At 43.5% G+C, this 72089-nt stretch overlaps 1 protein-coding gene across 1 annotated transcript; it reads right to left on the reverse strand.

Annotated features, from left to right (window-relative positions):
• Window positions 1-1597: 1597 nt before the first annotated feature.
• Window positions 1598-53113, reverse strand: LOC145347165 (insulin-like growth factor-binding protein-like 1). Its single transcript, XM_080195027.1, has 5 exons — window positions 52629-53113; window positions 8329-8438; window positions 6130-6246; window positions 3383-3500; window positions 1598-2391 (listed from the first exon to the last, which is right to left on the reverse strand). The coding sequence occupies exons 1-5, from the start codon at window positions 53065-53067 to the stop codon at window positions 2354-2356; spliced, it is 822 nt and encodes a 273-aa protein (XP_080051153.1). The 5' UTR covers window positions 53068-53113; the 3' UTR covers window positions 1598-2353.
• Window positions 53114-72089: the final 18976 nt, after the last annotated feature.

The raw sequence follows: 72089 nt of genomic DNA on the forward strand, positions 1-72089 counted from the left end.
TTTCTAGGTGTTCAGATTACTAACAATCTGTTCTGTTCCATCTATGCCAATGCTATTTTTAAGAAAGCCCACTAATGCCTCTACTTTCTCAGGAAGCTAAGGGAATTTGGCATGGCTGCTACGACTCTCTCCATTTTTTACAAGTGCACTATAGAAAGTATTCTTTCTGGTTGCAGCGCAGCTTGATATTGCTCCTGCTCTGTCCAAGGCTGCAAGAAACTACAAAGGGTTGTAAACAAAACCCAGTCCATTTTGCAAACCAGCCTCCAATCTATTGACTCCACCTACGCTTGCCGCTGCCTCAGAGCAGCCAGCATGATCAAGGGCCTCACGCACCCTGAGCATTCTCTCTTCCATCTTCTTCCATCAGGAAAATGCTGCAGAAGCCTGAGAATACATACCAACTGACTCAAGAACAGCTCTTTTCTCTTTTGGTTACATATTAAACTGATTTTTCTTTTCACTCAACTGATAATTGTAATGCTACATTCTGAACCCAATGGACATTAGTGATCCCGATGGGTTTATCTAACAATCAATGATAGTTTCTTGTCACTATTGCTGAAACTAGTGACAAAAACCACTGACCTCATCCGTGGCTGGGATTTTCCAGTCCTGCTGCAGTGAATGGAACTTTGGCTGATTTGTGAAATTCTCTCCGGCAATGCTTTTAATTGTAGGTTTTATTTGGGAATATGAAAGAGAAGATATCGGGACATGGGAATGTAGAAGGACCACATAAGATAATTGTAGCCCATTTAGCTGAACCCAAGGTTTATAAAGCATGGTACACTGTTCTATCTTTTATGGTCAATGGATCATTTTCTCTGCCAACTCAAAAGAAATTGACTAGACGAAAGAGACCATTGTCGGGGCGGCATGGTGGCACAGTGGTCAGCACTGCTGCCTCATAGTGCCAGGGACCCAGGTTCAATTCCTGGCTTGGGTCACTGTCTGTGTGGAGTTTGTATGTTCTCTCCATGTCTGCGTGGGTTTCCTCTGGGTGCTCCAGTTTCCTCCCACAGTCCAAAAATGTGCTGGTTAGTGGATTGGCCATGCTAAATTGCCTCAGGGGGACTAGCTAGGGTAAATGCATGGGTAATGAGGATAGGGCCTGGATGGGATTGCAGTCGATGCAGATTCAATGGGCCGAATGGCCTCCTTCTGCACTGCAGGATTCTCTGATTCCATACTATGATTGTGGTCTATTTGGCTGGAAAATCAAGACTAATCAGGTGGTATCAGTGAGATGGTGACAATGTCACTAGACTGGTAATCCAGAGGCCCAGGCTAGGGATCCGAGTTCAAATCTCACCATGGCAGTTGGTGGAATGGGTGTTCAATGAACACTGGTAATGGACAGTTGTGATTTCCTGGGCACGTCCTGTCTTCTTTTCTCAAGGAAAGGCTGCCCTTTCTGGTGATGGAGCATAAGCTTAGGCTAAAGAGGTTAAAGTAGGATTAGCCAAATTAACAAAGAGCTCAGACATTCACTGTGTTACCATGTCCATCTGGGAGCATTAAGAGTCACCCCAAAGAGGGAAAAATGGAAAGTAAACAAGAACTCAAAGAAGAAGTTTAAAAAAAAGGCAAAAGCTTCTGAAGAGGAACGAAGATATTTATTAAAACATTTCATAAGAAATACAGAACAAAGATGGTTGAATAGGTATGCATATGGCACTTATAGTTTACATAGCTTCCGGAGCCCATGTTGAAAAGCTGGATTAGTTACAGAAGGGTAACAGGTCAATGTAGCACCCATTAATTCAGAAGGAGCAATAACCATTAAAATTATAGGTGGGAGTTCAGCAGTTGCAAAATTTCCACCACATTATTTCAGTCAAATAGAAAGTAAAATTCCTCAAAAATATAAAAGTACAGTTTTCAAAGAGATCTATATAAAGACTATCGGCAGCACTGAAGGTTATTTACGCCTATTGTGTAGTTTAAGAGCTAAATATGGTACCTGGGATGCTGAAAGATTAAAATTAGTTCAGGTAGCATGAAATAATTTACTACAGTTCATTATCCTTGCTATGGTGTTGCCATTTTATACCGTGAATCCATGTTTCTTGTAGCTACCATGAGATATAAATGCTCACAAACCTACCCTCTGCCCGCCACAAATCTAATACGTTTTGATTGTCAAACCCAGGAGATTCTGCACTTGACAATTTTATACCGCGGCTACCAATGTTACCTTAAAAAATTTACAAAATTCAAAGAAAATGGTACAAAATACGTCATCTGCGATTCAGTTGGAATTGTTGTACCTTTGCCTAACCCTAAAAATTCAGCACAAGGATTTATCGGTGTGGAGTTGATGGCGACATCGTTTGGAGTCAGTCAGGGCTTAGTTTTCTTCCTTTTGAAGAATATCTTTCTTCCTGCCTGAAAAAGAAATGACAGCCAACCAATTAACCAGCGAAGAAACAAGCAGCTGTCATGAGATTTCCAGACACTGTTAAACATATGACCTAGTGGTTAAATCCTGATGGATTATCTCTTGGGCGGCGTAGTGGCACAGTTAGCACTGCTGCCTAACAGCGCCAGGGACCCAGGTTCGATTCCCGGTTTGGGTCACTGTCTGTGTGGAGTTTGCACATTCGTCCTAGCTATGACTATAACATTACACTCTACACTCTCTCCTTTCCTTCTCTATGTACAGTATGCTTTGTCTGTATAGCGCACAGGAAAAAATACTTTATACTATACCGGCTGGTGTTGACGCGATGTGATTTCTGCCCAGTGCTCTGAATGTCAAATCAATTGTAAGTATTTAATTTATTCTGCTGGTTTGTATCAGTGCCGAAATGGAATGTATTTTACTGTCAGTAAGAGGGGCAGCGGGGTCACATGAGACCTCCATGGTCGTCCCTGTCCTTTGCGAGTTGTCCCAGGTCTGGGTAATGGTTTGAAATTCAGAGTCAGAGCCATGACCAATTGTGAAACCAGCGAATCTTTGGTGCTGATGGCAGAAATGCTCAAACCACAAGGGACAATGGCTGACAGTTATAGAGAGTCCCCTGGCGATAGAAGACTTGAAACCACCTTCTGTTCCCCTACTCGGAAACAAGTACAACTACAAATAAGACACATAGATGCGAGCCATGTGTGTGTCTCACAGATTCCTGGTAGAAGTGATTGGGGATTGAATGAAGACACTTAAGTATCAAATTCAACAATGCTTATTTGCTGGAAGTAACTCCTATCTCTAAAAGCCGATCTGGAATTTACTCCTCTGGGGGAATCCCAAAGGTAAACACAATGCCCCATTATTTCCCCACCAGATCCCAATAGATTTTCGATAGTCAAACAAGTGAAATGCTACATCCCAGGAGATTACTGCTCATTTATTCCCGTTTTCAGTTGTTAATCATACCTTTAGCTCTTGGGGCTTTCTCTGTGACCTTGATTGTACCTTCTGTCTGAACCTCTCCAAGGATATTGCTGGCATGACACTGATAGACACCTTCATCCTCCTTCGTCAGTGGATTAATCTGGAAGAAGTTTGAAGAAAAAGGTTTTGGAATATTTTCTCATGCAGAAACAAGAATGGAGTTAGTGTAAACATGCATGAATTTCATCAAGGAAAAAGTTCAACACAGGCAATCTAAAAACTATCATCTGGTATAAAACCAAGGTTCAACAGCCACAGTATTGACAATGGCCAGTGGGAACCTTGGATATTATTTTTCATCACACAATTATTACTGATAGGTAAAATACATCTAAATGCATCCTCATCCAACTTGAATTCCTCTCATTGTAGCAGTCCACAGTATCTGAAAAGGGAAACTGTTTCAGTGAGTGAAGTATCTGTGTTCTTTCCTGGTATAATGTTAAAAGGAATTGTGTAGAAGACCTTGGCCTTCTGTAAGACACAGTGGCACAATGGTTAGCATTGCTGCCTCACAGCGTCAGGGACCCGGGTTCAATTCCTGGATCTCTGTCTATGCAGAGTCTGCATGTTATCCCTGTGTCTGTTTGTGTTTCCTCTGGGTGCTCTGGTTTCCTCCAACAGTCTGAAAAACCTGCTGGTTAGGTGCATTGGTCATGCTAAATCGTCCCTCAGTGTACCCAAACAGGTGTCGGGGTGTGGTGACTAGGGAATTTTCACAGTAACTTAATTGCAGTATTAATGTAAGCCTACTGTGACATGAATAAAATGACAAAATAAAAGTAATCATAAATGGAGAACTTATCTAGAGAAAGCTGGTAAACAATATCATGAAGAGGTTACATGTTGGAGCAGTTATAACCAGATATCACCAGGGGGAGCAAAGGCAGGATTCAGAGAACCTTGAATTTGAGACACTAAGATAGTGTGCAAACATATATCATCTGTATAGGCCTGTAGGTTAACTTTCATGCCATGATCCTTTTAAACTGTGGGATCTTAATTGTTTAAAGTGATCATCCATGACTGTAGCTCTGTGCGTGCTTTTCTATCCAAATATTTTAAAAGGCAAAAACCTCCTGTTTCAGAGAAAGCAGCAAACTGATACCGCTGTAAATATCTGTGTAAGAACTGCAATGTGTGCATGTGAGCACACGCATGTGGTGAGTGGGCATTTTCCAGAAAGTTCCATGCTACTTGTCATTTCTTGCAACATCACTCCTGTGCAAAAATATTCGTTGTATGACATGGTAGACTAACTAACCGAGGGGGAGTTGGTGGGGAAGGAGAGACTTCAACAAATAAGTGGGATTTTATGTCCTCACTTATCCCAAAACCGTAACATCATGCCTGATGTTAATGGACCTTCGCGGTTTTCCCCCCAACCCCACCTGCTCCGATTCTCGTGGCGGTAAAATTCCAGCCCTTATCTCCAACCAGGCACGAAGACTGATGATTTCAAGAATAGCTCAAATTAATTTAACTTGTCTTTTTCCTTACACAAAAGATCAGATGTACTTATTAGAAAAGTATTTCTCCTATTTCTTTAATTGAGAATTCTAAATTCATTGCATCTTAGCATTATGTACAAAATATCTGGGGTGGATCTTTCGATGCCACATCTCCCATCTGCTAGACTTTCTGTCATAAATAAAGATTAATACAATGCTCCTGGACTATTAACAGAGAGGACTGATGTTGTGGGGGGTGATAGAGATCACAGAGGTTTGCAGCATGGAAACAGGCCCTTTAGCCCTATATGCCCATGCTGCCCTTTTTCTTCACCACTATGTTAGTCCCAGTTGCCCACGTTTAGCCCATATCCCTGAATACCCATCTTACCCATGTAACTGTCTAAATGCTTTTTAAAGGACGTTGGGAGCTCCGATCCATGCTCCTATTGACTCTGCCTTCCCACTGGGGACCGGGATTTGCTATAAAGCACTTGCCAGGATAGATGGAAGGACGTATCTCGCTGGGAATTCTGTTGCGCTTTGATAGTGTAGTATAACTTTGCCAGGTCCTACCAGGTCCAGTCTGATAGAGTCATTGAGGTATACAGGACAGAAAACAGGCCCTTCAGCCATTGTGTCTGCACCGGTCAAAGACAAACCACCTAACTATTTGAATCCCATTTTACAGCACTTGGCCTACGGCCTTGTGTACCTTGGCATCGCAAGTGCACATCTAAATGCTTCATAAATATAATGAGGGTCTCTGCCGCCATCACCTTTTCAGGCAGTGAGTTCCATTTCTCCCAGCACCCTTTGGGGTAGCATCTTTGGGGTGAAAAAGTTTTTCTCACATCCTCCCTAAACCACTTACCTTAAATCTTGTTTCAGTTCTTTCTGTCTCTTTCCAGTGCTATGTCACCTAATCTCACCTGATGTTGTTGATGATGTGGGGTAATCTAGAACAAGAGGTCACAGGTATAGGTTGAGAGGCGGTCGATTTAAAACCGAGATGAGGAGGAACTACTTCCCGCAGAGGGTGGTGAATTTGAATTTGTGGAACTCGTTGCCCCATAGCGCGATGGAGTCTAAATCATTAAGTGGTTTCAAGAAGAAGGTAGATATATTTCTGATAAAAACAGGTTAAAGGGATATGGGGAATAGGAGGATTTGAGACCCGGGAGAGATTAGTCATGATCTGATTGAATGGCTCAAAGGGCTGACTTGCCTACTTCTGCTCCTAATTCCGGTGTTCCTGATGCAAAACTCATTTCTTACCAAAACCCATCCTGTGCTTTCATGTTTGGATGGTCCACCCCGAACCTGAACTGCAACATTCACTCGGTCTCCAGGCAACTCCTCCAGGAGCTTTATTCCCTTGGGGGACTCAGTGACCTGCGCACAACAAGTAAATAAGGAATAATTGAAAATGATAAACAAGACCATGAACTCATGCAGCGCAGCACGACACAATGCAATCTACACCAATGCATTGACAAAAAGACATGTATGTTCCAAAATATAGGTCAATGTTTCACACCAGGCAACACTACTCAATATCCAGCCCAATTCTCCATCCCTGCTTACAATGGCGGTGGGGCATGAACTGCTAGAAAAGTCCAGCCCTTATAAGTTTACAATTTACTAAATATTAGGATTTATGACTAATAATACTTATTATGCTTTAGAATTCTCTAAGATACAATGGTGTTGGTCTCTTGTCAGCTGTTTGAATGTCTGAAAGTAGTAGAATCATTGCACACATTTCCACTCATATGTGGTGCCAACAGTGGCCTAGTTGGTAGAACTCTTGCCTCTGAATCAGAAGGTTGTAGGTTCATAGTCATAGACTCTAGGACCTCAGCTCCAAATTCCAGACTGGCATGCCTAAGCAGGAGTCAGCCAGGAATGCATAATAAGGCTCGACTGAGCCTCCATGGAGAACGGTTCCTGGCATTAGCTCTGGTTCTCTGATCTGTGCTGTCACCTTGTTTATTTACACAAGATAAAGAGATTTCAAGTGCTTATAGTTTCATCCATTGTTACTTTTAAAGCTCTGGATTATTGATATTTTATTGGGCTGTAATAAAAATGAGTTTTGTTTGAGGAAATGAAAAGTTGTCTTTAATTTGTGTTTTGCACATTGAGGTGCCAAGTATTAGTTTCATCGGTTCCACACAGTATTCAGTGGGTGTGTGGGCATGGAAATACCATAGCTTAGCATGGGTGTTGGAGATGGGGGGGGTGGGGAGGGGGATATGAGGAGCTATTAGGATTGAAACATAGAAAATAGAAGCAGAGGTAGGCCATTCGGCCCTTCGAGCCTGCTCCGCCATTCATTTTGATCATGGCTGATCATCAAATTCAATATCCTGATCCCACCTTGCCCCCATATCCTTTGATCCCGTAAGCCCCAAAAGCTGTTATAATTTATTCTTGAATCTAAATTCTTCTTGAAGTCACACAATATTTTGGCCTCAACTGCTTACTATGGTAGTGAATTCCACAGAATCATCACTCTCAGTCCTAAAAGACTTACCCATTATTCTCAAGTTATGACGCCTAGTTCTGGTTTCTCCACCATCGGGAACATTCTTTGTGAATCTGATTTTTGGGGGGAGACAAACCTTGTCATGGATGGTGTGAGAGGCATGATGTGGAGATGCCGGCGTTGGACTGGGGTCAACACAGTAAGAAATCTCATAACACCAGGTTAAAATCCAACAAGTTTATTTGGTAGTAAACGCCACTAGCTTTCAGGGCTTTGCCCCTTTGTCAGGTGAGCGGAGAGTCACCTGACGAAGGGGCAAAGCCCCGAAAGCTGGTGGTGTTTACTATCAAATAAGCCTGTTGGACTTTAACCTGGTGTTGTGAGACTTCTTAGCATGAGAGGCCACAGGGAGTGGCTGGGGGCCACACTTTGGCATGGAAGAGGGGGGCACGAGGAGGACCATTTGAAATTACCCTTTAAAAGTTCCCCTCATTCAAATTATGGTTTATGAGGTGCCAAGACCCACGGCTCTTTGAAGACCTCACATCAATTCATGAAATTGAAGAAGAGCAGAGCATGCCTGTCTCCCCAATGGATCTGGCCAGGTTGAGAGTGCAGGGTGTGGGTTCGTGTCTTGAACCAGCCTTAAAAGGCACTCTTGAAAATCAGAAATCCTGGGGATGGGGGTTGGGAATTCTGGAATCGGGACCCACCCTCCATTTTTATGTCACTCTAATTCGGTGGAAATCCAGCCCAATGGCTCAATTCTTAACAATGCTAATGGAGTACGTGGTGACAATTTCACAACTTCGGAGCCTTCTGTGCTAGAAAAAAAAACAAATGCATAAAAGTTTCGGCCCAAGGTTCACATTATGTGCAAATGAAAGTACCATTTTAACTTAAGACTATCTACCTCTTCCCTGTAAATGAAAGCACCTAAGAAACAGATGGACATTAGACAAATTATTAATTGAATCCAAGCCTACCTTCCTCCAGGTGACAATGGGAGTAGGAACAGCTTTCACCTCACAGGCCAGGTAGACTTGAGAACCAGTCACATTCAGGACTGACGTTGGTGGGAGAATGATTACCGGAGCTGTGAAAGAGCGAATTATTGAAATATTTACATTTCAGAAAAAGGAATTATTTTACACTGACTCGATCCATACATGTGCAGTTGCTTGGAATTCAAGGGGCACAATCTTGTCTGCCGTTCACACCATGCTCCTGCTGCAGCGATGTCAGAGAATTTGGCGGCCAGCCAGATCTCCGTTCATTGCGGCGGGATGGGAAAATCCTAGCGGTGTGAACGGTGGTAAGATTCTGGCCAAGATGTGTATTTCAGTATCTCGTCCTTACTTCCTTTCTGGGATGGGTTTTCTGAGTGTTGAACAACAATGGTTTACTCCCTCTGCTGGCTGGCTTACATTTTCTTTCGGAGTGAGATCAGGAAACACTTCTCCACCCAGAGGTGAAAGGGAAATGGGAAACTCGAATGATCCTTTCTAGACGACTGTGGCCGATTGGCATTTTCAAGGCTTGAGATTGATGGAGTTTTGTTAGGCGGGAGTGTGAAGGGACCTGGGTCAAAGATGTGAGAGTAGGGTTGAGATGTGTTGACCCACTGGTTGAATGGAGAATCAGACTGAATGGGAGCCGAATGGCTCCTGCTGTTCCTATGTTCCCTTCTGGTTTAGTTCCAATAGGCATAAAGTCCAGTCCCACCATGGTTGTTTATTTATTTCCATGATTATTTCCACATGCTAGAATTTAACACAATAAGAAACATGACTGCCCAACTTCTATTTTTGGTGAAATTTAAGACAAAATATTTCGAAAGATGTTGGTACAATTGGCTAGGCTAGCATTTATTACCCAGCTTTCATTTCCCTGAAGAAAATGGTGGAGACCTGCCGTCCTGAATCACTGCTGTCCATCTATGTGGTCTAGGTACAAGCACAGCGCAGTTAAGGAGGGAGTTCCAGGACTTTGATCCACCAACACTGAAGGAACGGCTGATATATTTCCAAGCCAGGACAGTGTGTGACTTGGAGGGCAACTTGTAGGCGGTGGTGTTCCCATCAAGCTGCTACCCTTGTCTTTCTAGGTGGTAACGGTTCTGAGCTTGGAAGTTGCTGTCGAAGGAACCTTGCTGAGTTCCTGCAGTGCATCCTGTAGATGGTACACACTGCTGCCACTGTGCGTTAGTGATGGAGGCAGTGAATATTTAAGATGGTGATTGAGGTGCCAGTCGGTCATACTGCTTTATCCTGGATGGTGTCAAGCTACTGAGTGTTACTGGAGCTGTGTTCATCTGGGTGGCATGTGGCACAGTGGTTAGTACTGCTGCCTCACAGCACCAGGAACACAGGTTCGATTCCCAGCTTGGGTCACTGTCTGTGTGGAGTCTGCACATTCTCCTTGTGTATGCGTGGGTTTCCTCCCACAGTCTGAAAGACGTGCTGGTTAGGATGTATTGACCCAAACAGGTGCTGGAGTGAGGTGACTAGGGAAATTTCACAGTAACTTCATTTCAGTGTAAGTATGACTAATAAATCTACTTTATTCATCCAGATTAATGCACAGGCTTTGGGGAGTCAGGAGGTGAGTTATTTGCCCAAGCATGTCCAGCCTCTGATCTGCTTTTGCAGATGAAGTATTTATATAGCGGGTGCAGCTCAGTTTCTGGTCAATGGTAAGCTTCAGGATGTTGATGGGATTGAACATGTCCAACTGGGCTGGGCGTATGACTAGTGTTGGAGCTATTGGAAGCCTCCATCAGTGTGTGTTATTGTAATATTTCCTTAGTTTATAACTGTGCAGTGTAATTGTTCAATAAGGTAGAATCATCCGGGAAATTTGTAAAGCAGAACCTACTAATTAACTACAAAGATGGACCCACGTACTCATTTTCTTATGTCCGATCTATGCCAATCAACTTCTGATTATGTTCAGAAATAGAAAGCATTTAACATTCATAAGAACATAAGAACATAAGAAATAGGAGCAGGAGTAGGCCATCTAGCCCTTCGAGCCTGCCCCGCCATTCAATAAGATCATGGCTGATCTGTCGCTGCTCAGTTCCACTTTCCCGCCCTCTCCCCATAACCCTTAATCCCCTCTCTTATCAAAAACCCAACAACCCGCGTCTTAAAAATATTTGGCGAGGCAGCCTCCACCACTTCAACGGGCAGAGAATTCCAGAGATTCACCACCCTTTGAGTGAAGAAGTTCCTCCTCAACTCCGTTCTAAACCGCCCCCCTTTTATCTTGAGGCTGTGCCCCCTAGTCCTACTGTCTTTTTTGAGCGGGAAGAGTCTCTCCACCTCTATCCTATCCATCCCATTCATCATCTTATACGTCTCAATGAGATCTCCCCTCATTCTTCTAAACTCTAACGAGTACAAGCCCAGTTTATTCAGCCTCTCCTCATAGCTCAACCCCCTCAACTCCGGTATCAGCCTAGTAAACCTCCTCTGCACTCCCTCCAAGGCCAAAATATCTTTGCGCAGATGCGGCGCCCAAAACTGCACACAGTACTCCAGCTGCGGCCTCACCAATGCCCTATACAGCTGCAGCAAGACCTCCCTACTTTTATATTCAATCCCCCTCGCTATGAAGGCCAGCATCCCATTCGCCTTCCTGACCACCTGCTGCACCTGCAAGCTGGGTTTTTGCGACTCATGCACAAGGACCCCGAGGTCCCTCTGCACCGTCGCCTGCTGCAGTTTTTCGCCCCGTAAGTAATAGTCCTTCCTACCATTCTTCCTACCAAAGTGGACCACCTCACACTTGCCAACATTAAATTCCATTTGCCATTTCCTGGCCCATTCGCCCAGCCTATCTAGATCCTTCTGCAGACTCTCTACACCCTCCGCACAATTTGCTGTTCCCCCAATCTTGGTGTCATCAGCAAACTTCGACACCCTACACTCGGTTCCCTCCTCCAGATCATCTATGTAAATGGTAAAAAGCTGAGGCCCCAGCACCGACCCCTGGGGCACTCCATTAGTCACCATCCGCCAATCCGAATAGCACCCGTTGACCCCCACTCTCTGCCTCCTATTTGACAACCAATCCTCTATCCACGCTAACACCCTACCCCCAACGCCATGTCCCTTGACCTTCTGCAATAACCTCTTGTGAGGTACTTTGTCAAACGCCTTCTGAAAATCTAGAAAGACCACATCCACCGGCTCTCCTCTATCCACCGCCCTAGACACATCCTCATAGAACTCCAGTAAATTTGTCAGACACGACTTCCCTTTAATGAAACCGTGCTGCGTCTGCTCTATCAAGCAATTCCCTTCAAGATGCCTCGCAATTTCCTCCTTAATGACAGATTCTAACATTTTACCTACCACAGACGTTAAACTAACCGGCTATAATTCCCCGCCTTTTGCCTGGCACCCTTCTTAAACAACGGCGTAACATTAGCCGTTTTCCAATCATCCGGCACTTCCCCGGAATCCAGCGACGTCTGGAAAATAACCACCAATGCATCCACTGTAACCTCCGCCATTTCTTTCAGAACCCTCGGATGCATTCCATCCGGTCCTGGGGACTTGTCCACAATCAGCCCCTCCAGTCTGTCGAGCACCGCCTCTCTAGTAACAGTAATGTCATTAAGACCCTCCAGTCTTACCACCTTTCCATCGCTAACACCCGGCAAATTATTCACGTCCTCCTCCGTGAAGACAGAAACAAAAAAGTTATTCAATACCTTAGCCATATCCCCATCCCCTACCACTAGGTCCCCTTTCTCATCCTCTAAAGGACCAACATTCACCCTAGCCAGCCTCTTCCTTTTTAAATATTTATAAAAACTCTTGCTATCCTTTTTTATATTAAGCGCTAGCCCAGCTTCATAGTTTCTCCTACCCTTCTTTATCAACTTATTTGTCAATCTTTGTTGACATTTAAACCTCTCCCAATCCTCTTCTCGCCCACTACTCTTAGCTACTCTAAATTCCTCCGCTTTTAATTTAACACTTTCCTTCACCTCCTTCGTTATCCATGGCTTATTACCTCTCCTCCTACTATCCTTTTTGACCATTGGAATAAATTTCTGCTGAGCACCAAGAAAGATCTCCTTAAAGATCCTCCACTGCTCCTCAACAGACCCTCCCTCCAACGCGCTCCCCCAGTCCACATTCGCCAATTCTTCTCTCATCCTACCGTACTCCCCTCTATTCAAACAAAGGACGCGTGTCCGGGAACCCACTTTCTCCTCCTCCATCTGCACCAGAAACTCCACCATACAATGATCACTCTCCCCAAGAGGATCCTTCACCACAATTCAAACTTAACATTTGAATATTATATGATATTAGTCGTAGTAATTAGTAGATATTAATAGTAATTTATTATGGGGAGGCGATGGTCTAGTGCTATTGTCGCTTGACTATTATTCCAGAAACTCAGGCAATGTTCTGGGGACCTGGGTTCGAATCCTGCCATGGCAAATGATGGAATTTGAATTCAATAAAAAACATCAGGAATTAAGAATCTACTGATGACCATGAAACCACGAATGTCCTTTAGCGAAGGAAATCTGTCATCCTTACCTGGACTGGCCTACATATGACTCCAGGGCCACAGCAATGTGATTGACACTCAACTGCTCTCGGGCAACTAGAGATGGGCAATAAATGCTGGTCAGCCAGCGACGCATATCTCCCATGAACAAATAAAAATAGTTAATATTGATTGAACACTCTGAGTTTCAGCATCAATCATCCATTTCTCCAATCTGAACAGTCGAATTCAGGTTTGAAGGTTTGTCTCCCAAATTACCTTCGACTGGGGGGAAATGTAGCAGAATTCCCAACAGAAGCTGCTTTGCATCATTGCAACCCTTAAAACTTATCACACAAACCTTTCAGTCCCTGAGTTTTTGAATAATATGGTGCACAAAACACCAGTGATTAATAAAATTGATTATTAAGCTGCAGAGCTGGCCCAGAATATGTTAAACACAAAGGCCAGAATTCAGTGACCTCACAAATGGCTGGGATTCTCCAGCCCCGCTGCAGTGAATGGAGTTTTGGCAGAGTGCCAACTTCTCCATTCTCGCTGACAGAGCTGACTGGAGAATCCTAATGTGGGTATGCCGGCGAATCCTAGCCAGTAACTCAGCCCCCTTGTTGAGCCTTTTTCCTTTACGGTTGGGTTTCAGTTCTGTATATGAGAGGTTTAAAGCTTATTTATTATTGTTACAAGTCGGCTTACATTAACACTGCAATGAAGTTACAGTGAAAATCCCCTAATCACCACACTCTGGCATCTGTTCAAGTATACTGAGGGAGAATTTAGCACGGCCAATGCACCATCATTCGGACTGTGGGAGGAAACCAGAGCACTCGAAGGAAACCTATGCTGACATGAAGGGAGTGTGCAGACTAGCCAGGAGTCGAACCTAGGTCCCTGGTGCTGTGAGGCAGCAGTGTTAACCACTGCGCCACTCTGCCACCCAAGCTTGTGAAGTTGTTGTGAAAGGCAGTTATGAGGACTGGTAGTTCTGTTGAGGTAGATTTTGAGTATACTTCCTAAACAGTTTACTGGCTGCAAAGCAAAGGTCCTGAAGATGTGAAACGTGCCATATAAATTCAACTTTCTCTCTCTCTCTTTAAATCTCAGGATTGATTTTAATTCCAAAGTGGAGATTGAGGCGGTGGCAATCTGTCTGGCACTTAACAGTGAGAGGCCTGGAGATTATTTCTGTGCCCGAACCCAGTGGGAAGCACAAGCTTCACAGACGGTTGAGAGTAGAAATTGGGGTGACAGTAAATCACTGCCAGGAGCCCATAGGAACAGATTCCATTACTTGGATATTTGATTAAAAGGGGTATTGGGAAAGGACATCACAGCTGTGGGAAGAGGAGGGAGGTCACAGAGTTGATAGAATCCCTACTGTGCCAAAGGAGGCCAGTCAGCCCATTGAGATTGACAACAACCCTACCCAGGCCCTATTCCCATAATCCCATGTATTTACCCTGTTAATCCCCCCGTGACACTAAGGGGAATTTAGCATGGTCAATCAACCTAGCCCGCACATTTCTGGATTGTGGGAGGGAACTGGAGCACCTGGTGGAAGCCCCCTGAGACACGGGGAGAATGTGCAAACTCCACAGACAGTGACGCAAAGCTTGAATTGAACGCAGGTCCCTGGAGCTGTGAGGCAGCAGTGCTAACCACTGTGCCACCATGCAATTTACCGACTCAAGAACAGCTTCTTCCCTGCTGCCATCAGACTTTTGAATGGACTTACCTCACATTAAGTTGATCTTTCTCTACGCCCTAGCTATGACTGTAACAGTACATTCTGCACCGTCTCATTTCCTTCTCTATGAACAGTAAGGTTTGTCTGTATAGCACGTAAGAAACAATACTTTTCACTGTATGGTAATACATGTGACAGTAATAAATCAAATGAAATCGAAATAAAAATTTCCTTGTGGGGTGTGGGCGGAGAAAGAACGGCTACAATAAAGATTTAACAACAATAATGGCAATGGTGGTTTTAAAATGGCTTTAAAATAGTGGCTGAGAGCTAAGCATGCTGGGATTTTTGGTCAACTTCTAATTAAAACCAGATGCAGGTCATAACATTACTCTGGTTTGGGAACTGTGATTTGAAGCTTCCTGTGTTGATCAGGTAAGGGAAGTTGTTTACGATCAAACAGATATCGTGGCTTTGATTTGTTGCTGTTATTCGCGGAATATGTCAAGTGAACTAAACGTAATAGCTTCATTTGCAAGTCATTTCATTGGATGTTGGAGCCACGTGATCGGTTTCTGGTTACACGGTTGGCTGGACAACAAAGAATCTTCTGGAAGCAAGTGGAGGATTTGTGGATAAAAGATATGTGTAGCCCTGTGTTTGGCAGTGACAATTCGATGGAGACTAACCATCGCAAGACATATACCCTGAAAGATGGTTCAGAGAAGAAAATAGATTCTACATTGAGGATACTCCTTGGCCAAGGTTTTTCCTAAACTTGGCAGTAACTATTTTCGATTAAATAGTTAAAGTTGATGTTCAGTTAATGTTCAGTTAAGAGTTAAAGTTCAGTCGAGAGTTGATGTTCAGTTAAGTGTTAAAGTTCAGTAAAAGAGTTAATGAGTTGCAACTATTTATGTTTGAGTTGGTACCGTAAGTATTAAATAAAGAAATAATTGAATGAATTAAAGAGTCAATTACTATCCTTGCTTGTCTCATTAAATTGGAGTGCTTGTAAGGTGTTTAAATTAAAAGTCCGTTAACAGGGGGTCCAGGCTTCTTCTGGTCCTGGTGCCTCTTGTCACAAGGGCTTCCCTGCACAGTCTTCTGGTTATAATTGCTGTCAGGTCTCAGTGATGTGATCAGACTTGATGCCCCCTGGTGGGTATCCTTCTCACCTGCTCAGAAGAGCAATTTAAAATGGCAACCCACTGAAAGGCAGTGGAATCAGTGTATGCCACACCAACTATTGTTAATTGCCTCCCACAATGGCAGGGTCAAAATTCTTTCCTATGCATTTCAGAAAAATACAACTGACGTTGCCACCCATACCAAACTTTGCATTGCGACTGTACAACCTTGGCATTTATCATTTACATGGCAAGCAGGGTGACACAGTGGTTAGCACTGCTGTCTCACAGATCCAGAGACCTGGGTTTAATTCCTGTCTTGGATCATTGTCCGTATGGAGTTTGCACATTCTCCCCATGTCTGTGTGGATTTCCTCCAGGTGCTCCAGTTTCCTCCCACAGTCCAAAGATGAGCGGTTAGGTTGATTGGCCATGCTAAATTGCCCCTTAATGTCCTGGGATGCGTAAGTTAGAGGGATTAGTGGGATAAATGTGTGGGGTTGTGGAGATAGGGCCTGAGGTGGGATAGTTGTTGGTGCAGATTCAATGGGCTGAATGGCCTCCTTTTGCACTACTGGGATTCTACGTGGGAGAAAAACACAACATTTGGTTTATAAAAGGCAAGATTGTGTAAGAGTAATAGGGCAACCTGGTGGCACAGTTTTTGGCACTGCTGCCTCACAGTTCCACAGTATCGGGTTCAATTCCAGCCTTGGGTGGCTGTCTGTGTGGAGTTTGAAGGATTAGCCATGGTGAATGTGTGAGGTTGCAGTGATAGGGTGGGGGAGAGGGCCTGGGTGAGATGCTCTGTCAGAGAGTCAGCACGGACCCAAAGGGCCAAATGGCCTCTTCTGCACTGTCAGGATAGCATTGATCATCACCTGACCATCGAACGAGACACAATAAACCATTCCCTAATAAGCAATTAATGTTTCTCAAAGATGAGGCCACATCAAATCACAAACAATACAAAATATTGGAATCAGGACTAGAAGGGTTTGCAGCTGCTTCTAAGTACATTTAAGCATCTGATTAAGTCCCCACCATTTTATAACCCTTTCTAACTCTGCAGCAGAAGGCTAAAAAGCAGGTCTGTGTTGCTGCAGTGGCTGTGGGAATCCTGCATAGGGTGAGAGGGATGGAGAAGGTATCTCTGTCCCTGGTGAGAGTGAGCACATGGGGCCGGGAGCGGGGCTGCTACACGCTTGGAGCCATCATCCCCAAGAAAGCCTGGGTAACTTTGGAGGTGCGCTGGCCTCTTCGAAGCCAAGTGCGTATGTTTAAAAGTGCAGCACCAACGCTCATGCTTCTCCCCAGCGTAAGGAGTGGTGTGGCTAGAATCAGTACCACGCTGCGCTGCCACCTTACATCATTTTTAAAATAAATCCATCACAAAGAGACTGCAGAGTGCTGAAATAGCACAGAAACCCTGCTGAGTAAAGGCAATCTGGATAGTTACTGCTGTAAGATTGGAAGTTAGAACCGACTTAAAAGGCTTTTTGATTCAAAAGTCCAAAGAAAATTCTTGCTCAGCATGTAACTGGGCAGAAATGTAGGTGGTAGAGTTTACTATCTAATAAAGCAATGCCTAATGAGGTCTTTATGAAAGCTGCTCTGATAACGACACTGTTGGAGCCTATTACCAAGTCCCCAGTAAATCAATCTTCTTTTATTAATGGAGTAGCAGAGTGCTGTTAAAGGAGGCTGTTGCACGTTTGCCAAATATCCTCTCATTATGAGAGAACCCTGGGTGTCTGGAGGGAACCTGGACTCCCGTGGACTATGCATAGATTTTGCTCAGGCAGCTGCTATGTTTCACATTGATCAATGAAGGCCCATCTGCTTGAGAATATTCCATCAGTGAAATTATGAATAGGGCAAAATCTGAGGCAAAGCTCTTTAAGGGAATGCGCAAGGACTGAAACAGCTATTCGCGTCAAAAACCATTTTCTGGGAGGGCTGTTAATTAGCAACAAGGATACAGATGCATCAAAAGCTATTGAATTTCCAAAATCGCCAGAGATTATTTCAATAACCATTTTGTCTTAAAGGTAAACATCATCCGCTGGATATTCTTTAGTGATCACAGATATCTACCTGGAATGCTCATTAACCAATTGCTTGCTTGCATTTTCACAATTTAATACTGCTTAGGGCTTCTATTCCAATTGGGAAGTCTTTTTATTACAATGTAAGGCAAAATTCTGAGCAGCTGATCAAAATAAGCAGCAATAGTCCTAACTCAGCTCCTAAAAATACAAAAAAACAAGCAGTATGCAGAAAAAGAAATGTCCTGATCTTCCACTGAACTCTCCACGATGGTGGTACAGTGGTTAGCACTGCTGCTTCACAGCACCAGGGACCCAGGTTTGATTCCTAGCTTGAGTCACTGTCTATGCAGAGTTTGCACGTTCTCCCCGTGTCTGTGTGGGTTTCCTCCAGGTTCCCAGGTTTCCTCCCACAGTCCAAACAGTGTGCTGGTTAGGTGCATTGGCCATGCTAAATTTTCCCTCAGTGTGCCCAAACAGACGCTGGAGTGTGGCAACTAGAGGATTTTCACAGTAACTTCATTGCATTGTTAATGTAAGCCTACTTGTGACACTAATAAATAAACTTTAAACTTTAACCCTCATTGCTTGGCTGCTAACTAATCTCTTATCACACTAACATTGGTATGACAATTATTTGGGACAGGTATTGGAGAGAAATGGTGAGTTTTGGGGTATAGTGGGATAGACATGCTCCCTTATCCCCAATGCTTAAATCCAGTTAAATGCAAAGAGTGTGCTTATTTGACTTGATTTGATTTATTATTGTTACAAGTATTGGAATACAGTAAAAAGTATTGCTTTTTGCATACTATACAGACAAAATATATCATTCATTAAGTCTACAGGGGAAGGAAATTAGAGGGTGCACTTATAGTGTTGCAGTTACAGGTAGGGTGAAGAGAAAGATCAACTTAATGTGACGTAAGTCCATTCAGAAGGCATATAGGAGTTGATAGTTGATGCCACAACCAAATCAGCTAGCATCTTACTGAATGATGTAGTAAGCTCGAAGAGCTCCTGCTGTTAAGTCCTATGTTCCCTGTTATCAAAATGTAAGTTGCCAAGTGGGAATGTGAAGAATGTGACACTTGGGGTGGGATATTTTTGTGCGCTCGCCCCCAAACTGGAAAATCCCGCCCGAGGTCAACGGACCATTGCATGGTTCACACCGCCCCCATCCCCACCCTGCCACCATTCCCATGGTGGGTGTACGGGAAAACTCCCCCCTTGCAATCTATTGAGTATCCACACTCAATTTTAGGGTCCCACAATAAGACAAACTGGATGTCTCCCCTATATAAAAGCAAAATCCTGTGGATGCTGGATTCTGGAACAAAAACAGGAAATGCTAGAAAATCTCAGCAGGTCTGACAGCAGCTGTGGAGCGAGAACAGAGCTTACGGGTGGGATTCCCAGATCTTGTGGCACCCTGCCACCACCATCAGCGAGAATGGGGAATTTGACACTCAGTCAAAACTCCAATCGCTGCAGCGGGTCTGGAGAACCCCAGCCGCAGGTGAGGTTGGAGAATTCCAGCCAACGTTTCAAGTCTGGAAAATTCTTCTGTCAAAGATCACATGAAGAGTTATCCTGTTGTCTCTCCACTGTCAGACCTGCTGAGACTTTCCAGCATTTTCAGAGCTCTCTCCTTCTGCCCTCCCCACAAGGGGATTTTCACAGTAACTTCATTGCAGTGTTAAGGTAAGCCTCACTTGTGACTAATAAATAAACTTTACTTTTACTTTACACAAAGGCCAGAACGCCTGTTCAAAGAGTAGGCCAGCTAAAAATAATACACTCGAGCCAATGAGCAGGGAGGCAAAGACCTTGGCTCAAGGCAAAGACAGCTGTCACATGCTTTCACCATCACTAATTCAGTGCTTGGAGCCTGCTGCCTCGCACAGGCAGAAAGCCTGCATTTATTCCACATGATGCATCCATTGCAACAAGGCATAGCCGAGCTACCTGTTCCAGACAATTTGACTCTGAAAAGCTAACACAAGTGAGATATCAGCAGATTAGGATATAAAAAAAATTGCTTGGCAATGCAGAATTTTGAGTAATGCTGGAAAATAAAGACTTGTTGCTGAAAGGTTTTGCCCTGAATGTTACAACCGTTAATGCCAGTGGGATTTTCCCATCCCGCTGCAGTGAACGGAGATTTGACTGGGTGCCAAATTCTCCGACCTCACTGCAGTGGGAGCATGGCGTGAACAGCTACTAAGATCGTGCCCAGAATCTTACACTCATCACGATAGATGCAAGGATGCCGAATTGCAAAGAGACCCAGCAATTGTAGCCCATCCCAAATTGTCCTTGAGATGGTGGTGGTGATGTACCTTCTGGAACTACCACAGACCCCCCCTGCTGCAGGAACATCCACACAGCTGTTAGGAAGCTCCCACATTTTGATCCAGCTGCGGTGACGGGTTCCAAGTAAGAACGGTGTTTAGTTTGGAGGGGAACTTGCAGACGGTGTTCACATGCATCTGCTGCCTTCTAAGTGGTAAAGGTCACAAGTTTGGAAGGTGCTGTTGAAGGAGCCTTGTTAATTTGCTGCAATCTTGGATATAGTTTACACCACTGCCACTGTGAGTCAGGGGTGGAGGGAGCAAATGTTGGAAGCCCTGCTCTGGAGGAGAAAGAATAGAAAAGTTGGTGATGGAATTGGGGATGGAGAAGGGTGGGCTGGCAATGTTGATTCAGAAGGAGTGATGAGGGATAAGTGAGGCCAGTCGGAATGAAGTGGGTACAAGGCAAAGGAAAGAAGTGTGCCAACCTGAACTAGATTAGAAAGGAAAAACAATGTCAACTTACAGCTGAAGGAAAAGCAGAACATTGATTAGGAATTAAAAAGGACTGGAGTAATGAGTGTGTAGTCAGCACTGAGCTTCTCAAGGTGCACCCATAAACAGTGATCAATAGGATGCTAGTATTGACCTCTATCACACGAAATAGGGAAGTTATTGCTTCTGTATCCCCATTTTGAGGAGTAACCCTGTTTGGGTACTGACTAAGACCTTTGAACCACAGTGAGCTGAGGGAAGGGGAATATGTGTAGACGGGCTGTATAACATACATTGAACATATGCAGTAAATATTATATGTTTGTATTGAAGCACTGCAGAGTGTGACACGATCCATATAGATAATTTGAATATTATTGCACTTTCTGCAGTGACCATTTTAAAATTATTTTTGTAATGGTCTTTTCAACGTTTTATGAACAAAGTATATTTTTGCAATAGAGAAACTGTCCAGAGGCTTTTTAAATATGTTGCCCCGACATTCGACCATAAGGTAATGGCAGGAAAGGCCACTTGCTGCTCACGGCACTATGTGATCCATATAGATGCACAGACCATGAGCTGACCAGCACAAGATCATAGAGTGACAACATTGCATCCCTACTGTGAAGAAGGAGGCCATTCAGCCCATCAACTGGCAGTAATCCTACCCAGGTCCTATCTCATTTTCCCACGTATTTACTCTGCTAATCCCCCGACACTAAGGGGCAACTCAATCAACCTAACCTGCACATCTTTGAACTGTGGGAGGAAACCAGAGCATTCAGAGGAAACCCACACAGACACAGGGAGAACGTGCAGACTCCACACAGACAGTTACCCGAGGCCGGAATTGAACCCGGGCCCCTGGTGCTGTGAGGCAGCAGTGCTAACCCACTGTGCCACCGCGCCGCCTGACCGCGGGTGGTCAACTGTCCGATCCCAAACGGAAGACGCTGGCCAAAATTTTCCGGCTGTTCCCACCCAGATCTTCCAGTCTGGCTGTTGGCGACACCCTCTGTAGGTTCCCTGGCATTGGAGAGTGCGAACAACGGGAAAACCCACTGACAGCAGTGGGACTGGAAGATCCTACCACCATGGAATGGCAGGTTACCACTGCCACTGCAAACCGTGATGTGTGACAGGGGGGCAGAAAATCCCACCCTCTGACTTTTGCTCCCGCCACTGAACTTAGACCCAGAACAGCAGATTCTGCCTAAAATCCACGGAGTGGGATTGGAATGAACAATGTGACTCAGAGGTAAGAGTACCACCATCGAGCCTTCGCTAACACAGAAAATGCTGACCAGATTTTACACATGATTTTGCAAACATTGTGCACTTTTGATTATTATATCTCATCCGGAATAAATCTTTCATCCAATTGCTTCACTTCAGCTGGCAAACCATCCAACCATTGTTAAATGTGCATTTTCTTGTGATCACATTCAGGGACAAATGTCACGCAAACTAAATTTGATGCACAAATGCTCAGTTTAGCTTAAACCCATCATCAGCTGTCAATGCAATGAACACCCATCACTCAGTTTCTTTATAACATTTAACAAACTCCTTTCAAAATAGGGCGCCACACAATAGCAGAGTTACATATTACAATAGTGTCAGCTGCGGCTCAGTTAGCAACACCCTCGCCTCTGAGGCATATGATTCCATGCCCAAGATCCTCTTCAGGGCTTGAATACTGTTATCTATGCTCCAGTGCACTACTGAGGGGATGCTATACTGTTGGAGGTGCTGTCTTACAGCGGAAATGTTAAACCCAAACTCTGTTTGCTGTCTCAGGTGGACACCGAAGATCCCATGGCAGCATTCAAAAGAGAGCAGGGGAGTTATTCCCACTGTCCTGGTCAAAACATTTATCACTCAGTCAATTTTATATTGCTACCTGTGGGCACTTCATAGAATCGCGACAGTGCAGAAACAGGCCATTTGGCCCACCAAGTTTGCATTGACCACAATTCCACCAAGGCCCTATCCCTGTAACCCCACATATTTCCCCTGCTAATCCTCCTGATACTGTGGTCAATTTAGCATGGCCAATCCACCTAACCAGCATATCTTTGGACTGCGGGAGGAAACCGGAGCACCCAGAGAAAGCCCTTGCAGACATGGGGAGAACATGCAAACCCCACACAGACAGTGACCCGAAGCCGGAATTGAACCTGGGTCCCTGGCACTAACCGCTGTGCTATGGTGCTGCTCCAAGTACAAATTTCATCATCTGCTGTGGTAGGATTTGAACCTGGGTTGACAGATCTTGCCCTGGGTCTCTGGATTACCAGTCTAGTGGCAATACCTCTAAGCCACCAGCTCCCCTCATTTGCAGTGAGCAAATTGGCTGCAGTGTTTCCTACATTGCAAGACTTGAAAAATACTTCATTGTCTGCATAGTGCTTTTGAGAAGTCTGGAGGTTGTGAAAGGCACCAGATAAGTGCAAGTCTGTCTCTATTACAGAATTAATATAACCACAGGATGGAAAATCCCTGCATTAATTACTGAAAGCTGTGCCTGTGCACATTTTATTTAGTTACTTTGGCATATAAATCATATGCATAGCAACAGACGCTTTAAACAAAGACTTGGGACAAACATTACATCCAGTCAACAGCATGTTACACCCTGCATAGATACCACCCCAGGAACCTACATGTAAGCACTTGTAGTTTCTAATGGATTTTGGTACTTTGATTTTGGATTTATTTGTGATTAGGTTAATAGTGCTATGTGTCGACATTCCAAACAACAGTTGAAAAGGCCATGTCAGCAAACTGGTCTGGGTCAATAATATCTACCTAACAATATCTACATGGAGCAAGAGCAGGATATATTAAGGATAGTTTGGAAGGGTCCTTTCCATAAAGGGGCAATTGATGCAGTGAGAAAAAAAAATCTTTCAAAAGCCATATGTCCAAGGTTTGCCTTGAGACTCAAAGGCAAGAGAAGCAACGTAACGATGGCAGAACATTTTGAAGTCTTCAACAAAGAGGAATCGTCCACGAAAACTGAAGATGGAAAAGACTGGCTGCCTAACTGGTGTGAATACCACAAAGTTGCTGGTTTCAAAAAGAAAAGGGGCAGATGTGGTGACGGGTGGGCGGGGGGGGGGGGGGGGGGGGGGGGGGGCGGGGAGGCGGGGGGGGGGAGTGGGTGGGGGGGGGGCAGAAGTTGGACAGTATCAATTGTCACCATAAGTTGAATAGTAGTCACCATAAATTGGATAGTCACCAGTTCGGCGGCTCTGGTATAAAGAAAGCATGATTTGGGTCCAATTAGTACGTTTAGCTTGGAGACAGAATGGAAAGCAAAGAGCAAAGAATTTAGAGAGAGATGGCTTAACTTAAACGTAGAAATACCCTGCTGGATTATGCAGTGAGTGTCATATTTATACACATTTATACTGAGGCAAAGTAGTATTTGTAGTTATCATTGATGCCTCAATTTTTCTACTAAGCACAATATTATTTGAATGGCACTAGCTGATTACACCATCAATTCCAACGGGCGTACAATCCCTACAGAGCAGAAGGAGGCCATTCAGCACATCGAGTCTATACCGACCACAATCCCACCCAGGCCTTATCCCCGCAACCCCATATATTTACTCTGCTAATTCCCCCAAATGGCAATGTAGCATGGCTAATCCACCTAACCTGCACGTCTTTGGACTGTGGGAGGAAACCGGAGCACTCAAAGGAAACCAACACAGACATGGGGAGAACGTACAGGCTCCACACAGACAGTCACTCAAGGCTGGAATTAAACCTGGGTCCCTGGGTGCTATGGGACAGCAATGCTAACCACTGTGCCGCCATGCCACCCCAAAAATATGTCAAGAACATTGACATGAATTTTTAGAACAAAAAAGATTACCGGTCATCATACCCTGCAAACATCTGCTCGGGAGAGTTAACGTAAGAATGGTTGATGCACTTACATCAATCCCTTATCTTATTTTTGATGTAGCTGTTAGCCTTTTGTTTTCTTAAAAAATATATATGTTTCATTAAATGGTATTTTTAAAAAATTAAGTCAATATGCTTGCTTATAAATTAGACTATAAGACCATAAGAAATAGGAACTGGAGTAGGCCATTTGGCCCCTTGCGCCTGCTCCATTCTTCAATAGGATCATGGCCAATTGAACATTCCACATGTCTACTTTCCTGCCCTTTCCCCGTAATCCTTGATTCCGTTAGTGATTAAAAATCTACCTTAACCTTAAAGACACAAGGACTCTGCACCCACAGCTCTCTCTGGCAAGGAGTTCCAAAGTCTCAAAACCCTCTGAGAGAAGAATTTTCTCCTCATCTCATCTTAAATTGGCACCCCTTTATTTTAAGACTTTATCCTCTGGGCCTAGGCTCTCCCATGAGGGGAAACAGCTGTCAGCATTTACCCTGTTGGGCCACTTAAGAATCCTGTATGCTTCAATGAGATCAGCTGTCATTTCTTCAAAAGGCAATGAGTAGAGTCCCAATATTTTTAACCTTTTGTCATCAGACAATCCCTCCATACTGGGGATCATCTTCGTGAACCTTCTCGGCACTGCCACTAATGAAATAATTAATTTACTTTGCTTGATATAATAATCTACTGGCTTTATTAAAATTTCTCAACTTTATTAAGTTAGATAATTTATCTTAATAAACTATCCAACCTATTTTAATAAAGAAACTCACTAATTTTATTGAATTAGCTATTCAACTTTATTTGATTAACCTGCTTGTTTCATTATACTTCTTCCTTTTAAATTGTTCTATTAAGTTCACCAGTTCAATTTAAATTTAACTGTTTGAATAAATTAACTAACTTATTTTCTGAAATGAACATATTTACTGTGTTAAATCTACTTATATCTTATTAATGTCCTGTTTGTGTCAAGTCACCAAGGTTTCACTGACAGCACTTCCCAAACCTGTGACACCCATTGCATAAAGGATAAGGACAGCAGATGCATGGGACCACCATTGCCACCAGGATTCCTTCCAAGTCACACGTCATCCCAATTTAGACACATATTGTCATTCCTTCAGCATTGTTGAATGGCTTCTACACTGCAATGGTTTAAGAAGGCCCATCACCACGGCGGCACGGTGGCACAGTGGTTAGCACTGCTGCCTCACAGTGCCAGGGACCTGGGTTCAATTGTCAGTGTGGAGTTTGTACATCTTCCCCGTGTCAGCATGGGTTGTCTCTAGGTGCTCCAGTTTCCTTCCACAGTGCAAAGATGTGCGAGTTAGGTTGATTGGCCATGCTAGATTGACCCTAGTGTCAGGGGAATTAGCAGGAAAAAAATTTGGGGTTTGGGAATAGGGCCTGGGTGGGATTGTGTTCAGTGCAGACTCAATGGGCCGAATGGCCTCCTTCCGTACTGGAGAGATTTTATGATTCTATGACCAAAATCGCAAAGGAAGCTTTGGATGTGGGCAATATAATCATAGAAGCATAGAATAATACAGAACAGGAGGAAGCTACTTGACTGATTTTTGAAGAGAAATTTAGTTAATCTCCCTCACTTTTCCTCTATGTTCCTTTAATTCCTTCAAGTATTTATCCAATTCCATCTTGAAAGCTATGATGGAATTTGTATTTACCACTGTATTAGGCAATGTATTCCAACTCCTAAATGTTTATTACATAAGAAAGATTTTCCTCATATTGCCTGCAGTTCTTTTGCTGATCACATTAAATTTGTAGTCTCTGGTTATAGGCCAGTGGAAGCTGGTACTCCTTGTTTTCACAATTTAATCCCTTCATGATTTTAAACATTTCTTTCAAGTCTCCCCCATTAGCCTTCTCTGCTCTGAGGAGAACATCTCCTAACTTCTCCAGTTTGTCCACGTAACTGTAATCCCACTTCACTCAGACCATTCTATTAAGTTTCTTCTGTAACCTCGCTAAAGCCTTTACTCTGGCTGGAATTTTATCAGCACGCCTGCTCTGATTTCGGGGGTGGGTGAGGCTTGCAGAACAGCTTTCTCTGTTGGGATAGTATGAACCTCTTGCAGATGTGCTGGTAAAATTCCGCCCTCTGTGTTTAACCCATGCTGTACCTGATTTTGAACTGCTTGAAGTTGATAAGAGATGCCCAAAATGGAAAATGTTTTATTCTTTGGCACAATGCTATCCTTGTCAACATAACTATTCAGCAAAGTAGGTTAATAAAAATGAATGCAATGCAGATTGAACTCCTGCTCCCTCTACCAAGGTTGTCATTTTAAACAAGCTGGTTACTGAGCAGTCTGCAATGACGCATTCCACCCATCTATCTCCGTTTGTGAGTTAGTGGACTGTGGTAGAATCTATGTTTTCAAAGCTGGCATTTTTTGAGGTGACCCTAACTGGAAAGGGAAATCGAAAAAGAAAACTGAGAAAGGAAACATACCTCTCTCAGTTTCCAAGCAAACTGAGATTGAAACTAAGAATGGAACCGGAACTCCTGGGACAATGAAACATTTAAGAGGACACAGAGCCATTTGAGCTCAGTAAATGATGATTCCATTGGTGCGGTACAGGCAGACTGAAGGAGATAAAGGTTAGATCCAGAAGTTGAGTATAAGCAATGATACATTGCTACAGCTTTTCTGTTACTTGAAGATAACATTAGTGGATCTATGTGATCTGACCCATCATAAGCAGAGTCAAAGAGGTTGTGCAGAAGTGTGCCACTGTTGATGAAAGCCATGTCTGTGGAGCTCAGATTGGTCTTTTGCTGTTGTCAGCTGGGGTCAGGCTAACTCCTAGATTAAAAGGAGCTACAATTCTTTTTGCGGAAGACAATAACTTTACGACTGAATTTCTTTCCTATCTGCTGTGTGTGCGGCTGAGCCAATTTGTAAAATTTATCTTAGTTTTATCTGCTCTTTAAGCCTTAGCAACTCAGCCAATGACTGAGGTTGCATCCTCAGTAAAGTTACAGCTTGTGTGTCCATTTTAAACAAAAAACTGACAGGTCTTATTTTAAGTTAAAATTTTCCAGACACAATTGGGTGTTTTTCCTTTATCATCGTGACACCACCTAAGATAATATTTAGGGCAGGATTTTTCTGGCCTCATTCGCCCCTAGACCAGAAATTCCTGCCTGAGGTCAATGGTCCATTCCTACCTGCTACAATTCCTGTGGCGGGCAGGATGGGAAAATTCCACCTTCATTGTACTTTGTTTGATTTTTGTATAGAAATACATCCTTCTGTTTTAAAGCATGGGATCTTGTGGCTTAATTCTGACAGTAAAAATACTGAGAATTTAGACCTTTGCTTTCAATGATGTTACTGGTCACAGTGGAGATTGTAACTGGATGAAGGAGCGATGTATGGAGCAGTGACACATGGAAAGGTCCCATATAGAACAGTGAGCTATGAAACACTGACATAAGCAGCATTGAAGTATAGAACAGTAATCTGCTGAACATTAACCTGTGGAACAGTAACGTATGGACCTGTGATCATCGAACACTGATGTGCAGACCAATGACATAAGGAGCAATGAACTATGAAATACCATTAAATATGACAGTGAAATGTGGAATCAATGACCTATAGGACCATGAACTATGGAGCTAAAGTGACCTATGGAACAGATTTTTTTTAAGTCTTCGAGACAGAGAACTGAAGGTGGGGAGGACGGGATGTGGTGCGAATGATTTCTCTCCTTTCTTGTTCCCTTTCTGTTCAAAGCTGTGTAACACATTGTGATATTTCCCAGGTAAAAAATGCAATATAAATGCAAGTTGTTATTGTTTCCTCTGGATCAGCTTTAGTGGCATCCTGTGGATTTCAATTCCCGCTCCTGGATATAAGGATGTAATCTACAGGCTTTCCTTCAGTACTGACGGAGGGCTGCAATGTCTTTATGATAAGATGTCAAACTGAAACATTGTCTGTCTGTTGGGGTGATCTACGAGGTCTTATTGTGTAATTCAACAGACAGCAGGAAGAGATCCTGAGGTGACTTTGTTCAGTCAAAATGACAGAAGTAGATTCATTAATTACTCATCTCATTGTTGCTTGTGTGACTTTGCTCCTGTGCTTGACGACACATTAAGTGCCTCCCCAGCTCTTTGCATAGAACTCCTAACCAACAACACTCCGGTCCTCACACCAGCAAGATTTATATTTGTTAAAGATCATTTCTCGCAACCATCTGTAAATCTGTTCAGAATATTTCTAAATACTGACTTGGTTTATTATGAGCAAGCAGTAAAGGCTTATTGGCAAATTTAGACATTTTAGTGAGGTCTCATCCTCTACTGCGCCAGGACAATGAAGGTGACATGCAAAAAGAGAACCCTGTCCTGAAAGATGATTACAGCACAAGTCCTTCGAAACTCCCTCCAGTGTTTGTATCCTTGAGAACATGATCTAGGCTGATGCCTCAGTGCAGTGCTGAGGGAGTGCTTCTCTCTCTTCTTCCAGAAGAGGTATTAAAACCACCCTATCCCTCTCTCAGTTGTATGTAAAAGAACTCACGTGATTTTGAACTTAGAATCCCCACAGTACAGAAAGAGGCCATTCGGCCCATTGAGTCTGCACCAACCACAATCCCACCCAGGCCCTACCCAGATATCCCTCCATATTTACCCACTAACCCCTCTAACCTACACCTCTTGGGGCACTAAGGGCAATTTTAGCAAGGCCAATCAACCTAACCCGCACATTTTCGGATTGTGTGAGGAAACTGGAGCACCCGGTGGAAACCCACGCAGACACGAGGAGAATGTGCAAACTCCACACAGATTATTTTATAGGAGGGCAGAGACATTCTCCCTAGTGACCTGACGAATACCTAACTAACATGCATCGCTATAACAGATTATGTTGTTTGTGGAATCTTGCTGCATGCAAAACATCTGCTGTGCTTCCTAACTTACAACAATGCATATTCTTCAAGTACTTTATTGGATATAAAGGACTTTGGTTCATCCGGAGGTTATGAAAGTTACTATATAAATGCAAGTCTTTCTTTCATTAAGGTGAAGTAGATAGATTTACATAATGCATTATCACATCAACAACATCTCAAAATGCTTTATACAATTAGTTATTCTTGAAGTTCAATTCTTACATAGGTGAAACTAAAGCCTGTTTTTGGGGACTACTCTTCACGGTGCTGAAAGTTTGGGGGGAAATGCTATCGCCCTTGGCATACTTTCTTGGAGCGCTAGTTATACTTCATTTTTCAGAGATTGGCCCCTTCTTGTTTATCAAAATTCCCAACCATGAGGGCTCATCATTGATTATTGTGGAGATTTGTTATGATCTGGCAGGTGGTAATTGCCATGCTAATCAAATTGTAAAGGGAAACTTGGCAGCTATCACAACTATTTTCAACTTGTATGTTATTCCACATATATTGAAGTCAGAAATCGCAAATCCTATTAACACCGATGGAGATTTTAAATAGTAAATTAAAATGTTTATTAAGAAAAGGAAAGAAAACTCAAACAGACTAGACTACATTTACACAGTTAAACTTAGTCTAACAAAGTATTTCCCCATTATGTTCTTACTTAGTTAGGTACACAAATAAACACCCCTTTAGACAACAGTCTCTATAGGTATTCAATCTATTAAAATTTCAATGACATTACCACAAGACACCCATTGTTGCTATAGGGAAGGTATATTACAGGGCTTATCTCTCTCTCTCTCTCAATCTCTCACTCTGCTGTGGAGAATTCCAAAAGGCTTTTCTGGGTTGGAGAAAAGCTGTTCACTTTACCTCTCACAGATCTGTCCCAGCACAGCGCTCTCATCCAGAGAGTTTAGATGGTCACACCTAGCATAGCTTCCAACCTCTTTCTAAATATAAATTTTCCTCTTTCATCTTTTCTCAATTGTCCTTTTCTTTCTTTGAAATTTACCTTACCCAGAATATAAAATGTTTTTATATTTACCTTGTAGCCATTATTTTTGGGTAAAATAAAATTTTGCCTTATTTATCCAGCGGGACTGGAAGATCCTGCTGGCAGGAAGGACTGGAAAGTCCCACTGTTATGTGTTTCATCAATTCTGCCCTCTTGCGTATCCTCAGTTTATTTGCTCCATCGTTTGCTGCTGTACCTTGAACTTTCTTGGCCTTAAACAACTCCCTTCCTGAACGTTTCATCTCTCCACCACCTTCCCTTCTTTGAGATGCTACATTTAACCTTATGTAAGGGGAGGTGAGGCGGTGGTATAGTGGTATTGTCATTAGACTAGTAATTCAGAGACCCAGGATAAAGGTCTAGGAACCCGGGTTTAAATACAACCGGGACAGATGGTGGAATTTGAATTTAATAAAAATCTGGAATAAGAAGTCTAATGATGACCAGGAAATATTGTTGATTGTTGTAAAAACCCATCTGGTTCACTACTGTCCTTTAGGGAAGGAAATCTGCCATCCTTACCTGGTCTGACATATAAGTGACTCCAGATCAACAGCCAGTGATTCCCACATCCCATGGATGAATAAAAAAAACTTGGAACATTTATTTCCAAGCTATTAATCTCTCATCCTAATACCACCCTATTTGGCTTGGTGCTCAAGGGAAAAACATTGGGGTATTTTACTGAACTGAAGACATTGCATCAATGTGAGTTTTTATTCACTGTTGGAGGTAAACATAGAAATTAGCAAGAAGACAGGAGGCGCTACATGAATGAAGTTTATCTCTGGACGCTGATCATCAGAGACAGAAAAAGAAGCTGTCCCCTTGGCATCAAGGCTACTTTATAAATAACCTAATTGCACACCGTGTATGGTGGCTTCTTGGTGCTGGGTCAAAAAGCAGACCAGAGTCAGGAGGAGGGCAGACTCCACTCAGATGGGCACTCAGATCATTATGCGATTCAAACGGGAACCTACAACCTGAGGAAAGTTTATTTTAAAGTAGATTGTAAAAATGGAGACGCCAGCGACACCCGTTTCACTCTCTTCACCCCTCAGAACGGTGTTAGCTTTCAGCTGTAGCTGCCCTCTGTAAAAAGGCAATATAGGAATAGAAGGTGGCTCATATCATCCTCATCTGACACCTCTATTTTCATGTCCAACATGAGTGGGGCTGTTTTCGACTTGTTCTTTTCTCACTTATTCTGCACCCCTTCCTTTCCTTCTCCCCTATGTACCCTATGAATGGTATGCTTTGTCTGTATAGCACGCAATAGTTTTCACTATATCCCAAAACACGTGGCAATAATAAAATCAAATCAAATCCTCTAACTCCATTGCTCTCACTGATTTAGAATAATCTGCAAATTTAAACAGTTCATACCCAGCTCCTAAGCCCAAAATCCTTTATTTAAGTTAGAAATATTAGCAACCCATCACTGCACACTTGCATATCCCACTTGGTACTTGTTCCACTCTGGTGTAAATCTTTTATGAAGCTGTTCTACCCTTCACTAGTTTCTTATCCATATGTAAATTGAAGAATGGCAGATGACATTTAATGTGGAAAAATGCAACATCTCAAATGTTATTCCCCATTTTCTGCATCTGCAGCATTTTGCTTTCTGTGTGAATTTTTGTCCAGTTTCCTTCTCTTTAAAAATACTTACACTAACTAAAATTGGCTGTGAAATGGATGGGTGGCTACTCTGTAGACCATGTTAAACTATAGGTCAGTGGTGTTAATCTTTATCCATCCAATTTGCAAAACCACTCTTCTAAGAGTGCCCTCTTGCTAGAAGGGGAGTCATTGATTGCTCAGTTCTGTAACCTTCACACAAAAAAATAAAATTCAAATTAACTCATTAACGAACAGTCACGGCTTCTGTTATTAAAAAATTTATGTGCAACACCCTTGTGCTTCTCACTCTAACAGTGTTTTATATATTGTAGTTACTTTACTGTTAACTGTTCTAAACTGCAGTCATTAAAATTGAATGGGTCAAAACAATAACAGCACAGCCATGCATTTATGTAGTACACTTAACATAGCTGGCATGTCTAAAGGTGCCTTACAGGTGCCTTTGGGCAGCAGGGTGGCACAGTGGTTAGTGCTGCTGCCTCACAGCGCCAGGGTCCCAGGTTCAATTCTGGCCTCAGGTAACTGTGTGGAGTTTGCACTTCCTCTCCGTGTCTGCATGGGTTTCTTCTGGGTGCTCTGCTTTTCTCCCACACTCCAAAGATGTTCAGGTTAGGTTGATTGGCCATGCTAAATGGCTAATTAGTGTCAGGGAGATTAGCAGGGTAAAAGCGTGGGATTACAGGAATAGGGCATGGGTGGGATTGTGGCCAGTACAGATTTGATTGGCCGAATGGCTTCCTTCTGTACTGTAGAGATTCAGTGGTTCTAGATGCGGTATCCTAGAATTCCTACAGTGCAGAAGGAAGCTACTTGGCCCATTGAGTCCGTACCACTCAAATAGGACATCTTGGCAAGGCCGTAACCCCAAGTATTTACCTGCTAATCCCCCTAACCTACACATTTTGCGACACTTAAGAGGCAACTTAGCTTGACCAATCCTCCTAACCTGCACATCTTTGGATTGTGGGAGGAAACCGGAGCATCTAGAGACACGGGTAGAATGTGCAAACTCCACCCAGACACTGACCCCAGAGTGGAATTGAACCTGGATCCCTTGCACTGTGAGACAGCAGAGCTAACCATTGTGTCACCATGCCACCCATGTGCCACCGTGCCATCCATATCAACAACACAAGAGATATTTGGACAGTTGTCTGAGGTAGGAAGGAGGTAGGCGGTCGAGGAGATAGCTTATAAGGAACGTGAGAGAGGGAGAAGAGCAGAGAAGTTTGGGGAGGTAGTTCCAAACCATCGGACTGAGACATCTGAAGGAACAACTGCCAATAGTGCAACAATGAAAATGTATACGAGGCCAGGATTGGAAGGGTGTAGAGCTGTTGGAGGGTTGTAGGCCTAGAGAAAGGGAGGGGTGAATGTGAAAGCATAGAGGAATTTGCACACAAGGATAAGAATTTTAAAATCAAGGCATAACTGGAACCAATGCTGATCAATGAAGACAGGGCGATGGGTGAACAGCCCTTGGTATGGGTTAGGATGTGGGCAGCAGAGTCTTGGATGAGCTGAATTTTACAAAGTGTGGCAGGTGGGGAGGCAAATCTAGAAAGCATTGGAATGATTGATTGTGTAGGTAGCAAATGCATGGGTGGGGTTTCAGAAAAGGACAGCTGGAGAAGGGTAACATTTTGTGGGCTGTGTCCTCAGCCCCTTACTATACTTCTTATACGCCTTTGACTGTGTGGCCAAATTCCCCGTCAATTTGATTTTCAAGTTTGCTGATGACACCACCATAGTGGGTTGGATCTCAAACAAAAACGAGATGGAGTACTGGAAAGAGATAGAGAATCTGGTGAACTGGTGCAGTGACAATAATCCCTCCCTCAATGCCAACAAAATGAAAGAGGTATTCATCAACTTCAAGAAACATTGTGGAGGACATGTCCTTGTCAACATCAATGGAGACAAAATAGAAATGGTCAAGAGCTTTAGGTTTTTAGGTGTCCAGATCATCAACAACCTGTCCTGATCCCTCCATGTGGATACTATATTTAAGAAAGCCACCAACACATTTACTTTCTCAGGAGACTAAGGAAATTTGGTATGTCTGCGACAACTCTCACCAACTCCTGCAGATGCACAATAAAAAGCATTCTTTCTGGTTGTATCACAGCTTGGTATGGCCCCTGCTCTGTCCAATATCTGAAAAAACTACAAAGAGTCGTGAATGAAGCCCAGTGCATCAGTCAAACCAGCCTCCCACTCATTAACTCTGTCTAAACTTCCCACTGCCTCAGAAAAGCAGCCGCATAATCAAGGACTCTACGTATCCTGCACATACTCTCTTCTACCTTTTTCTGTCAGGAAAATGATACAAAAGTCTGAGGTCACATACCAACTGATGCCAGAACAGCTTCTTCCCTGCTGCCATCAGGCTTTTGAATGGGCCTACCTTATATTAAGTTGATCTTTCTCTACACCCTAGCTGTGACTGTAACATTACATTCTGCACCCTCTCCTTTCCTTCCCTATGTACGGTATGTTTTCCCTTTATAGCACAAAAGAAAAAATACTTCTGACTGTATCCCAATACATGTGACAATAATAAATGAAACCAAATCAAATAATAAATCACATCAAAGTGGGTGGGTTTGCAGTTGGAGGTGATAAGAGGTTGGAAGTTCAAATCAGTGTCTCATGGGACACTTAAGGCTGCAAACAGTTTGCTTGAAACTCAGAAAATGGCAATGTGTATATGAATAATATGGATTCAGAAGTTCAGCTAAGTGATCAAGTAGGACATTGATGCTGTGAACAGAAGGTTCAACTCCAGAGAAAAGTATTGGAATAATTCCCTACAGCCCTGTCGTGAATATACATGAATTTATGTTCGTGTATTTTGCAGGATAATATAAGAAGGGAAGTAACAGGAGCTAGCCTTCTGGTTTACCAGTGATCACCATTAGTGCTAGTCAATGTGGTTTAGGAAATGAATCCTAGTGGGTGAAGTGTTCTGTTTCTGTTATATATACCTCCTAATCTCCATTTACTGACATTTAACCTTTTGCAAGGATGTAGTATTTATACACTGTCTATTAATACCCTGAGTTTTGATATGTAACACTGAGTGATTTATCATTAATAAGACAGGGAGCCACTGCAAGCTGCAGAATCAAAATTTGAACCAGTTGCAACTCATTCCTTGAAAGCCAGTGAAGTGTACCTGATTGCTCACCTTAGAAAAATACGCTAAGTACCAGAGATACACATTAATTGCTTCTAACAGTTGGTAAACACCACCTTGCAAAGCTGCAGTGTGTTAAACATAATACACATATGCTTTACAAGGATGGTATCAAACAATATTTAAGACTGAGCTACTTGCGCAGGTGACTGAAAACTTGATCAACAAAGAAGTTTTTAAGGAATGATATAATGGAGGGGAAGAGATAAGGGGAGTAATGAAATGATATTTAGAGGAGGAATTTCAGACCTTAGGGTCTGGACATCTGAAGGAATAGCTGCCAATGCTGGAACAATGAAATAGGGGATGTGTAAGGGTTCAGAATGGGAGAGAAGTGTAGAGCTCTCAGAGAGTTGTACGGATGGAGGTGGTTAGAGAATCTGTGAGGAGTGAAACCATAAAGGAATTGGCATAACAAGGTTGAGAATTTTAAGATTGAGGCAGTAGTTGATCTGGCATCAATACTGATCAATGAGCATAAGGGTGAGCAGGAGTTGGTTCCACTTGGACATTTATTAGATAAAGTTGCGACGGTCCTAGATGACAATAGGCTGCGATTGGTGGTGATTTAACCCGAGGATCACTACATGTCAGGTGAGGGGCAAGGGCGAGAAGGTGGAGCCTTCACAAATAACCTCAGCTAGCGTCACTCTGCATCACTAACCAGCTGTCCAGCCAACTGAGCTAAACCAACCCGCTTACTGCTACAAGGGAAGCCACCTGCCAGCAGTACTGATTTGATTAATTTAATTTTAATAGTTGATGCCTGCAAGCCATCTTAAAGATGATGTCCTTCCTAAAGGAATCAGGAACTGAAATGCCACAAAAGACCCATTTTGGCATAAGCACTGGAATATGATGGTTGGTGATCATCTGCCGACCTTGCAGGAATATGACTGGGCGAGTGGTGGGTCAGTGAGGGAGTCATTGGTGCTAAAGATGGAAGGAAAATGTAAGGACCCTTCAAATCCTTTTGTGAGAGGCTACTTTGAGAAATAATTTTTAACAGCGATTCTCCAAGTCTCCAGCCTGGACTCCCATGTGGAGAACAAGCCAACATCAATTAGAAATGCTCCAATGGAAGGCAGGCAACAGAATTGGGACTAATGACTGTATCTGAAGTTTACCTTTTTTATCTAGTAATGAGTCAAGAATCCAAACACGATAAATTGCAGTGAAATCTGGTTAGTACAAGTCATCAAGACAACACTTGTCCCATATTCTTGAATGTTATGATGATTCATGCGCTTATTCGAATTTTCAAAGGTTGTAAGGTTTCCAGCCTCTATGACCTTCCCAGGTAGTGCATTCCAGATTCACCGAGTGAATTTTTTTTCTCAAATCTCCTCTGAATCCCCTGCCCCTCATCCTAAAATTATACCCTCTGGTGACTGACCCTGCAACCCTGGGGAACAGCTGTTTCCTAATCATCCTGTCCATATCCCTCATAATCTTACACACCTCAATCATGTCTTCCCTCAGCTTTCTCTGCTCTAAAGAAAACAATCCAAGCTTATCCAGTCTCCCCTTCTCACTCAAATGCTCCATCCCAGGCAACATCCTGGTAAACCTCCTCTGTACCCCCCCCCCCCTCCAGTACAATCACATCCTTCCTGTATCATTCTTTTTTGAAACCTGAATGACTCAAAATGCTAACTCTGGTTTTTCTCTCTCTGGGCAGATGCTGCCGGCGGCCAGACCTGCAAAGATTTTCCAGGACTTTCAGTTTTTATTACCACAAATTGGAAGTTGTTCTGAGTTTTCAGATGAAGGCTCAAAGGAGGGTAAGTAGCCCATTTGAAGAAAATGGAGGTGCTGGCCGGAATTCTCCAGCCCTTCCTGTCGGAAATCCCATTGACAGTGGCAGGACCAGAGAATCCCGCTGCTAGCAACCTCCCGCTGGCAGGAAACACGCGGCTGGGAGGCCGGAGAATCTCGCCCATTGTCTTTTTCAGGCAGAGGGCTTGACTATCCGCTCAGGGAGAAGTAAAGCAATCCCATGGCATTTTGCGAAGAATGGGATCCCCTTGGAGTTCGGGTTAACACTTCACCCTCAACCAACATCACTGAAACAGATTATCAGGTCATTTATTTCACAGCTGTTTGTGGAAGCTTGCTGTCTTCTCCTACATTACAATAACCACTTCCACAAAAACGACTTCAGGCAAAGCCACCTAGGATGTCCTGAGGTCCTGAAGGGAGCTGGATAAACGTGGGCTCTATCTTACATTATAGCCCTGAACTGGACTTTGCCTAAACCATTCCCTCGGGGAGCTCCCCAGGACAGTAACTCAATCCCTGATACAGACACAGCTTCAGCTGCAGTGTTGCGGATTAGCATACTTTGCCACTTTGGTGTGATTGCATCTGGCCTTCCCTCAGGTACCCAGCGCTAAACATCAGCTGCGGCACTGCTTTGAAATACATAATATGGAAGGCATTCATGATTTTGGTTTTGCATAATGCATTAGCCGTTTTACGTGCCCCGAGGAGGATTTGGAAATTCGACCCCATGCTGACGCCACTTTCGCATCTCGCCCCCCTGTGAATAAGAATGGGCTGCTCAGGAACCAGGATTAAGCGCTTCACCCTTCACTGCTTCTTGCTCCCCTGATTTAATTGCCTGTTGTTGCATCAATCTGACCTATTTTTAAAACGTTGGTCTCAATTTACAGAGCGAGGGATGATGATCCATCTTGGATGGAGGCCACACTGCACTTTGACCGCAACTGGCTTGCTGCAATTCGCCAAAACCGAGAAAAGAGACATTGAAAAACAACACCCCCCCCAAAAAAAAATTCTGCAAAAACTTCAAAGGGAAGCCATGATGCTTTGCAAACACAAAAGGATTTTGACAGTTCCCTCTCATGGCCTTTGCTCCCGTTTGATAGTGGGCGAGAAAGAAAGATGCAAAACGCAAGGGTGACCTTGTGGATGGGACAAACTGAAACCATGAGATTAGTGGCTGGGAAATCACTGAAAAGGCTCCGGTGTCCCTTTAATTTCCTCGGTTGCCAACTGAACGTGGGATGAATGAAGAAAGGAGGAAGGTTTCATTCAGCGCCGTTTCTGGATATGCATTTTCCCAGCTGAGCAGTAACAGCGTCTCCCTCGGTTTTTGTCGAGTCGCAAACAAAATGCAACAATTAGTCGGGCTTATTGAACGTTTTAACGCATTTGTTTATCAACACCACACTTGATTAATTTTTTGAAAGAATCACAATGAGCTGCTAGTTACTGCCTTCAGGGCTATCCTTTTGAAGTTCTTAATGCTGGAGGTGTATTAAAGAGCTGCTCGCATTTTGGTGAAAAGATAATGAACAAACAAAATGCCCGGGATTACTTTGGATACTAATACATTTGGATGCAAGGCGCACCCAGTATTCCCAGAGATTTGTCACAGAAGACTATTGTAGTTAAATTATGCACTCTGGTCTATTCAGAAATGCAGACGGATTCAGCAACCCAGACATCCAGTTTCATATCCATTCACAGACGCTAAGCTCAGCAAGAGAAAAAGTAAATGGCAGCTGGAACCCTTTGAATGGTACAGATGATGCTCCGTACAGTTACAAATCAGCACAAATTCTCCCTAACAAATCCCAACCCATTCAACAATGTCATTACACACTCTTTAAATAATGCAGCAGCTAAATGACTGTTGAAATGCTTCAAATATAAACCTGGCTGCTGCTCTTTTCTTCAACCACAGTCATAGCCACAGCCTTTAGAATTTTCAGCATGATCTGTAATATTTGCTAAATCAGGCATTGTGTCAAACCCATTTCTATGAACCTGCTGCAATCCCCTAAGTGCCTTTTCGGGTGCACTGAGGGAGAATTTAGCATGGCCAATGCACCTAACCACATTTAGAAGTATATTCCCATGAAACTTACAGGGGAACTCTACAATCTCTGAATATCCATACCATCATTATAAGGATCTTCTTCATTTCCCAAAATCTTAGCACCTTGGGATATTTTATCATATTGGAGTGGCACAGTGGCCTCACAGTGCCAGGGAACTGGGTTTGATTCCAGCCTTACGTGACTATCTGTGTGGAGTTTGCATCTTCTCCCCATATCTGTGTGGGTCCTCTTTTAAAGTTTATTTATTGTTGTCACAAATACATTAATACCACAATGAAGTTACTGTGAAAATCCCCTAGGCGCCTGTTCGGGTACACTGAGGGAGAATTTAGCATGGCCAATGCATCTAACCAGCACATCTTTTGGAATATGGGAAGAAACCGGAGCACCCAGAGAAAACCCATGCAGACACAGGGAGAATGTGCAGACTCCACACAGACAGTGACCCAAGATGGGGATTGAACCCAGATTCCTGGCGCTGTGTAGCAGCACTGCTAACCCCACTGTGCTACCATGTGGATTTCCTCTGGGTGCTTCGGTTTCCTCCCACAGGCCAAAGATGTGCAGGTTAAGTGGATTGTCCCTTAGTGTCACAAGAGGTATAGGTTAGGGGGATTAGTGGGGTAAATATATGGGGTTATAAAGACACAACCTGGCTAAGATACTCTGTCAGAGATTTGGTCCAGACCCAATGGGCCAAATGGCTTCCTTTTGCACTGTAGGAATTCTATGGTACCACTTCTGAAGGTACCTTTGAACATGCCAACTTTGTTAAGTGCACTACATAAATGCATGACTGTACTGTTATTGTTTTAACCTGTTCAGTTTTAATGGGTAAATTGCCCCTTAGGTGTTCAAAGGTATGTAGATTGGGGGGATTAGCAGGGCAAATATGTGGAGCTGCAGGGATAGGGCCTGGCTAAGATATACCATCAAAGAGTCAGTGCAGATTTGATGGGCCGAATGGCCTCCATATGCACTGTAGGGATTCTATGGTGAAAGGAGCTATGTAAATGCAATTTGTTGGACTGAACAATAATCACCAGTTGGCTTTGTATATTAATCAATATCGCAGTTTTTAGTTACAAATACTGAGAATAAAAAAAGTGAAGCTATTTTGGCTCCTGTATTTCAGTGATACTGAATACCAACAACATTCAAAGTTCAGCAACTTTAATCAGATTTTGTTCTGAAAGAAGCTGAAAGAGTTCCCATGCTGGCCCGTGATGTACGTGCATCACCAGTTTAACCCCACCTGCCTGGTGGAAAGTAGGTAGAGATAAGTTAAAATGAGGATGGCAATGTACCAGTTTTAAGACCATAATAAGACCATATGAAATAGGAACAAGAGTAAGCCATTCAGCCCTGCAGCCTGCTACACCATTCAATAGGATCATGGCTGATCCCACATTCCTCATGATCACTTTCCCCGTAACCCGTGATTCACTTACTGATCAAAACCCTCTGTACCTGGGCCTTAAAATCACTCTGCCTCCACAGCTCTTTGTGGCAAGGTGTTCCAAAGACTCACAACCCTCCAAGAGAAGAAATTCCTCCTCATCTCAGTATTAAATTAGTCTCACAACACCAGGTTAAAGTCCACAGGTTTATTTGGAATCACAAGCTTTTGGAGCACTGCCCATTCATCAAGAGCGGTGCTCTGAAAGCTTATGATTCCAAGTAAACCTGTTGGACTTTAACCTGGTGTTGTGAAACTTCTTACTGCATCCACTCCAGTCCAATGCTAACATTTCCACATTAGTATTAAATTGACACTATTCTGAGAAAATGCCCTCTGATCCTAGACTCTCCCATGAGGGGGGGAAAGCTCTCAGCATTTACCCTCTCAAGTCCCTTAACAATCCTTTATGTTTCAGTGAGACCACCTTTCATTATTCTTAACTCCAATGAGCAGAGTCCCAATCAGTTAAACCTTTCCTCATAAGACAATCGTTCCATATTGGGGATCATTCTATTGAACCTTCTCCAATCTGCTGCCTTTCCATTGTGTCCCAGTGCTAACCTGCTCTTTTGAGCAGTCAGGCAGGACTGGGAGTCTTGTTTCAATTTGCAGATATGTATCTCACAAACAAGTTGAGCAAAGTTGCAACCACAGCCTTTTAAAAAGCAACATGGCCAAAAACATTTGTCATAATAGACATTTCGTACTGTCCTATACAGTTTCTATGAACTGCAACCTGTCTGGTGGGATTTTTCAGCTCTTCTGGTCCTGCCGAAGGTGAGCTCCCATTGACGGGTTCTTGACAGCGGGATGGGTGAGCCAGGAACACAAGACCAATAGCAAACCACTTTCCCACTGGAAAACATGCCATGGGGCATGGGGATCATCTTTCAAAACATAGTTCCTCATGAACATGACAAATTGAGTTAAGTTAATTTATAGGAGTCACAAGTAGGCTTATATTAACACCGCAAAGAAAATCTGCTACGCGTCACACCCTGGCGCCTGTTCAGATGCACTCAGGGAGCATTTACCACGACCAATGCAACTAACCAGCACATCTTTCGGACTGTGGGAGAAAACCACAACACCCAGAGAAAATCCACGCAGACATGGGGAGAATTGCAGGCTCCACACAGATGGTACCCAAGTTGGGAACTGAACCTGGATCCCTGGTACCGTGAGACAGCAGCGCTAACCACTGGGCCAAAGCCCTGTTGAAAGTAAATGTTTGATGGTTTTAAAGTAATTAAACTCTAATAAACTGGGACCTGATCTGTCATTTTAGTTGATCTTTATAGCTGGAAGGGTGTATGCTTCCACTATTGGGTGGATTGTAGGTTAGGTGTGCTCAGAAATGTAAGTTTTTGAAATGTTGTTTGAGGTGTTTGTCCATTGCTGCTTCCGCGCTGAAGCTTTGAACCTCTACAACCTCAATTCATTTATGCTAACCAATTTCCCCCAACCCTTTGAAACTGGGGCCAGAGTTCCACCTTGCACTCGCAAACATGGTCACATAATTCAGCAATAAAAGGATGTTTATTTTTTCTTCAAAACATTTCCAAAAATATATGGACAGCAATTTGAAAACTTTGTAAGATGCACCCAGAAGTGGGGTCATCAAAGCAAGAAGATGAATACTACTTAAACTTGTTTGTGCACAATATGTAAACAGTTTTGAAACATGCCATGTCCTTAAAATGGGAATCCTTTCATTTGCATGTTTTTTGAGAAATAAATCCAACTCAATTAGGATAAGTTAAGCATAAACTAAACAGCTTAGTGACATCAAGTCCAGAGGTGACGCAGGAATTGAAATGGCAATTCTAACATAAACCAACATCAGTAACTGTGTGGTAAATGTACAGTAAGAAGCCTCACAACACCAGGTTAAATTCCAACAGTTTTATCTGGAATCATGAGCATTCAGACCACCGCTCCTTCCCCAGGCAATCACTTGTTCAACAGTTCAAAACTGTTTACATATGAAGCACAAACAAGTTTAAGTAGTATTCAGCCTCTTGCCTTGATGACTTCACTTCCAAATGCATCTTACAAACAGTTTTCAAATTGCTGTCCATATACTTTTGGAAATGTTTTGAAGAAAACATAAACATTCTTTTATTGCTGAATTATGCGACCCTGTTTGCGAGTGCAACTGGAATTCTGGCCCCAGTTTTAAAGTGTTGGGGGAAATTGAGTGTTAGCACTAACTAACTGAGGTTGTAGAGGTTCAAATCTTCAGTGTGGAAGCAGCAATGGACAAACACCTCAAACTATATTTCAAAAGCTTACATTCCTGGGCACCTCTATCCTACAATCCACCTAAAAGTGAAAACACACTCCTCCAATTTATTAGAGTTTAATTACTTTAAAATCATCAAACATTTACTTTTAACAGGGCTTTGGCACAGTGGTTCGTGCTGCTGCCTCACAGCACCAGGGTCTCTGGTTCAATTCCTGACTTGGGTAGCTGTTTGTGCAGAGTCTGCACTTTCTCCCCGTGTCTGTGTGTGGGTTTCCTCCGGGTGCTCTGGTTTCCTCCCACAATCCGAAAGATGTGCTGGTTAGTTGCATTGGCCATGCTATATGCTCCCTCAGTGCACCCGAACAGGTGCTGGAGTGTGAAGTGTAGGGGATTTTCACAGTAACTTCATTGCAGAGTTGTGACTCCAATAAATAAACTTAAACTTAACTTAATTTGTCATGTTCATGAAGAACTATATTTTGAAAGATGACTCCCATGCCTCAAGGCATGTTTTCCGGTGGGAAAGTGACTTGCCATTGGTCGCAGGCGGGACCTTCCTGCCCCCTTGGCTCACTTTAACCCGGTGTTGCAAGACTTCTTACTGTGCCTACCCCAGTTTAATGCCTGTATCTCCACACTTAGTGGTAAATGTTAATAGATTAGTGATCAAGAGACCCAGACTAATGCAACGGAGTGAAGGGATGGAATGTTCCGGGCCCTTCATGGCGACGGAGACAGTTTGCAGTTGGCCAGTGACGGGATCTTCTGGCAGAGGTTTGCCGTGTGCAGGACAGAAGATCTCACAGGCAAGAATGGCCAGCCACGACTTCCCGTCCTGTACACGGCTTCTCTGGGAGAGTTTAATTTCCATTAACTATAAATGAAATTAAAATGATGGTCTCAGTAAAGATAATCATGTGGCTATCAACAATTTATCTAGATCGCTAATGTCCTTTAGGAAAGGAAATCTGCCGTCCTTACTTGATCTGGCTTACATGTGACTCCAGACCCACAGCAATGTGGTTGACTCTCGATTGCCCTCTGAAATGGTCTAGCAAGGTTGTATGGGCAAAAATGGTGACCTTGCCAGTGATACCCATGCCCTAAAAATGAATAAAAGAAAACCCTGCTGGAGTGTAGTGAGTTCACCCAGTCAGGCGTAGGTTTTTGTCCTTGTTTCATACTGGCTTGTAATACAAAGATAATTGCCAGACTGATATCTCTCATCAAAAACTCAACGCTGATCCATTCCATCACCAATTTTCTCCTATAAAATCCTTGAGTGCATCTCTGCCAGCTCTCCCTCTTTAAAACTTTTCAGTTTAATTTCTGCCCTACTCATTGAACTGTAGTCACCAGTCATCATCAGCATTTGTGGCATTAAATGTAGCACATTATCTCTCTTTGTTCTCTGTAAATTGTTACAACTTTTGTAGAGACTGATAACATTTAAAAAAAAATTAGGACTTCCAGTTAATAAAATGACAGGTCAAGGATTTATGTTTTTTTTTATTCATTCGTGGGACATGGATGTCGCTGGTTAGGTGAGGATTTATTGTCCATCCCTAGTTGCCGTTGAGAAGGTGGTGGTGAGCTGCCTTCTTGAATCGCTGCAGTCCACGTGCTGTGGGTTAACCCACAATGCTGTTAGGGAGGGAATTCCAGGATTTTGACTCAGCAACTGCAAAGGAACGGCAATATAGGGGCGAGCAGATTTAGGACTGAGTTGAGGAGGATCTTCTTCACCCAAAAGTTGTGAATCTGTGGCATTCTGTGCCCAGTGAAGTAGTTGAGGCTACCTCGTTGGATGTTTTTAAGACAGATATAGATGGATTTTTGAAAGATAAAGGAATTAAGATAACGGTGAGCTGGCACGTAAGCTGGGTCCATGAAAAGATCAGCCACGATCTTATTGAATGGCAGAGCACGCTCCAGTGGCCAAATGGCCTACTCCTGCTTCTAGTTCTTGTGTTCTTATGAAAGGTTGAGCACTGAAAAGGGGTGGATGTGGGCAGGCACCCTCGGGGGACAACCATTGTAGAGCTGTCTCAAAGTGATGCTGACCGTGAAGAATATTGATGTCAAACATATGGTACTAGTGCCTAAGCAGCAAGATCAAACACACACCTCAGCACCCAGACACATGAGGCCTGACTTTCATCCTGCCTTGGATTGAGGTTGCAGATCAAACTTGAAGGCTGCCTTGCCATTCAGCCCATCTGTCAACCTGGAAGGCAGACAGGCAACGTAAAATCCCAGACAACGGGGGTGGAGTTTGTACCACTTGCCACGGGAACTGTAATGGTGAGGGGTCAGAGGGTGGGAGATGGTGGGTGGGTGGCGGGGGGGGGGGAAGCGGGTGGGGGTTGGGGGCGCAGACCATGCAAAGGTCTGTTGACCTCGGATGGGATTTTCTGGTTTTGGGCTGAGCTTGGCCAGAAGATCTTGCACCAAGAGTTTAATTAACCTAAATAGTCTTCTTGATAGTTGGCGGCCACACATCTGACATACATGTGCACGCACCCACTGAAATATCGCGTCAGGGCTTGAAGACATCAGGTGCACATTTAACACCTGCTCGTGCCATTATACATGCTTCCTGGTCAAGCGGGCGCCTGAATTTAAGACATAAAATTCTGGCCTTGGGTGGCATAGTGGTTAGCACTGCTGCTTCACAGTGCCAGGGACCCGTGTTCCATTCCTGGCCTGGGTCACTGTCTGTGTGGAGTCTGTATGACCTCCCCATGTCTGTGTGGGTTTCCTCCAAGTTTCCTCCCGCGGTCCGAAAGACGTGCTGGTTAGGTGCATGGCCATGCTAAATTCTCCGTCAGTGTACGCGAACAGGGTTGGAGTGTGGCGACTAGGAGATTTTCACAGTAACTTCATTGCGGTGTTAATGTAAGCCAACTTTGACCGGTAAATAAAACAAAAATAGTCTACTCATTGCAAACTCAGAGATTGCTACCATAGCCTCCAAGCATAAATAACTTGTTCTTTCTTTCCAATAAAACATTCTAAGTCTTTCTTTGATCTCTAAACATCAAACCATCTGGGCTTACTGCCAGGCAGAGTTCAGAACAGATCACGTTATTCCCTTCATTTACCCTAAATTTGAAGGTCCATTTCAGAAGTATAATAATCTTCTAAACCTCATCATTGTAACAAAACGTATAATGAGTCAATAATTCTATCACTTTTACCATTTCCCTTCCACCATTCAGTTGCATGGCATTGCTATTACATATTTCTATTTCCCAAGTGGCAGTTACAGCTCTTGCAATGTCTTCCACTCCTAACTTGCACGGCCACCAGTATCGATATCTACCTTAATCGGCTAGTTCCCATCCTCCAATGAGTTGTTTTCAGAATTCTTACACTCTTTCAGACATCATTCCGACATCTCATCCCACCCTATCTTGACTGATGAGGGAGTCAAAGTTTACTGGGGGTAGACAAGAAAGGAGAGGTCACTCTTCAATCAACCATGACATTATCAAATGGCAGAACAGGCTTGAGAGGATGAATGGCCTCCCCCTGCCCTAATTCATACTTGTTAAGTTTGTATGTTCGTGTGCAAGTCTTTCTCTAATCTCTTCAATCCAAGCTGCCATTTTATCCCCTTTGTCCCTTCAACTGAAATTTCTGAGGCATTTCCCTCTCACTTTATTTCATTGCCAGCGGCAAGGCTTCAAGCTCTCATTCCAGAACTCATTCACTCTGTCTCCCTTCTTTCAAAAACCTCCTGGAGATTAACCTCTTTGACCTTGCCTTCAGCTACCTCCTCTAAATTTTCCGTTGGTACCTGTTTCCTTCTTCCCTTTATAGTGACATATTCTGAGATGTGAGCTGTGGAATAATACTTACATCAAACAGTGCCATGTGAGAGCACCTTGCTGAGCTTGTTTTTGTAGAAGTCTACAATTTTCTTGAACTGTCCTGTATGGATCTGGCACCACTGCTTGGATGGCGAGACCATGACTGTAACATCAGAATAATTGTACAAGTGCAAGAGAGGTTCACCCTAAAATTACAACCATGGATTCCCACATGAATTGTCCTTTTGAATATTATATTGCTATAATATCCTTAAACTGATCTTTGAACCCAGTCAAACACATTGGCTGGTATTTTACAACGCTCGGGCAAGGATCGTAAAATCCCGTCCGAAGCCAACAGAGAATTTTGCTCTGCGAGCCACGCCCGGAATGGGCATGTCGATAAAATTACAGCCATTGGATTAAACAACAGATCAGATGAAAACTGAGCACAATGGAAGCATTTTTCTCTAAGTTGCTGGTGAGTAGTTGTCACCTTGGTTTCAGTTGGTAGCCCACTTGGCTTTGCATTGCCTCAAGGCTTTGGGTTCAGCTCTCGTTCCAGGGCCTGACTTTGTAATCCACATTGACAGCTTATTGTAGCAATAGTCTTTCAGATTCAGAAGCACTGAACCGAGGCCCTAATACTAAAAATCAATGTGAGGAAAAGCTTGAATTGGGACCCAGGCCAACATTCCTCCCTCAATCAAAACTGGATAACTCCTTGTTCTTCTCATGCTCTATTTGTGTGATTACTGTGTGCAAGTTAGCTGCTGCGTTTCCTTATGTCATAGTGATTGCATTTCAAAATATAATTCATTGGTTATGATGGTTTCAAATATTTGCATTTTATAATAAAATGTTAATGGATTTGACTTTATTTGCCTGTGCACTTTAGAATAAAACTGAATTTTGTTTGCCAAATTCAGACTCGGCATTTTCAATGTTTTAAAGCACCCTATATTTGGGCTGGGGTATATTCCTAATTTCAATAATACATGAAGATTGTCAGTATGTATCCATCAGCTTTGGGAACAATTACATAGGGATCACCTTGTAAAAGTTGTTGGAGTAGATCAAGGCATTTACCAGTATTTTTCAAGGAATGAGCAAACAGATTTTTGTTGGTCACCAGTGTGATTTACATTATGGAAATTAAAATACATGCACTTGTAAATCTACCCAAATATCTTGAAAGTAAAATCCATACATTTGTAGATCCCATCCATCGATTCCTGAGCATAATTTGATTGTGTTCACCAACCTATGCTGTCTATGGTCTGATGACAGGCCAGTTTTAAAATTCTCGTTCTTTCTTCCAATTTTCTCCATGGCTGTGCCCACCCGTCCTTTCCTCTGTAACCAACTCCAGCCCTAAATCACCCCAAGGTATCCCTGTGCTCCCATTCTGGCTCCCAATTTCCCCCATTCCTCTATACTCGGCTGTGCCTTCAGCTGTCTCTGCATTCTTAAGAAGGTCGTAAGGAGTTATTTTCAGGATGGCAATGTGTAACTAGTGGAATGTCACAGGGATCAATGCTGGGGTCACGGTTATTTACAATATATATTAATGACTTAGTTGAGGGAAGTTGCCAAGTTTGCAGAGAAGACAAAGATAGGTGGGAAGAATGTCCAGAGGAATATAGGCAAAGTAAAATAAAGGTTATTTATTAGTTGTAAGTAGGCTTATGTTCACATGGACTGAAGTTACTGTGAAAATCCCCTGTTCGCCACACTTCGATGCCTGTTCGGGTACATTGAAGGAGAATTTAGCGTAGCCAATACACCTAACCAGCACATCTTTGGACTGTGGGAGGAAACCGGATCATCCAGAAGAAATCCATACAGACACAGGGTGAATGTGCAAACACCACACAGGCAGTGTCCCAAGCCAGAATTAGAAGCAGTTCTCTGGCGCTGTGAGACAACAGTGTTAACTGTGCTGACAGGTTAGGTGAATGGACAAAAACTTGACGGATGGAATATAATGCTGTAAAATGTGAAGTTACGCAGTTTGGTAGGAAGAACAAAGGAGCTGAATATTATTTAAATGGAGAAAGACTTCAGAAAGCTACAGTACAAAGGGATTGGGAATTCTTGTGCATAAATTGAAAAATCTAGCATGCAAGTGCCAGTTTAGGAAGATCAAGTAAAAAAAAGTGGCAGATCGCTATGTGATTTAAAAGAGGGGTTTCTTTCCGATTAAAGAAGGGTGAGATTCCAGGCAGTAAGTAGCATATTTGAAAGGAAGGGATGCTCTGCTGTACAGCTGAGGTCATTTGAAAAAATAATCAAGTCATTGGTGTCCATGGTAAAAGGGGGAACACTGGGGAGACAGTTGATAATAATATTCAGCATATGAAACCCACATTTTATCATCCATCAGACAATGGATTAGCTGAAAGTTTCATACAATCCTTAAAACATTTTTTCAAAGCTTCAAGAGAGCATAGTTCATTATCACATCATATGAGTAGCTTTTTGGCATCTTATAACAACACCACTGATGCGGCTATGGGTGGAACAGTGGCACAATGTTTAGCATTGCTAATTCACAATGCCAGAGACCTGAATTCAATTCTAGCCTTGGGTGACTGTTTGCACATTCTCCCTGTGTCTGTGTGGGTTTCCTCCAGATGCTCCAGTTTCCTCCCACGCTCCAAGAATGTGCGAGTTAGGTTGATTGGCCATGCTAAATTGCCCCTTCGTGTCAGGGAGATTAGCAAGGTAAAAACGTGGGGTTAACAGGATAGGCCCTAGGTGGGATTGTTGTCAGTTCAGGCTTGATGGGCTGAATGGCCTCCTTCTGCATTGTAGGGATTCTATGATTCTATGACTACCCAAAGTTCACCTGCACTACTACTTTTACAGAGGAAGTTGGGAACTGCATTTGGTTTGTTATTACATCCAGAAAGTTCAGAGATGGCACAGTGTCAACAACAATCTCAAGTTGCTTGTGAAAAGTGAGGGCAAAACAATGCTCATTTCAACAAGGAAATTGAATGTTAACGTGTAATTATGCCGCAAGTGAGAAATGGACATCAGCCAGAGGTTTAACAAAAACAGGTTCAATTTCTTACATGGTTCAAATTGAAGGTGAGCTAGTTTATCAATGCCATGCTGACCAATTGTTGTCACCTCAAAATGATTTCTCAGAATTATCTCTAGAAGTACCAACTTGTTTAGTACCTAATGTCTGAACGCTTCTACAGAAGGCTTAGCTGAATCTGAGCTGTCCGATGATCATGTCTTGCTACTATATTACATAAGAATGATGCAGAATGAATTCTAAGACAAGAAGTGTCTACTGAAGTTCCAAATCATATTTATAGGATCAAAAGACAGCCAAGTCCCAGGACGTTGTATACAACCAACGTGGAGTGGATATCCTGCTGATCAACTTTCTTCTTGACTATATATAATTATTAATGGTGCATTGTACTATGCCTAGAGTATTATAGATACTATGTATATCATTGTAGTGATTTGTTGTCGTGCCCACTGAAGTAAAGATGGAGGGATGTTATATGTATGATTGCTTTAAGAACCAGTTGCATGGTTTGATGATGATGTCATTAGGGTGTTTCACAGACTCCTATTTTAGATTCATTTTCTACTCTATACCAGCATCACCCCAACAATAAACTGTTGTCATTATGAATCTATGTGTGCAAACCAATTTTTTTTAAACCCAGGACTTCTAACATACTTCCCTCCTGTGTGTGAGGAGACACACAGTATCTCCTCATGCTGTGTGTATATCTCCTTCCTGCATTGTGTATTTCTTCCTCTTGCAGTGTGTATATATCTCGTCCTGCTTTTTTTTTATTCATTGGACATGGGTGATGCTGGCTGGCCAGTATTTGTTGCCCTTGGAGGGGAGTTGAGAGTCAACCACAATGCTGTGGATCTGGAGGCACATGCAGACCAGACCAGGTAAGGATGGCAGATTTCCTTCCCAAAAGGAGGGTCATGAACCAGATGAGTCTTTCTGGCAATCAGCAATGATTTCAAAGATTCATAATTCCAGATATTTTATATTGAATTCAGGTTCCACCATCAGCCCTGGCTGGGATTTGAACCTGACTCCTCAGGACATTAGCTGAGTTCCTGGATTAATAGTCTAGTGATAATACCACTGGACCATCGTCTCCTGCTATATCTTTCCTCTCCTCAGACAGGAAGCAAATATGAATGCAGGAGGTTAGACACAAAAGCAGAGAGTAACAGTTTGGGGAGCATGCAGTTACTTGGGACAGGATAGCCCATTTAAAACCATTTCAGCAACACCTGCCTACATCCGAAAACCATTTTAAATCCCAATTTAATATCCTCAGAAGATGATTTATCTTCTTCTCTGTCTAATTGTTTGAATATCAAATTACCAATGAAGAAAGCTGGCACGGAGTAAGACCAATACAATGGTACAAATGCCCTATTAAATGAGGCAGCAGCTGTTTTATTCTTGTTCTGGATCCAGACAAGTGCCTCTTCCCACGGGGACTAGTTTTAAACTAACCTCGTGCCTTTATTTACCAAGCGTGGTTGTCAGCAGAGCTTTGTAACGATTCACAGTTGACACACACGCACACAGCCTGGCTGGAAAGCCGAAAAGACAGCAGGGTTGCCAATGCAGTCACCCTGGCAGAGGGCAGGCACAGCTCCTCTGGGACAGACAAGCCAGACTTTGGGCGAGTTGGAGAACAGCCGGAGACAGCCCTGCTCTGACCCATCCTTTCCAAGCTGATACTGCACTGTCCTGTGCACCCATCACAGACCCAAGCTTTGTGAGCCAAATCTCAGCACCTGCCACATGTAAAACTCTGACAGAGTCGCCGTACAGCATCGAAACAAGGAAGGTAGCGGAACTGAGGGTGTACAACACAGAGGCAGAGAGGGAGGTAGTCTTCCTGTCTCCTCCGCGTGTGTGTGTCTCTGCCACTTTTATCTCGACGTGTCTTTTTTTTCCCCTTTCTGTCTCTGCCTCCTTCTTTCTGCCTCTCGCTCTGTTCAATTTCTCTGTTTCTCATTCTCTTCGTCTTTCTCTTTCTCTGACCCAAGCTCTCTCCAAGAAAGTAAAAAAAAGTGACAAAGCGAAAGGTGAGGTGAGAGAGTGAGATGGAGAATGCAGCAGAGAGAGAGAGAGAAAAGCAGAGAAAAAATGAACGACAAAAACCGGCAAGAAAGAGAAATGATTTTTTATAGACAGCGAGGAATAATTGGAGTTGGGGACATGTTCTCAATAGTCTGCGGCAGTTAGTGTCCATCCTCTCTCTCCCTCTCCCTATTCTATTCCCAGAAAAACTCCTCAATCCTCCCCTCCCTTTCTCCCCATTCCGTGTCTTCTTCCCCTTTCTCTCTCCCCCTCTCTATTCCTGCCCTTTTTCTCCTCACCTGTCCTCCTCCTCTCACCCCCCTTCCCCCTCTCATTCTCCCCTCAATCTTCCCTGTCCCCTCTCTCTTTCTCCCCAGCTCCCTCCTTTCTCATTTAACCCTCATATCTTCCCCTCCTTTACTCCTCCTCTTGCCCCCTCTCCCTCATTTATTGGCCTTCTCCTCCTTGCCTCTTTTCTCTCCCCTTTACCCCCATTAATGTCCCCATTGACTCCCCTCCCTCCTTTGCCCCTCTCCCTTCATTCCCCCTTTGCCTCTCCTCTTTTACTCCCATTTTCCATTGCTTTCTGCCTTTTTAACTCCTCTCTTCATTCCCCCATTTCACCTTTGCCTCCCTTCATTCCCCCATTGCCCTCTCCCTTCATTCTCCATCATCTCCTCTTCCCTTTGCCCCCTCCCTCCATTCCCCCTTGCCCTCTCCCCTTTTACCCCCTCATTTTTCCTTTGCCCTCTCCCCTTTTACCTCTCCCTTCATCCCCCACATTGTCCTCTCTCCCTCTCTCTTCACTTCCCCCTTTGCCCCTCTCCCATGTTCTCCTCTCCCCCTTTGCCCCTCTCCCCTCATTGCCCCCTCTCTTACCGTACTTGCACTCGCCATCGTGGGTCTTGTGGATCTTGCCCTGTTGCCGGTGCACGGACATCCAGCTGGCCAGGTGGAGGGCACAGATGGTGGGGTAGGTGCTGCCATCCGAGCCGCACACCGGGTAGTCGTGCTTGCAGATACAGGAGCCGGTGCCCTCCTCCTCCTCCCGCTGCCGCTCTGTGCCCGCCGAGGTCAGGCACACATAGCCGGGGGCACAGCGGCCGTGTTTGAGCCCCTCTCCCCCGCACAGCTCGCCCTGCACCCCCAGGCACCGCTCGCAGCAGCCGCACTCGTCCTTGCCCCGCAGCTCGGGCACTTTGCACTGGGCAGGCGGGCAGGAGCTGGGCTGGCAGGGAGGGCACTCAGCCCTCACCCCCGGCTCCCTCCTCAACACCATGGCTCCCAGCAGCAGCAGCAGAGACAGCCCCAGCTTCATGTTGGCAGCTCGGCAGCCTCCAGTGTGACTGAGCACCCCCCCTCTCCCTCCCAGTCCCAGCCCCGGTGCCAGCTCCTAACTCAGCCCCCATCATTCATTATTCATGTACATTCACCAGCGCACATTGGAGAGAGTGTCACAGATCCCAAATAAACCCTCCCCACACATTCCCAGCCAGTGATTCAACCCACACACTAACTAACCCTCCTAGCACCGCCCCTATTCACCCCCGATCCACCTGCAGCACTCTGTGTGTGTGTGTGTCTGTGTGTGGGCAGAGTACAATTTGATTTGATTTGATTTATTATTGCCATATGTATTGGGATACAGTGAAAATTATCGTTTCTTTTGCACTACACAGAAAAAGCGTACCGTTCATAGAGAAGGAAAGGAGCGAGTGCAGAACTGGATTGGATTTGATTTATTATTGTTGCATGTATTGGCATACAGTGAAAAGTATTGTCTCTTCTGCACCATTCAGAAAAAGCATACTGTTCATAGGGAAGGAGACAGAAGAATGCAGAATTTTATTAGATTTGATTTATTATTGTGGCATGTATTGGCATACAGTGAAAGCATTGTTTCTTGCACATAGTAGAAACAAAGCATACCGTTCATAGAGAAGGAAAGGAATGCAGAATGTACTGTTACTGTCATAGCTAAGGTGTAGAGAAAGATCAATTTAATGCAAGGTAGGTCTATTCAAAAGTCTGATGGCAGCAGGGAAGAAGCTGTTCTTGAGTCAATTGGTACGTGAGCTCAGACTTTTGTATCTTTTCCCTGGCGGAAGAAGGTGGAAGAGAGAATGCCTGGGATGCATGGGGTCTTTGATTATGCTGGCTGCATAATGCTTTCTCAGGCAGCGGGAAGTGAGTCAATGGATAGGAGGCTGGTTTGAGTGGTGGACTGGGCTTCGTTCATGATCCCTTGTAGTTTCTTGCCGTCTTGGAAAGTGCGGGATCCATACCAAGCTGTGATACAACCACGAAGAATGCTTTGTGATCTGTATGGTGCATCAACCCCCACCTCTGTAAAACTCCTCCTGACAGAGTCTCCAACAAAACCCACTCACTGAAGGCAAAATACTGCGGTTGCTGGAATCTGAAACAAAAACAGAAAAGGCTAGAAAATCTTGAAATCAAGAGTGCCTCGTTCTCCCACCTTGTCAAGAACTCCTATTATTGTTGACTCTCTCTTAGGGTTGCCCTCAGTTTTTATGGCCAATGATCTTCACACAACGTGAATAAACCAGAGCCTTTACCCAACACCTTCAAGACATTGAAATATCAACAGGAAAAATGCTCAAATATCCCCTTCCCACCTCCCCCCCCATCACTCCACCCCACCCACTCCCCAAGTCCTTTACATTCAATTGGGTACCTTTTGAAGTGTAGTCATAGAACCATAGAATCCCTGCAGTGCGGAAAGAGGCCATTCGGCCCCTTGAGTCTGCACCAACAGCAATCACCCAGGCCCTATCCCCATAACCACGTGTATTTACCCCCCCCCCCAAGGTAACACTAAGGGGCAATTTAACATGGGCAATCAACCTAACCTACACATCTTTAAATGTGGGAGGAAACTGGAGCACCCGAAGGAAACCTATGCAGACACGGCGAGAATGTATAAAGTCCACACAAGCAGTGACCCAAGGCCGGAATTGAATCCGGGTCTCTGGCGCTGTGAGGCAGCAGTACTAACCACGGTGCCATGTGCCATCCCCTATTAAGAGTCAAGCACCAGTTGCTGTTGTGGTGTGAGAAAAAATGGGCAGGAAATTGTGCACAGCAAGCTCCCACAAACAGTGATAGATAATCCATTGCTTTTAAACAGTGATGTTAGTAGGATTTCACTTGCTCATCTTCAAACAGCAATATGGACTGAAAATGCAAGAAATACACAGCAGGCCTGGCACCAGAGACTGGGGAAGGGGAACCCAATGAATGTTTCAGTTGGAGAAACTTTCCAGAGTGCCATGGGATCTTTAATATCCACCTGGAAGGACAGACAGGTACAAAAAATGGGGAGGCCGTGGGATTGTGGTATTGTCATTGGACTAGCAATCTAGAGAACCAGGGTAATGTTCTGGGGAACTGAATTCAAATCCTGCCACAGCAGATGTTGAAATTTTAATTCAATAAAAATCTGGAATTAAAAGTCTGATGAACAAAGGAAATCATTGTTAATTGTCATTAAAAACGTATCTGCTTCACTAATGTCCTTTAGGAAAGGAAATCTGTCATCCACCCCGGTCTGGCCTACAGTTGACTTCAGATCCACAGCAATGTGTCTTTCTCCGACTCTTAACTGTCCTCTAAAATAGCCTTGCAAGCTACTCAGTTCAAGGCCAGACCAGAAACTCCAAGGTATTTTATGAAGTTAGCCTAGATCCCAACTTTTAATTTTGGCATCCAGATGAGCATAAAGTATGATTCAAGTGACCCACTAGGAAGCATATATTAAAACAAATTTTATTTAATAACATAGTTAGAATATAACAAAAAGAGTTAGCATAACTTTTACCAATTAAAATACTTAAACATGACAATGTATTCAACTTAATAGCTAGCTGTCTCTACTGTTCCAATTAAGCATTATGCCCCACAGATATGAATCCCTTCTTTAGAACCAGATATCAGAGAAACCAAAGATGCCTATATAAGTACAGGATTGCCAGCATTTTGATGCTCTGGAGAATAATCCAGAGAAACACTTGTCTTTTGTTGCTCATGCAGCAACTTCCAGAAAGGGATCCACCCCCAAACAGTAGAATCTCAGAGGAAAAGATTTATGTCTTGGCTGGTTCTAGTCTGTAGCACAAGAGATACAGAGAAAGAAACCTCTCTCTATAGAACCCAAAATACAAACTGTCTCTGTGAAAACCTAGCTGTACCCAGTCATATGACCTTACCTGTCAATCAACCTAATCAAGCCTACTCTGCAATATCCCGGGGAAAGCACAAAGCGACAGAACCTTGCATTAATTCAGATCAAAACAAATACTGCAACAATTAAGATCCATTATGTTGTTGCAGTAATAATACAATGTTTCTGGACCCAGTTAAATTGGCTTCAATAAAATGGAAGGGACTGGTAAATACATTCAGCAGAGAAATACATTTCTAAAAGGCAGAGTATTGTCACAATAAAATGATGTATCCCATGAACAAAAAAAAATTACTGAGAAGTGTATGATGACCCATGTGCTGACCAGACTATTTAATGGGATTAGATACGAGAATTACTAGGGATTCTGTATCAGTAGGACAGTCGTGATCGAGCAGGTTTGTAGATATGTGCCCTGTCAGTGATAACAGTGTCTGAGGACGTTGGAGGGAATGGAGCTGCTGGTGAATGTGACTTGAGGGCTGAAATGATTAAATGGGAAGAGAGAGATCCTACAAAAGCAAGACTGAGTTGGAAAGGTTGCACGTGATCCCACACTTGCGTGGGAGGTAATGTGAATACTTGTAACTATGCGAGGCATATTTTTGTCCTATCGACTCTTTAAAGTGAAATTTATCTTTTTATTTGAAATATCTTCACTTGTTGATGAATGTTTTAATTTGTTGTGAGCAGCTGAGGAGACGCAATGATTCTTTTCTTTTACCACTCCTCATTTGGGTGAAGCATAGATTTTGAATTTTAAAAAGGATGCTGTATTGCCTGTTCTGAATGTACTTGTCTGTGTGCAGCTTGCCAGTATGAAGCTACAGGATTTCTTGACTTAGACACTCAAGAGGTTATTTTTATTGTGGTTAAACCTACTCAGGTAAAAATATTAAAAATATCCAAACAGATCTACCTCCCACTAATGAGCGCAAACATGCACTCAAACCCCAAGCATGTAGAAAAACTATAACTGTACAGCGTACCAGATGTTAACTTTGGTTGAGTTAAAATTCAGATAGAAAAAAAGTCAATAAAGATTCACTGATTGCATCCAGAGGTGTTGGTTCTTCAACTGAGGCAGTTGCGTTTCACAGTCAAGGCCATACCTCTTTTTTCCTGGAGACACTGATGCAGAAATCCAGTGGCTTTCAGTGGAGAGTTTCTATCTGCTGGGAACTAGACACACTTTTAATTTAGCAAAACAGGGTTCAAGGTTGAGCTGGAATATTGTAGAGAGAGAGGGAGAGGGGGGACAGAAGGCAGCCACTCTCCCCAGCAGCTAAAATATCTGTGTCAAATCCCAAATTCAAGCATCCATATAAAAAAATGACCTCTCTCCATGTTGGCTGCATATTCCAAAATGAGGTTGATCAGCTTACGTCTGGCACACCTTCTCTGAACAACTCTGAAAGCTGAGATGATTAATTTTTAATGTCCAGCAATTAAATCCTGAATGGTTCATTCTTCCATTTGGATGATAGAGGAAAGAAGCTTTGCACACCTTACCTCCAGGGAATTTTGTGTTTGTCAGGGCCTGTGGAGTCTCTTTGTGTCCGTGAAATGGAAAGTGGCTACGCAGATGGAAATTGGCAACCGTATTAAGTCAGTGTCCTGGTATTCCAGTGAAATGTCCCTTTTTAAAAAGTTTAGGATATGATGGTATGTCAAATTAATTCCAACTTTCTGACAGATTATGTTGATTTTAGTTGGTTTCATACAGTAAAAGTTTTAAAAAGTGAATTCTTGGCCCAATGTTTTTCTTCCCATTGGCATCAAGAGGTCCCCTCTCTTCTTAAAAAAGTTATTGGTCTCTGTGGGTATCCTAACAAATGTCAGCCTAGATTATGTGTAGAAGTCTCTGAATAAATGTTAAATCCAATGAGAATGCCACCAACTGAGCCATGACTGACACCTTAGCACACACCAAGGTTCCATCTCACACATTTAAACCATTTCGCACTGTCTCCTTTCTTGTCCTGTCTATTCTGATCATCTTACTTCCATGTTCTGTGAAGGGCTCTTTCCTTGAGAGGATTTATCTGGTTACCTGCTGCGACTTCAAGCGAAATGACTAAGTAACAGTCCACACAGCTGGAAGAATCCACATGTGTCTTCTTTCAGAGAGTGCCTATTAGATTTTCATAGAAGCATAGAATCCCTACAGTGCAGAAGGAGGCCATTCAGCCCATCGAGTCTGCACTGACTACAGTCCCATCCAGGCCATCTCCCCGTAACTCCATGTATTTATCCTGCTAATGCCCCGACACCACGGGACAACTTAGCATGGTCAATCAATCTAACGTTCACATCTTCGGACCTGTGGGAGGATTTGCATGCAGTCACATGGAGAATGTGCAAACTCCACACAGTCACCTGAGGCCGGATTTGAATCTGGGTCCCTGGTGCAGTGAGACAGCAGTGCTAACAACTGTGCTACTCTCAACTTATGAGAATCTTTGGCACCATCTTGGAATTCATTATGAACATCATGAGCATAAAATGAAAGTGGTGTACTTCAAAGAGCAGGAATGTCTGGAATTGAAGCACTCATCATTGGAGCCCAGCTCAGAGGGAGTGGACATGTAGTATATATGACTAATAATAAAATCCCAGAGTCAGTCAAGCAACTTGACCTTGAACAACACCTCCAAAGTAGGCCGAGGTTTAGGCTCATTGACTCCTTGAAGGCGAATATCAGGAAATGTAGCATGCCTATTACAGACTGGGAGAGAAGAATTACCTGGGGGAGCGATCTCAGGTAGTGGCATATTTTCCTTAGAACAGCAAAGAATGCATGAGGACAAATGGCAAGCTAGAAGGACTAGGCAATCCCAATAAAATCAGGCAATTTATCTTTACCCAGTCATCGGAGAGCAATGCAGGTCTACAATTGGCCTCCATAACCACCATAAGGCATGGAGCAGAATTAGGCCACTTGGCCCATCGAGTCTGCTCTGCCATTCAATCATGGCTGATTTTTTTTCCCATCTCCATTCTCCTGCCTTTTCCCTATAACCCCAATCCCCTCATTAATCAACTATCTATCTATCTATCTATCTATCTATCTATCTATCTATCTATCTATCTATCTATCTATCTCTGTCTTAAAGACATTTATTGAATGACCTGGCCTCCACAGCCTTCTGCAGCATTCCCTGGCTGAAGAAATTCCTCCCCATCTCTGTTTTAAAGGATCGTCCCTTTGCCTGAGGTTGTGCCCCCCAGTTCTAGTTTTTCCTACTAGTGGAAACATCCTCTCCACGTCCACTCTATCCAGGCCTCGCAGTATCCTATAAGTTTTGATAAGATCCCCCCTCATCCTTCTAAACTCCAACGAGTACAGCCACATTAGAATGGACAACGGGTGATTCTACACAGGCAAGGGGAAGGGGAACCAATGAGCATCTTCCCAAGATGGTCAAGAATTCTTTTCATAAGCAGCTAGTGGGGAAACTCCAGCTTCACTGAAACATGCACAAAGTGGGTGAGGTATCACTCACCAGAGACTATTCCAGGGTTTGTTTGCAGTATGTTTGAAGGTACATTTTCAGGAATCAGCCCCAGAATTGAATTTTTTTCCCTTGGAATTTTCAATTCCTCTTTAATAGCCCTCTTTTTGGGACAATAGTACAAGAATTTATTACAGTTGTTCTTGACTGCCTTTTCATTACACTGTTGGAATGTTCCTGTATTCCTCCCAGTGGTTTCCATTGCTTTCTCCTATGATGGTAATTCAATGATTGAACGGTCAGATTAAGTTGAAAACAAAGGGATAAAAGGAAAATAAAAGACATAAATAAATAGAATCATAGAATCCTTACAGCGCAGAAGCAGGTCGTTCAGCCCATCGAGTCTGCACTGACTCTCCACCAGATCATCCCATCCAGACTCGATCCCCATAACTCCAGGTAGTTACCCCATTAATCCCCCTAATCGGCACATTTTGGGACACTAAGTAGCAATTTAGCATGGCCAATCAACCTAACCTGCGTATCTTTGGATTGCAGGGGGAAACTGGAGCACCCAGAGAAAACCCATGCAGACACTGGGAGAAAGTGCAGATTCCACACAGAGAATCACCTTAGGTTGGAATCGAACCTGGGTCCCTGGTGCTGGGAGGCATGGGTCATGAGAACTATTATAATTTACAAACAGAATTAAAACAGGTGAAGAGGGCATAGAGCAAGTGTTAAAATAGCCAACATAAAACAAAATGGCAATGGGTTTCTTTAATGGAGGATGAATAAATAAACTCATTAACAAGTGGGTGAATTTTCTCAAAAATTAATATTATTGTAGTTAGAGAAATTGTAGGATTGCTTAATAAATCTTTATACTGGAAGGTACTTGTTATCTGTTAAGAAATCTGATACTTCAAAGTGTTAATGACACCTCTATCATGGTACTGGTAGCAACAGGAGTCTTAAATGTGCTCTGACTCTGCCTGTGGCTCACTCAAGGATTTCATGAGTTTTGGGTAAGAGAGCTGCTTTGATCCACCACTCTGCCTTTGAGCTGGCCTGGCACAGAGATGCCTTAGGAGACCGGGATCCAGTCAAACTGGGACGCGGCCTAGTTTCCAGCTCTTTCATCTTTCCGCAGCAGCGCTGATTTTCTTTCCTTAACCCAGAGGCAGGTTGTCAATGCAGCAGAATAACAGCATCTGGAATGCACTGCGGAGGTGCACTGAAGAAAATTCGGCTGCTGCTCAACAGAGTTTCATTGACGGGTGAAAGCCATTTTCTTTTTCAGTGGTGAATCCATTGCTGAGGAAACTGTGGACATTTCTGAGACTCACACCTAATGTAGGCTAACGGTTTGATTATAAAGTTAATAAAAGATGGGCCGTGTGTGTGCACAGGTTGGGGAAATTGACTTTGAACTGTGACCAACCAGCAACCCATTTTGCACTCTGTCCAAATTTTATTTTCACCTCCAATGATTGCATGTGAACCAAAGAAACTGTTCTTGCTCTGAATAGCGTGGGGTTGACCGAGTTAAAGATGCTTTTGAATCCACTGCCAATTAGGCATGTGAAGCAGTCCAAACACAGACAATGAGCATCTATTTTTGCTACTAGATTGTGAAGGTTGTTGATATAGTTTATCTCTACTTCATGCAGTGACCTTCAAAGCGGCGCCTGGTTCCCAAAGTGTTTTGTGTGCCAGCAGTTCAATTGTGCCTGGCCATGGGGTATGGGGATGGACATGCCTCCAGGGGTGTATGGATATATAAATCCAGGAAAGGCTTGGAATCATCTTTGGAGGATCAAATCTGCCGGGCTGCCTCTGAGAAGTAATAAACACCAAGTGCTAAAAGAATTGCTATATGAAGATCTAATTGAATTATTCAGCACAGATGGCTGCCCACTTCTCTTTTGAGGCTGCCAAGGTCTCATAGAATCCCTTCATTGCAGAAGCAGACCATTGATTCTGCACTGACTCTCTCTGATGAAGCATCTTACCCAGGCCCAATCCCATATTTACCCCATTAATCCTCCTAACTTATACATCCTGTGACACTAAGGGGCAATTTAGCATGTCCAATCAACCTACCCTGCATATCTCTGGACTGTGGGAGGAAATGCCTAAGGCAGGGGAATGGAATTAAGCTAGAATGCTCATTTAGAGAGCCAATACCGACATGATGGACTGAATGATCTCCTTCTGCACCATAATATCAGGGAAAAGCATGTGAGCCATCACCTATTGGTTGTTAGGGCACAGGGCCCAGTAAAAGGGAACCTTTATGTGAGCCCGGAACTGGGCCTGTATCTGTACTGAGCTTACTTGTATATAGCTTTAACTTTCCTTCAATAAATCGTTGCTGTGATTCAAGGCTTCCTCATTGTGTTACCTTATGCTACAAACATGCCAAGTATATGCATAAATATGATTCCTGGGGCCAAAAGAATGGGGTCGGCTTGTCTGTCAGTTTAACATATACACTGCGATCTAAGATACCACCTCTTCATGCACCCATCCCACCGCCTTCTTACACCACTGCACTCCATGCGCTGCAGGTACACCCACAGTGCTCTTAGGCAGAGAGTCCCACGTGTTTGACCCAGCAACAGTGAAGAAACAGAGATATATTTCCAAGTCAGGATGGTGAGTGGCTTGGAGGGGAACTTCCAGGTGTTAGTGTTTTCTGCTTTTGCTCTTCTGAATGATGGAAGTCATGGGTTTGGAAGGTGCTGTTGAAGGAGGCATTGCAGTGCATCGTGTAGATGGTACACATTGCAGCCATTGTGTGTCAATTGTGGAGGAAGCGGATGTTGAAGGTGGTGGATGGATTACCAGTAAGGTTAGCTGTTTTGCTCTGGATGGTGTCGAGCTTCTTGAGTGTTGTTGGAGCTGCACTCATCCAGGAAAGTGGGGAGTGCTCCATCACACTCCTGACTTGTGCCTTATAGATAGTGAACAGGCTTCGGGAGTCAGGAGGTGAGTTACTTGCCTCAGACATCGTTCCTCTTTGAGAGAAAATACAACACATTAACTGACTGGCCTGTCTGGATTTTAAAGTCAGTTTTAGGCAGTTTTAGTCACGTGCTGGTCCCAGTCACACGGTAAGTGGCTCTGAAAGGTTAACCGTTAGAGTACGCAAATGTTACAGACCGGATCGGAAACTCCAAGGTATGGTATGAACTTAGCCTAGACCCCAACATGATTTCATTTTTGGCATTAGTGTGAGCAAAAGGTGTTTCACTCCAGGTATGATTCTATTGAGCCACTGGAAGCTTTTATTAAAACAAACTTTGCTTAACTACACTGTTAACATATAACAAAAATAATTAGCATAACATTTACCAATTGAAACACTTAATATAACAAAAATAATTTGCATAACTTTTACCATTCAAAATACTTAAAAATGACGTATTTAATTCTTAACTACAAGTTATTTCTATTAGTTCCAATTTAAGCAATATCTCCATAGACGTAAACCCCTCTTCAAAATAAATTAGCAAGACACACAGGCTAACTTCATAATATACTTTGGAGTCCTCCAGTCTTTTAACCCCTCTGGACAGAGATATAAAGAAGCACCCACCTTCTGATTCTCAGACAGCAGCCACCAGAGAGAAGCCTGTCTTAATTCAGCAGAATTCTAGCGAATGAGAAAGGGAGAAAGGGAGATAACATCTCTTGCTTTTCGCAGACTTTTGAAGAGAAATACCAGTTTTCCCGTGGGTCCACAGATTTCAATTTCCAGAAAAAAAGACAAGGAAAGGACTTACTGCTCTTTTCAAATCCAAACTGCAACTGCCTAATTTTTTTCTCTCTGTAAGCCTAGCTCCATCCAATCCAGTGTCAATCAACCAAATCAAGCCCAACTCAAAAACCCCAGGAAACAACTTTAAGAATAGCAAAACAGTAATAGCCCAGATTTAAAAAAACTCCAATAATTGGGAGAAATTAACCCACAGTGTCAGCAGGTGGGCTGCAGGCTGTAGACAATCAGGCCCATAATCAAAGCTGAAGCATAATCATACCCTTCACCAGTAACACGACATAAAATACATTCTTAAAGGCACAGTCTCATCGCAGTAAGCAGAATTGGATGATTTGAATGGCCTTTGCTGCTCACTTGGGTTAAGAAGTCATTTTTGTTTGGGAACCTTTATTGATTAGTAATCCATCCATTCTGGGCTGAAGCAACTAGCCAGGTTCCTATTGCAAGTTTCCATTCCTGATTGGCCACTCTGTGCTGGTGAAAGTATGGAAAGTAAGTGTTTATGGTTCCCTGCGTGGACTGTAGACACCTCCGCATCAGCTGCCTCTTCTTCCTTCTCCACTTGTGAGGTTCTTGCCTCAATGGCCTCATTCCGGAGAATAATTATCTAACGCTGATAATCCTGGCTACTTTGGTTGGAAGGTACATAATCACATGGCCCCCCTCCTCCACCTCCATAACCCACCCACCCTCACATTGGCTTCAACAACATATAGCGACTCCAGTGTAACCTGTTAATTGAGCTGATGCTATTTGAAGGTTTCTAATGGGTATTATGAGCCATGGAAATTGACCTGGTTGCACAAGAGCTACCTTGGCCTCCTAGCACACTCTTCAATGAATGCAGCAAGAGTCAAATTCCCCATGATGGAGCTTCCTGGGTGTATACTAGACAGCGAGCTTTTACCTGCAGGGCAACATTTTTGTGTGCTGGCATCACTTACACCCTTCAATGAATGTGAACATTTGGATTTTGACCAAGAGCTTCAATACTCTTGGGAGTGCAAGCTCTCAAGAATGCAACCAGCTCTGAACTTTCTCTTATTATTGTCTGCTTTTCAGTGGAATAGAACAGTGTTCAAAATAGGTGGAATCAGTGAAAGTGGTGGGGGGTATTGGGGGGGGACAGTGCAGGAAGCAGGTCAACTCAGCCTGAACGCCCTGGAACATTCAGTCATGGGGGATGACCAGAGAAACATTGATCCCCACACATGGAAGTGAATGCTTCTGTAAGGAGTTTCTCCTGAACATGGGGAGATGGGAGTGGGCTGCATATGGGTAGAGAGGGAGCTGCACATGGGGAGAGAGGGGGCTGCACATGGGGAGATAGGGGTTGCAAATAGGGAGATAGGGGTTGCAAATGGGGAGATAGGGGGCTGTACATGAGGACATAGGAGGCTACACATGGGGAGATAGGGTGCTGCATATGGGGAGATAGGGGGCTGCACATGGGGAGATAGGGGGCTGCACATGGGGAGATAGGGTGCTGCACATAGGGAGATAGAGGGCTGCACGTGGGGGATAGGGAGCTACACATGGGGAGATAGGGGGCTGCACATGGGGAGATAGAGGGCTGCACATGGGGAGATAGGGGGCTGTACATGAGGACATAGGAGGCTACACATGGGGAGATAGGGTGCTGCACATGGGGAGATAGGGGGCTGCACATGGGGAGATAGGGGGCTGCACATGGGGAGATAGGGGGCTGCACATGGGGAGATAGGGGGCTGCACATGGGGAGATAGAGGGCTGCACATGGGGAGATAGGGGGCTGCACATGGGGAGATGGGGGACTGCACATGGGGAGATGGGGGTTGCACATGGGGGGATAGGGAGTTACACATGGGGAGGTAGGGTGCTGCATTTGGGGAGGTAGGAGTTGTACATGGGGAGATAGGGGGCCGGTGGGGGGATAGGGGGCTGCACATGGGTAGACAGGGGGCTGCACATGGGGAGACAGGGGGCTGCGCATGGGGAGACAGGGGGCTGCACATGGGGAGATAGGGGGCTACACATGGGGAGATAGGGGTTTAACATGGGGAGATAGGGGGCTGCACATGGGGAAATAGGGGGCTACACATGGGAAGATAGATATTGCACATGGGGAGATAGGGGTTGTACATGGGGAGATGGGGGCAGCACAGGGGGAGATAGGGAGCTGCACTTGGGGAGATAAGGGTTGCACATGGGGAGATAGGGGGCTGCAAACGTGGGGCAAGAGGCTGCAAAGACAAAAGAGAATAGTTTCAAACCTGTAAACAAAGATAACTGGGAGCCATGACAATTTGAAATCACTGAGGTAATGAATTCTTGGCAAATGAATGTGGAACCTCTAGCCTAAGGAGGTAATCTATGTTGTTGTAATGAACACTGCATGTTGTAGTGCACTGTTGTAGTGTATGCTGTTGTAATGAACCCTGTTAACTGGACAGTTGTATTTCATAAGACAGATTGCCATTTATGTGTTATCACATCTCAAAGTATTTCACATTCTGTCAATTACTTGAGGTGCAGTGACTGTTGGGGACAAATATGAACCTTTTGCATAAACTAGCTTTCCAAACAGTGATGTACAACTTCCATTTTTAATGCTTTTAGGACATCCCAAAGTGCTTTACAATCAATGAAATACTTTGAAAGTGTTATAATGAAGGAAACGTCGTCAGGTAAATAATCAATTAATTTAGGAGAGTCCAGGACTAGGGAGGAAAATCTAAAAATGAGATCCAGATTTTTCAGGAATGAGATGGCAAGAGTTTGAAACTTGTCTGCAAACAGCAATCGATGCGAGATCAATAATAATGTTCAATCAGTTGTTAAACTTAAATCTGAAATTGAGGTCTGAGATGCAATAAAAATCTTAGAAAGTGCTGGTCCAAATCTTCCAGCTTTGTGTATATGCAATGGGAATGCACTAGCTGCTTACTTCACCAGCCTGTACGAGTAACACTTAGGGTGGTATTCTTCTGTGTATAAGTGTATGTCACTTCTTAAAAAAAAATCTATTGGCTATCTTATGCCTGTTGTTTTGTGTCAGTTTAAACATTGTTGTGTCCAGGAAGTGAATTCTTTCCTTGGCTTCAAGTTGAATGGAGGGGTGATGGTTATTGAGGATATTGATGAATTCTTCTAATTCTGCTTCAAAGAACAAAACAAAAAACAAAGAATAAAGAAAATTACAGCACAGAAACAGACCCGTCGGCCCTCCAAGCCTGCACCGACCATGCTGCCCGTCTGAACTAAAACCCCCTACCCTCCTGGGGACCATATCCCTCTATTCTCACCCTATTCATGTACTTGTCAAGACGCCCCTTAAAAGTCATTATCATATCTACTTCCACTACCTCCCCCGGCAGCGGGTTCCAGGCACCAACCACTGTCTGCGTAAAACACTTGCCTCGTACATCTCCTTTAAACTTTGCCCCTCGCTTTAAGCCTATGCCCCCTAGTAACTGACTCTTCCACCAAGGGATAAAGCTCCTGACCACTCGCTCTGTCCATGATCTTGTAGACTTCCATCAGGTTGCCCCTCAACCTCCGTCATTCCAGTGAGAACAAACCAAGTTTCTCCAATTTCTCCTCATAGCTAATGCCCTCCATACCAGGCAACATCCTGGTAAATCTTTTCTGTATTCACTCCAAAGCCTCCACGTCCTTCTGGTAGTGTGGCGACTGGAATTGAACACTATATTCCAAGTGCGGCCGAAATAAGGTTCTATAAAACTGCAACATGACTTGCCAATTTTTAAACTCAATGCCCTGGCCAAAGAAGGCAAGCATGTCCTATGTCTTCTTGACTACTGTGTGAGTCCAAATGCCTCTTATTTCAACACAAATATCGAAGGCAATGTCGCTACATAACTGCATCCCTAATAAAGCGTATGTGGAAATGAATAAGGAGCCCCTGATAACTAAGACGTAGCTGCCAAAAAGATCTAAAGTTAGCCATCCAGAAAATCCCAATAGCAGTCAGAAACAAAAATCATTTCCACCCCTGGAATAGAGAAAAATTGGGTCATTTTGACGATATGGCAATAAAGGTAAAATCACCGATTTTACCTTTATTGACCATAGGTCCCCTTTGAGAGGAAGAGCTGACTGGTGATGATTTTAACCTGAAGATCACCACGGGAAGGCAGGGCCTAATGAAAAACCTCAGCCGGTACAAGAATTGAACCCACTCTTTATCACGATCCAGCTGTCCAACCAATGGAGCTAAACCGACAATATAGCAATGATGATTTACTTGAAGCATAACCGAACAGCTGACTTGCTGATGCAGCAGACAACTTCCGCACTCACTAGGAAATATTCTGGGACATGGAAGAACAAAGCAGCTGTGAGCTTCCTGTTATCAGGGAGAGCAGTGCTGTTAGTGGCGGTGCTCTAACTGCAGTAGGTGGCTGATGTCTATTACAATTCTTAGAGTGCAGCATCTTGGTTAGAGCTCATCAGACGTGGCAAGGTGGTGGCGGCTTTCTCTGCACCTCTGATTGTGGGCTTAGTGGTGCACGTCGGTGTCTTTATATCTGTGAGTGGTAACCCATTGCAGAATATTGCTTCTCATCCAGACTGCACAAGGCAGCAGGTATTGGAGAGAAATAGTGAAAAAGAACCTCATCCAAAAGACAGCACCTCTGACACTGCTGCACTCAATCGGTACTCCAATAAGGCCAAACTATTTAAATCCCTAGAATGGGACCTGAACCCATTAGACAAGTGTGCTGCCAGTGAGATACAGGTAACACCAAGAAACATTGACAATATATATGCATTTATATCTACCTTTATCCTGTACTGAGGTCCCTGTGTGCATCTTGTGGGACTATCCAGTTTTTAACCCCAACGTTATTTTGGGGAACTTAATTAATTTTAACATTAAATAATTAGTAATAAAACTCCTGTGTGCTGAAAATTTCTCTAAATATTAGGACAGCACCATTATTGCATCTTTGGAAAATGGTCTTCAGTGTCTTTCCCTGCAACCCTTTTCACTTTAATTCTCTAAACCCCCTCACCGAATGGTTCCACGTCATTGATAGTTTCAGTTTGTGCTTGAACTGACTTTATCCCATCTCTTTCAAATTCTTTCCCCTTCCTCCCTCCCTCCACTGTACTTTTCCCAGCCGCTTTTACAACTTGCGACCAAATGATCCAAAGCCACAATCCCACTTCTTCATTCCCTTCCCCTGTGTTTTACTCCTGTCAGCCAGCCCATCATCCCTCAATTCTGCTGCTCCCTCACTTTTGTGTGAAAGGGACAGATCGATGGTGCCACCTAGTGGGTCCTGCGTGTAGACTGAATCGACTGTAATTACAATTTATAAATACAATTCTCTTCAATGTAATGAACGGTGTCAAATAAACTCCTAATAAGGGAGTTTTGATTGTTCAATTTGGATTTTCTGATTGCCAATGACCAGCCACGATGTTTACGATGTTGCGATTCAGGGGTCACCTTGTAACTTGGACACTGACAACCCAAGCCTGCCCCTACACTAGGACTTCACCACTCCAGCGACTGCTTGCCTCCCATCACTGTGGGGCCAGTGTTAAGACATAACACCATGTTAAGACATAACAGCAGAAACCCTGTGTCAGCACAAATAGAACCAACACTCCGCCGTTAAAAACCACTTCCTCATCACAGATCCTGAAGCTCATCTGAATGTTATGAGGAATTTCTTCAGCCAGAGGGTGGTGACTCTGTAAAACTCTTTGCCGCAGAAGGCTGTGGAGGCCAGGTCATTGAGTGAATTTAAGACATAGATAGATAGATAGGTTCTTGATTAATAAGGGGATCAAGGTTTATGGGGAAAAGGCAGGAGAATGGGGATGAGAAAAATATCAGTCAAGATTGAATGGAGGAGCAGACTCGATGGGCCGAGTGGCCTAATTCTGCTCCTTTGTCTTATGGACTCAACTAAATTTCTCCTCTAAATGTAAATGACCTTGGCTCACTGTCTGTGTGAAGTCTGCACATTCTCCCCATGTCTGTGTGGGTTTTTACTCCGAGTGCTCCAGTTTCCTCTTTCTGCACTGCAAGGATTTTATTTACCTAAAGAGTGGTAGGAATGTAGAACTCAATACCACAGGGAGTAGCTAAAGTGAATAGATACATTTAAAGGCAAACTAGGCAAGTATATGTAAGGGAGAAGGGATAGATGGTTACAATGTTACATTTAGATAAGAAAAAGTGGAAGGGGTTTGAGTGGGGCATAAGCACCAGTGTGGACAGGTTGGGCTAACTGGCCTGTTTCTGTGCTCTACATCCTATCTAGAGAACAATAAGCACTGATAGAAGCTCAAGCAAAATGTTGTAAGATTAGCCAGAGGCGACAATCTTCAGACAAGATAAGGGCTCATGTGATTGATAATAGTTTCTTGCCAAGATCAAGTTGAGTGCTCATCTTCAATCAAAACCATAGCAACAGTAAATAAAAGCAATGTACTGCGGGTGCTGGAATCTGAAACCAAAAGAGAAAATGCTGGAAAATCTCAGCAGGTCTGACAGCATCTGTAAGGAGAAAAAGGAGCTGACGTTTTGAGTCCAGATGACCCTTTGTCAAAGCTAAAAGGCATAGAAAGTGGGAGATATTTATACTGCAGGGTGAGACAATGAAAGATGAGTCATAGCCACAGAAACCAGAGGAAAAGGCTGCTAATGGCAGTCCATAGAGAGAATAGAAGGTATGAACAGCAGAGAAGCTGAAATCAGACAGTATGCCATGACAGATGAAGATATGGGGGAAGGAATGGGAGGGAGGTAAAATTGAGAAAAAGGGGGAAAGGGGAAGCAAAGGGGGAGAAAAGGTAAGGAAAGGGGGATAAAATGGGGGAAAGAAACATAAAGACGGACAATAAATACAAGGTAGAGAACCATAAAAAATTAAATAAAATGAAAACAAAGGGGGTGAGATGGGGTAGAGCTAATCATCTAGAGGTGTTGAATTTGATGTTGAGACTGGAAGACTGTAAAGTGGCTAGTCGGAAGGTGAGGTGCTGTTCCTCCAGCCTCTCTTCCCTTTTCTGTCTCTCCCACCAATTCCCCCTACCCGCCACATCTTTACCTGTGACAGCTCACTGTCTGATTTCAGCTTCTCTGCTGTTTGGCCATTCACACCCTTTATTCTCTCTATGGACTGCCATTAGCAGCCTTTCCCCTTGTTTCTGTGGCTATGAGTCATCTTTCATTCACTCTCTCCGCAGTATAAATATCTCCCGCTTTCTATGCCTCTTAGCTTTGACAAATGGTCACTTGGGCTCAAAAAGTCAGCTCTTTTCTCTCGTTACAGATGCTGTCAGACCTGCTGAGATTTTCCAGCATTTTCTCGCATAGCAAAAGTCGCAATGTTACAATAAACATCTGGATGCAGAATACGATATATTATCTTCACAGGGTTTCCTTTGATGACGAGCACACATGGACGGATGATGCTCTCAATCCCTGATGTAAACCTTATTTGCTAAGATTTACTCTAACAATCAGTTTAAGATTATCAGCCAGGCTGACAATGTGCATTTACACTTGCTGGAAGCTACATCAGGGACATATTGTCTGCAACAAGGGGGAAATGTCCAGCCATTGCTTATTTCTCTTTGATTTAAACAAAGCATCCTTCTCAACCAATCAGCAATCTTCTCCTGTGTAGGGTAAATTGTTGCTCCTTTGCAATTTTGGCTTTCTTCAGTCTGTCCTGATGGGTGCAAGACACAAAGCTTTGGCAGAAGGTATCCACTTCAGCAATACTCAGGAATATCATTTGGGAGTGTAATCAGCATACTTGTACACGTTCAATAGGTCTTGAAATTTAACTTGACTCAAGGGTTCCACCTTTCTTAGGACTTTCTTGGATTTCTTGAATTCTTGGTCTATGGATGGCCACCAAATCTGAAATTTCTAACTTTTTTTAATCATTCCCCTACCTCACTTCATCCGGAATGATCTTCCCCAGAAACATAGAAATGAAAATTTTGTTCAGTGCCTTTGTGAGATCTTGGTTACCTGATTTTGTGTCACTTGTTTTTATTCATGCGTCAAACATGGGCATCGCTGGCTGGCCAGCATTTGTTGCCCATCCCTAGTTGTCCTTGAGAAGGTGGTGGTGAGCTGTCTTCTTGAATCACTGCGGTCCACGTGCTGTGAGTTGACCCACGACGCGGTTAGGGAGGGAATTCCAGGATTTTGATCCAGCGACTGTGAAGGAATGGTGATATATTTCCAAGTCAGGATGGCGAGTAGCTTGGAGGGGAACTTGCAGGTGGTGGTGGTCCCATGTATCTGCTGCCTTTGTCCTTCTAGATGGACGTGGTCATGGGTTTAGAAAGTGTTAAGGATCTTTGGTGAATAGCTGCTATTGTAACCTTTCAGTTACCCTGCTTTACCTGCTTGTTGTTAATGTACTTATAGAAATGCTTGACTTTTCTTTTAAGATTCTTTGCTTTCCAAACCTTGGGCCAGATTCTCTGACTCTGATTTACCAACCGACTGAAGAACAACTTCTATCCTGCTGCCATCAGACTTCTGAACGGGCCTACCTCGTGTTAAGTTGATCTTTCTCTGCACCCTAGCTATGATTGTAACACTACATTTTGCACCCTCTCCTTTCCTTCTCCCCTATGTACTCTTTGAATAGTATGTTTTGTCTGTACAGCACCGAAGAAACAATACTTTTCACTGTAGACCAATACATGTGACAATAATAAATCAAAACCAATTAAATTTACATGTCCACTATCTTAAATAAATGGAGGGATGCGGATGAGCTTTATACTTAATTTTTTGTTTATTTGTTCTGAGATGTGGACATTACTGGCTAGGCCAGCACTTATTGCCTGTCCCTAATTGTACTCAAACTGAGTGCTTCTAACGCCATTTCAAAGGATATTTAAGA

The sequence above is a fragment of the Carcharhinus amblyrhynchos genome, chromosome 1 (genome assembly GCF_965287045.1).
Source record: "Carcharhinus amblyrhynchos chromosome 1, sCarAmb.v2.hapA, whole genome shotgun sequence".
NCBI classification, from domain to species: Eukaryota; Metazoa; Chordata; class Chondrichthyes; order Carcharhiniformes; family Carcharhinidae; genus Carcharhinus; species Carcharhinus amblyrhynchos.

Coding starts and splice junctions, on each gene's coding strand:
- LOC145347165 (XM_080195027.1), bottom strand. CDS start 53,067: ATGAAGCTGGGGCTGTCTCTGCTGCTGCTGCTGGGAGCCATGGTGTTG. Junction 8,439..52,628: donor CGATGGCGAGTGCAAGTACG/GTAAGAGAGGGG, acceptor GCTCTTTCACAG/CTCCGGTAATCATTCTCCCA. Junction 2,392..3,382: donor GAAAGCCCCAAGAGCTAAAG/GTATGATTAACA, acceptor TTTCTTTTTCAG/GCAGGAAGAAAGATATTCTT.